Source organism: Helianthus annuus, chromosome 14, assembly GCF_002127325.2.
Source record: "Helianthus annuus cultivar XRQ/B chromosome 14, HanXRQr2.0-SUNRISE, whole genome shotgun sequence".
In the NCBI taxonomy this organism is placed as follows: Eukaryota; Viridiplantae; Streptophyta; class Magnoliopsida; order Asterales; family Asteraceae; genus Helianthus; species Helianthus annuus.
Window position 1 is genome coordinate 106,245,078 of NC_035446.2, and position 71,653 is coordinate 106,316,730.

The window sequence follows — 71,653 nt, forward strand, 5'->3', positions numbered from 1 at the left end:
TGCACAGGAGGCGCGATCGTTGTGGGCACATGGACTGTTGAGTTCCATGTTAAAAATTTACACTTTTTGAACTTATTGCTTATGTTTGGGTTTTCACAATTATGCTTCCGCTATACAATAACTATGTTTGGATTTGAACATCTTTTATATGATGGATTGGATTTTACTATGTACTTATATTGTTCAATATGATTGGTGGCTTGATCCTGGTCATGTCACGCCTCCATACGGTGGTACTCCGCGTGTGGATTTTGGGGGTGTGACAAACCATACGTTTATCTCCTGCGTCTGCCCAACATAATGGCGAGCGGCACTTGCGGCCATACAGAACTTCGAACGGTGCAGCTTTTATACTTGTATGATAACTGTTATTGTAGGAAAACTCAACTAAAGGTAGATGAGTATCCCAGCTGTCGCCTAGGTCCATAACACATGCGCGAAGCATATCTTCCAGTGTTTGTATGGTTCGTTCACTCTGACCGTCTGTTTGCGGATGGAAGGCCGTGCTCAGATCTAGCTGAGATCCAAAGGCTTCCTGAAAGGATTGCCAGATTCTTGAGACAAAGCGTCCATCTCTGTCTGAAATGATTGAGATAGGCACTCCATGACATGCCACGATTTCTTTTAAGTATATCTCAGCAAGATTTCCAGTGCTATCCTTCTCTCGGATCGGTAGGAAATGCGCAGATTTCGTCAATCGATCAACTATCACCCATATCATATCGTGCCCTCTCGGGCTCCTGGGTAATTTTGTTATGAAGTCCATCGAGATTTGCTCCCACTTCCACATGGGTATCTCTGGTTGTTGTAGTAGGCCGGACGGTTTCTGATATTCAGCCTTAACCTTAGCACAGGTTAGGCACTTTCCAACATAAACAGCAACATCACTTTTGAGTCTCGGCCACCAATAATATCCTTTCAAGTCTTGATACATTTTATCCGATCCTAGATGGATCGAGTATCTCGATTTGTGTGCTTTGTCAAGTATGACTTCTCGAATACCGCCATAGAGCGGAACCCAAATACGCTTCTGAAAGTATAAGGTTCCCTCTTCATTTGGCACCATATATTTCAACATACCTCGGAGGTATTCAGCTTTACGGTTTTCTCCCTTAAGAGCTTCTTTTTGTGCGTCACGAATGTGTGCAGTGAGGTTCTTTCAAATAGTCATTTCTAATGCTCGAAACCTTAGGGTCTTAACCCTTTCTTTTCAACTTAGTGCGTCTGCTACAACGTTTGCCTTTCCAGGATGGTACTTAATCTCACAGTCATAATCGTTCAGTAGTTCGACCCATCGTCGTTGACGCATGTTTAATTCCTTCTGATCAAATATGTGTTGCAGGCTTTTGTGATCTGTGAAGATTGTACATCGTGTACCATATAAATAGTGTCGCCAGATCTTCAAGGCGAATACCACCGCGCCGAGTTCCAAGTCGTGAGTGGTATAGTTTCTTTCATGTACCTTCAATTGTCTTGAAGCATAAGCGATGACTTTCTGGCGTTGCATGAGCACGCAACCCAAACCTTGTCATGAAGCGTCGCAGTATACCACGAAGTCTTCAGTGCCTTCGGGTAATGATAGTATTGGTGCATCGCATAGCTTATTTTTAAGTAGCTGGAAGGCTTCTTCCTGCTTGTCACCCCAGTCATACTTCTTGTCTTTATGCGTAAGGGTTGTCAATGGTTGAGCTATCTTTGAGAAATTCTCAATAAACCGTCGGTAATAGCCTGCTAAGCCCAAAAATTGTCGAACTTCAGTTGGGGTTTTGGGGGCTTCCCAATTCTTTATTGCTTCAATCTTGGATGGGTCTACATGAATGCCCTTCTCATTCACAACATGACCAAGAAACTATACTTCGCGAATCCAGAATTCGCATTTCGAGAACTTTGCATAAAGTTTCTCTTTCTTTAGTAGTTCTAGAATGGTCCTGAGATGTTGCTCATGCTCTTCTCTCGTTCGCGAGTAAATCAGGATATCATCGATAAATACAATCACGAATTTATCGAGATATGGTTTGCATACGCGGTTCATCAGATCCATAAATACCGCTGGCGCGTTCGTCAGTCCGAATGGCATCACAAGGAACTCGTAATGCCCGTAACGTGTTCTGAATGCAGTCTTTGGTACGCTTTCCTCTTGGATTCTTAACTGATGGTATCCAGATCGAAGGTCGATCTTGGAATAGTAGCTTGACCCTTGCAATTGATCAAATAAGTCGTCAATCTTCGGTAGTGGGTACCGATTCTTGATTGTGAGCTTGTTCAGCTCTCTGTAGTCGATACACATCCGCAGAGTTCCATCCTTCTTCTTCACGAACAATACTGGAGCTCCCCAAGGCGAGAAGCTTGGCCTTATGAATCCTTTATCCAACAACTCCTGGAGTTGTGTAGATAATTCTTGCATTTCGGATGGTGCAAGCCGATAGGGTGCCTTGGTTACAGGAGCGGCTCCTGGAACCAAGTCTATACGGAATTCGACTTGTCGTTGCGGAGGTAGTCCTGGCAGATCTTCAGGACAAACATCAGGGAATTCCTTCACCACAGGAATGTCTTCGAGTGACGGCTCCACAGCCTTCTTATCTACAACGTGTGCTAGGAAAGCAACACATCCTTTCCTTAAGCACTTCTGTGCCTTCATACTACTGATGATTCGCAGAGGCGCGTCTCGCTTTTCTCCATGGACGATGAGAGTTTCATCATTCGTCAGAGGGATGCGAATGATTTTCTCGTGACAAACAACTTCAGCCTTGTTCTTGGACAACCAGTCCATCCCGACCACTACATCAAAGCTACCCAATTGAATAGGTAAGAGATCGATGCTAAATCTTCGTTCACCAAGTTCTAGTTTGCAACCTCTAACAACTTCGACCGATTCAAAAAGTTTACCATTGGCTAGTTCTATGGAATAAGGAATATCTAATCTACTAGATTCTATCCCAAGCATACGTTTAAATTCCACAGACATGAAGCTATAATCGGCGCAAGTGTCAAATAGTATGGATGCAAAGTGATTGTTAACGAGAAACGTACCGGTGACCACATTAGGGTCCTCGCGTGCGTTCCTTGCTCCAATTACGAATGCTCGAGCCTGAGCGTTGTTTCCCTTTGGGTAGTCTTTCATGAAATGATCCCTACTTCCACAACTGAAGCATCGTTGGTTCTACCCAGCTCCATTACCATTCCGGTTACCATTGACATTGCCATTTCCACCACCGCTTCCATTACCAGCACCGTTACGGTTCCCATTCCCGTTCCTATTACCATTACTATTGCGGCCTCCAATATTTTACCCCAACAATCCTGGGTACGGTGGCCTGACTTCCCGCAGTTCTCGCACTTCCCCACGCGACAATTTCCCACATGGTGAAAGTCACAGCGGTTACACTTGGGCAGAGTGCCCTGATATTTCTTATCTCCAGTATCATTTGCAGCTGCGAAGGTTTTTGCCTCCATAGGTGGGTTAGTATCACGCTTCTTGTTGTTCGAACCCTTGTTGTTGCTGCGGGTTGCTTGGTTCAGATTTGAATGCTTTCTCTTCTTGTCACCAAATGACTCAGCATGCGTCTCGGTCTTTTCAGTTGGGTTCAGTGATAACTTCTTCATGCGAACAACATCTTCAGTAAGGCTGACAGCCAGAGTTACAGCCTCAGTGATTGTTGCGGGTTTGGCCGAAGTTACCATGCTGCGAAATTCTGAGGCCAATCCCCAAATTTAGCGTTCCACGCGCTTAAATTTGGGAGTCACCATGTAGGGGATCACCCTCGACAAATCGTGGAACCTACGGGTATAACCAGTAATGTCAACACCTTCCATGGTTAAGTGCCAGAACTCAGTCTCCAACCTTTGGAGTTCAGCACGAGAGCAATACTTCTCTCTCATTTTCTCCTTCAGCTCATCCCAAGACATGCCATATGCGGCATCATCACCCAGAGTTTGGACTTGCAAATTCCACCAAGTCAAAGCTTCATCAACAAACAACCCAGTAGCAAAAGTGACTTGTTCATCCGCGGTACACTTGCTCATGTGGATAGTGGCATCAGTCTTCTCCGTCCAGCGTACAAATGCCACTGTACCTCCAGTGCCATCGTAGTTCAGCGGTTTGCAGTCGAGGAACTGCTTGAAAGTGCAGCCCTGAGCTGCGTTTCCTCCAGATGAATCTCCATTCCCATTACGTCTTGCATTGCTTGGTCCTCCACTGTCTTCAGTACGGTTTGCCTCGTACTGGGCGATAGTTGCGGAGATCCTTTCTTCCAGTATGGCGTTTAGCTCTTCAGCAGTCCTTGACAGTGGGGGAGGAGGAGGTTGATCACGAGCGCTCACAGCTCTTCTGGGTGCCATGTTCTGACAGAACACAACACAATAGGGTTAGACATTTGTTTGATATCGTCATGCGAGATAGTAGTAGTATGACATATATCCACATAAGTGATATCAAACAATTATTACTCCAGCGGAGTATTTAATAGGCTGGGGGAGGGGTGTTCACGTTTGACCTTTTCTTGTACTGAGGGAATCTATACGTGACAAGACTTGCTGTGGTTTCTGTGCACTGAATTCCATAATTATGTATGCATCCATAATTACGTAACTCCTTGCACAGTTCGCACAGTTCGTTTCATCCTCGTATCTCTTCCTTCAGGTAGGTCACTGTTTTCAGGCAAAGTCACGAATACCTGAGATATTCTATTTCTAGTATATGTAAGTATCAATTATCACACAAAATCGCAAGTAATTCTTAATCACAGACAAGTGCTACTCCAATGTACCCTAAGTCTTGTAGTGTCTTTTCTTGACTATTTGTAAATAGTTTTCAGGTAGTGGATGTCGCGGAAAGTTTTATGCAATGAAAAACTTTTTGAAAAAATGTTTTCGTGAAAGGATCCTAGAGATTGTAGTCTAGACTCGAGAAGGAATCCTGGTTCACTACAATCGCAGCTCTGATACCAATCTGTCACACCCCTTTCTAAGGCGGAAGCACGAGGTGTGATCATGAAAGGTTTTCATTGAATACGATTGGTAAACATACTACATGCTCGTAAAAATAACTTCAAATGCCAAATATTACATAACTGAAATCATAGTTTAAGTGTTTACATCAAAAGACAGCATATTGTCTGAAAGTTTACAACTTTATTCAAAGATAAAACATAAGCAACATCCACGAGCAAGAGTAAGACCGTGCGCACATCTACTTTAGTTACCTGAAATACATGTGAGTTTTTGGAAAAACGTCAACATAATGTTGGTGTGAATTCATGCAGTTCTTGTATTGAACGTTTGTATACTTTGTATGAAAAACATGGTATGTATCTTGTATAAATCAAGTATTTCTGTATGTATCATGTTGTTAATGGGTTGCAAGACCATTAACATGTGACACGACATAGGAAGCATCCAAACCATAGGCATTTTTCTAGTTGTCGATTCACGACTGAGACACAAAAGCACTACTCGGTACTAGTTGTAACACCTCGAAAAATTTCGTCCAATAATGTCTTGACACGTGTCATAAGGTTCCGTTATGTGAAAACATACTTTAGAGGGACTAAAAGTGACAAACAGTGAAAACTATGGAACGTAAGGGTCCAAAGTGTCAACAATGGATAAATAGGCTCTATGATAACCCCACATAATGTTTATAACCTTTAACGGATGGTTCATGGATCATACGACGCGGGAATTGCACAAAAAGTGAAGTATTGTAAACTATAGGGGCCAAAAGTGTCAACATGTTTAATTTATACCTCTGAGTGAACTTTTGGCAGACCCGAAGCTTTGTATAGCTAAAATATACTCACTAGAATATGTGGTTAAAATTTCATGAAGTTTCGTCAACGTATGAGAAAGTTATGGCCAAAACCGTACTTAAGGGACTAAAAGCGTCAACGTCGAATTTCATGGCTTTTCGGTTGAGCGCAAAGTTATCCGAGGGCATTACCATGTTGGTAAAAGTCCTAAGGTCCTTAGAAACCAAGTTTGGGGGTTTACGGGTCGAGAGAAGTAGCCGAAACATCGCGTACAAGTTCAGGGGTCAAAGCTGTCAATATATGAAACTTGTTTGGCTGAACCAGGGGTCAGGCGACCCGCCTGGGAAAGCCCAAGCGGGCCGCGTGGGTTGCCCAGCGACAGAAAATCGAAAATGGGTTGATTTGGGTCCGATTTCAAGTGCCATACAGCTATAACTCGCCTCCAAAAGCTCCAATAGGATTGCTTGCATGGCTATAGCAACAGTGTGCTATCTATAACCTCTGGAAAACACCATAAATCAGATTATTGAGCTCATTCTTGGACATTTGCATTAGTAACCAAAGTGCTCTCAACATTCAAGAACTTCAAGGCAGACTTCTGGAGTAAATCTGATCATCAAGGCCGATTTCTAGTGTTCACTAAACACCTATAGGACTCTTGTAAGCTTTCAATTCGTTCTTTAATCCGTTCTTGTTGTGATTATTGATAAAAGTCAAACTGGGTGTTCATAACCTTTGACTTTCTGATTAAACGGATTTCTTTCAGTCATTTCTCGAATTGAAACCTGTTATATGTTGGTATTTAAGTGGGAAACAAACCCTCTAAAGGGCACTATCTGAATCCCACTATATGCATGCTAATTGTCGAGTCAAACATGCCTCTAAAAAGTCAACAGAATTGATTTTCGCAAAAATAAGCTTGAATGTTAATATATTAGACATGCAATCTGATTGATCATCATAAATAACTTGTAATACATATAAGAATGTGTTTTAATCATCATCAACTCGGCAATCTATAGTATAGACACGAATCGGAACCGAAAGTCTTGTAAAACGATTATTTCGTAGACTATCGATTCGGATTCATACATGCATGTTCGAGATCTGTATTGGAAAGTACTTTTGACTATTTTTATTTTAGTTAAACTTTCTGGAATTTTCGTTGATTGAGTCTATGCTTAGCCGATTCGAATGCATGTTTCCGATTTATGCATAAAGTTGACTATTTTGCCCTTTTTGATTTAGAACGTGATTTTTGGAAAAGTGAAAGGATAGAAATCTTTATTTCTAATATATGAACTTGCACCGAAAGTTTCGGATCAGTTGGTGGTCCAGATTGTGAGTTATGGCCATTAGCGTAAAACTATATTATAAATTTACATAAACGGTCCTTTTTGCGTAGAACCCGTTTCTGGCCACGTTTTGGTACAAAACTTTTTACCAACTGATGTATTATAATATTCTGGGAATTTTGATGATTTTTAATTAATTTTCGGCTGAACGGATCCTAGATCACCTAGTCATTTCGGGTTATGTCGGTTTTGACCGTTTAAGCCATAAAATGAGTTTTACACATCCTTTTGACCCGAAACCTTTTTCTACTGATTTTATATGATGAATAAATTATTTTAAGTATTCTGGAAATATAAAAATCTCAGATTTAATTTGAAAACCCGAAAACGCCCTTAAATGGCATATTTAGCGTTTTAAGCGCATAGTAAGCGTTATACTTGTTTTAAACATATAAGACCTATACCTACTGATGTGTTTAGCATATTTTCATATAAAAACAGTAAGTATAGGTATATGAACTCAGACTTCCAGTTTTGGCACTTTTAGCCCTTGTGAAATTACTAAATTGCCCCTACGGTGCATAGTTTGATTTTTAAATGATAAATTTGGTATATGGGTCATACCCTACTGATATAATATGTTATATTAAGTATATTTACTGTATGAACCAGACCCGAAACTCAGATTTCTAATTTTACCCTTTTATTATCTTTTAAATGACCAAAATGCCCTTCTAAGGCATAAATTGGGTTTAAAATTATTCCGGGCAATATAGAACATAACTTACTGATATAATATCATATTTTAAGCATATTATCTCAGGGAACTTGCATTTGAATCATTTGACTACCCGTATCGTCCTTTTCGCGTTCGGTTCGGTTTACGTAACTAGTTTGCGTAAATTGACCGAAACGGGTCAAACGATATCATTTTTATTTCAAAATCCAGAATGTATTTAGTATACCCATATTATACAAGTATTCAAACTTGTCGGGTCTAAATCACATTCTATCCGGTCTTTCGCTTAATCGTGCGTAAACCGTATCATTCCTAAAACTAACCGGCCAAAGCTTAAGCTTAAATAAAAGGCCGTTAGGAATCTAATAGGTTAATTATAAACCTTTGTTCCAGATTAGGAGGCCCGGTAAAAGCTACCAACACTTATCATTTGTGACTTATACTTGCTCAGGTAAATACATTTTGACTTATTTTCCCTATACGGGCTTGGGGTACGGTATTTAAAATACCGCTTGATCGGGCGCACAAGTCCTGCGCCTTATAGGTGTACAGTCTTGAATAGCTTGTGCGACTTCGTTTAAACAGTTTTGTCTTACTTAAAGGCTTTGGGGGGTTATTGACCGTGTCCCGGATATCCTTGGCATTATCTTACGAGATGGCCACGACCAGAGCACGGGGTGTAGGCGTACACCCGACGTGTATAACTCTTTAATGTGGTGTGTCATTTAATCTCTAGCCCGGACAGTAGATCCCGGGCCACCAGAGATAAAAGTGCATGTAAATCGTTCACAAGTTTATATTATATAATTATCCCAAGTTAATAAAAATATTTATGCCTTGTGCATTTAAATCAATTTTCAATCATTTTCAAAATGAGTCAGTCGATTTGTATTTACCAGTGTAAACTGACGTATTTTTCCCAAAAGGTTAAGTGCATGTACTATACGGAATTAGGCTGGTTGTTTCCTAAGAGCGTCCATGATAGTCTCGCAAACTCGGACGACAATATATCTGTTGAACTATTTTTATCTTATTTTTATTGATCCGCATGTGGATCCATTTCAACTACTGTGATATTTATTATTGCACTTTATTTAAAGTTGAAATGTTTCTATTCTGCTTCCGTTGTGCATTATTATATTGTGTTGATTGTCTATGACGATGCCAACTACGTCACTGTACCCCACACCGGGCCCACCGGTGACACGTGGAAATCGGGGTGTGACAGGTTGGTATCAGAGCCAACGCTGAGTGAATTAAACACTAGTCTTTTGTGTTTAATCTCAGTTACACAATTGCACATTCCTCGATTTTCGAGTCTAGACAAAGAACTTAGGAAATGTTCAACATTTCGTTTAATTTTTTTTATATTTTGCATTGGCTTATATATTTTGTTGTGCAACTTGTTTGACTTTTGACAGGATCACTATGCCGCCACGAATGAGAGGTCGAGGAGGATTTGCTACATCCCATGACCATGAGGCAGGGCCCTCACATAGGCGAGCTCCATCCGCCACGCACAACACAGCCGCCAACGACCTTTGGAGGTCTTTCGCCGAGCCTGCTAGACACTCGGTATCCGCCAGCACTTCACCGTCTTTACCCCACTCGTTTGGGCCCCACTCAGAGAATGGGCCCCATGGTTCGCATGGATCCTACATACCTTTGCACCAGTCACCGCACCAGTATCCAGCACCAGTCTACCAGGGTTTGTATAACCCTGATGCTTTTGTGGATGAGCCAGTGGGCCATAACCCACTTGGACCGGAGGACCACTTTTCTGGTGGTCACGAGATGGACGTCGACGAGGATACGGACCCCTCGCTACCACCATCAGGTACGCCTAACCATCCGATTGAGATATCGGATGGGTCGCCATTTAGGGGATCACCCTACAATGGTGGGGACAGCTTTCAGGAGAGATTTAAGCAGCATGATTGGTATTTCACCCCCAGCCACAACTCTCCGATGCTCCAGTCTCACCAGGTTTCACCGGTGCACTCGCAGCACCACTCGCAGCAGCAGCAGCTCCAGCAGCAGCCGCCTCTACCGCAGGACCTATCTGAGGCCCTATGGCGTGACGTGATCACTCCGTCACCACCGCCGCCACCAGTTTTACCTCCTCCGCCTCAGAGGCCTAGGAGGAATGCGCGCATGTCTACGCGCGGAGGGATTCGCATAGGCACCCCTCCACATGTTAGTAGCAGCCGCTACACATCTCTTCCCGGGGAGTCCGAGACAGGGGAGTCTCAGCATCCCGTATCGGAGGTTACTTCCGTACCGATCCCGCCTCTGCCGCCGCAGAACTTTGGAGAGCCGATTCCGGCTTATGCTAGTGCCGCTCAGTATAACCCGTTCGAGCATGTATTCCCTCAGGGTTATGATTACACAGGAGACCCTTATTGGCAAGCTGTGAACTACAGCTCACTCCCTCCTAGTGGTCCATTGGGAGACACTTGGACTGTTGGGCAGTCTACTTTTGGTTACCCTCCGGGTTATCAGCAGCCACCGCAGCCGCAGCCGTACCAGCCGCCGCAGCCGCAGCACTTCCAGCCACCGCCACCGGCGCCTATGATGTCGCCGCCGCAGGTTCAGGAAATCCTGCATGGGATTGATAGCATGCGACGGGAGTTGCAAAGTGATCGCCGTCACAACCGTGGCATGTTCAAGAAGGTGTTTGACCTGCTCAAGGGTAAGAGCAAGAGGGATCATTGAATCCTTTGATTTTTGTCTCATGTACTCATGTCCCTGCGTGGACATCCATCCTTGTACTCTACCCCTGCGTGGGTATATCTATCTTATTCTACCCCTGTGTGGGTATGTTATCCTGTTAACCCCTGCGTGGGTTTGTTTTATTTGGTTATTGTTGTTATTTGTTTAGCCCCTGCGCGGGCATGTTATGCATGTTATTCATGTTATTCATGTTATTTCAAAGTCCCGTTTAGGGCAAATATATACTGGTATTTTATTTGAAATTTGAAATGGTTAATTTGAATTTCTCATTTTATTTATATGCATGAATATAATATTAAAATAATGGAAAATATCAATTTTTATTTGATTTGCCATTTTATAAGAATCTTAGTAAGGTATAACCTAGCTTGAATGCCTTATTAACAGGCCTGGCCCTAATGGTAAAACCTGGTTGAAAAGATTCAACTCCCTGTTAACATCTGAAAACATGTTAACATTCCTGGCCAAGCGTGATCGGTAGAATCACACAAGCCACCCTTTTTAATAAATTATCTACAGATTCTATCTGTATACAAGTCTATTAATGACTTGATACCTACGGGTTATGACTATGTCATATAGTGGCAGTTGTGGTTTATAACTCCCTGCCAAGAAATGAATTATCTACAGATTATATCTGTATACAAGTCTACTAATGACTTGATACCTACGGGTTATGACTATGTCATATAGTGGCAGTTGTGGTTTATAACTCCCTGCCAAGAAATGAATTATCTACAGATTATATCTGTATACAAGTCTGTTTATGACTTGATACCTACGGGTTATAACTAGGTTATATAGTGACAGATATGGTTTATGACTCTCTGTCTAGTAAAGGATTATTTGTTTAATTATACAATTTATAATCCTATAAAAAAAAATCTAAATTTATAATTTAGTAATTGTCCATGTGACTAGGCCTATGGTGCCGATATATATATTTTCATTCCTTGATTGCTAATAAGAGCCTGAATGAAATTTATTAAATTAACTGCTAAGGTTTTTGATACCATGGTTAATAAATCGTCTAGGACGATAATACTGTTAGGTTCTAAATTAGACCTTGTCCTTTATTGTAGCTTAAAGCTACGATGGCCAAATCGGAAGAAACCAACAGTCATTCTGGGGAACACTCAGATAATGCAAAGATTCACGTCACCGGTGCAGAATTGCAAGCACTGATAGATAATGTTGTCGCCAAGGCTATGGATCGGCAGTTCAAGGAATCTAGTGGTACTCAGAGTAGAACCCGCACAGTGACGCATGTCAAGTCTAAGACTCATTCAGGGGCTCATAGTAAGCCGCCATCTAGAAAGAGTGAGCCAAAGAAAGCTGAGGAAGATAATCACTCCTCCAACCACAGCAGCGTCCCAAAGCAGGAGATTAAGCTGAAGCATGACACGTACAGCAGGTCCTGTACGTACAAGTATTTTGTGTCTTGCAAGCCCAGGGATTTCACTGGGGAAAAGGGAGCCGTCGATTGCATGACGTGGATTGATGAGATGGATACTGTGGTTGATATCAGCGGGTGTGCTGATAGGGACGTCGTGAAGTACGTGTCCCAGTCATTCAAGGGAGATGCGTTAGCATGGTGGAAGTCACTCCTACAAGCTGCCGGTAAGGCCACACTGTACGGTTTGTCATGGGAACAGTTTGTGGCCCTGATTAAAGAGAACTTCTGTCCGCAGCACGAGGTCGAGCGAATCGAATCGGATTTTGTATCCTTAGTTATGAAGAACCTCGATTGTCAAGCGTATCTTACTACGTTCAACACGTTGTCTCGTTTAGTGCCTTACTTGGTGACCCCGGAGCCGCGAAGAATTGCTCGATTTATTGGGGGTCTGGCACCGGAGATAAAGGCGAGTGTTAAAGCTTCAAGACCTACTACATTTAGATCCGTAGCAGATCTATCCCTCTCCCTCACTCAAGACGTGGTTAGGTTGAGAGCCATGAAGAGCTCTGAGGAGAACAAACGGAAACGTGAGGATGACACCTCACGAAGGTCTGAGAAGCGACATAGAGGGAACAACGACCACAGGAAAGGGTCGGGGTCTAGGAAAAGTGATCATCAGTCGGGTGAGAAACCCAGATGCAAGATCTGCAAGAGACACCACTTTGGGAGGTGTCGGTTAGAAACGAAATCCCAGTCTTCAGAGAAACGATGTGGAATCTGCAAGTCCACAGATCATAAAGCTGTGGATTGCAAGAAGATGAAGGATGCAACCTGTTTTGGTTGCAACGAAAAAGGGCACATTCGGCCCAACTGCCCAAAGAATGCGAAGAAAGCAGATGATGGGAAGAAGACTAATGCGAGAGTCTTCAGAATGGACGCAAAGGAAGCGGTCCTTGACGATAACGTCATTACCGGTACGTTTCTTGTAAATGATGTTTTTGCTAGAGTCTTGTTTGATTCAGGAGCCGATAAGTCGTTTGTAGATGATAAGTTTTGTAAACTGTTGAACCTTCCTGTTAAAACCTTAAGTGTGAAATATGAGGTGGAATTAGCCGATGGAACCTTAGCAACCGCCTCGACTGTTCTAGATGGATGTGTTATATCCATTAGGAATCATTCTTTCCCGTTATCCTTGCTTCCCTTTAAGTTAGCTGGATTCGACATAGTGATAGGCATGGATTGGTTGTCAAGTAACCAAGCCCAGATTCTGTGCAATAGAAAGCAAGTAATAGTTAAGACTCCGTCCGGTGAGTCACTTACTATTCAAGGAGATACCCAGCATGGATTGCCTGAGCAAGTGTCCATGCTCAAAGCATCCAGATGCATGCAGAAGGGATGTGTCATTTATATGGCACAAGTTACCATTGATGAGCCGAAGCCGAAGATTGAAGATATTCCTGTTATCTCGGAATATCCTGAAGTGTTTCCTGAAGAACTACCTGGTTTGCCACCAGATAGGCAAGTAGAATTTCGGATAGATATCATACCAGGTGCAGCACCTGTAGCAAGAGCACCATACAGATTGGCACCAACGGAGATGAAGGAGTTGAGGACGCAGTTGGATGATTTGTTAGCTAAAGGTTTTATTAGACCTAGCTCATCTCCTTGGGGAGCGCCAATCTTGTTCGTTAAAAAGAAGGATGGTTCGATGCGTCTGTGCATCGATTACCGTGAGCTTAATAAGGTCACTGTCAAGAATCGGTATCCGTTACCCAGGATCGACGATCTGTTCGATCAGTTGCAAGGAGCAAGCTATTTCTCCAAGATTGACCTGAGGTCAGGTTATCATCAGTTGAAGGTCAAGGAGGAAGACGTACACAAGACCGCGTTTAGGACTCGTTATGGACATTACGAGTTCCTAGTGATGCCGTTTGGGCTCACTAACGCACCAGCCGCGTTCATGGACCTCATGAATCGCGTCTGTAAACCCTATTTAGATAAGTTCGTCATCGTCTTCATTGATGACATTCTTATTTACTCGAAGAGCCAAGCTGACCACGAGAAACACCTTCGTTGTATTCTCAAACTTCTGTATCAAGAGAAGCTTTACGCCAAATTTTCGAAGTGTGAATTTTGGCTTCGAGAAGTCCAATTCCTTGGACATGTTGTAAGCGAGCGTGGTATCCAAGTAGATCCCGCTAAAGTAGAAGCAGTCATGAACTGGCAGGAGCCGAAGACTCCTACCGAGATTCGCAGTTTCCTCGGATTGGCAGGATATTATAGGCGATTTATTGAGAACTTTTCAAGAATTGCTGCGCCCCTAACTTCGTTGACCCGTAAGAAGATTAAGTTTGATTGGGGCCCTAAGCAGCAGGAATCCTTTGACATTCTGAAGCAGAAGCTGAGCAATGCGCCAGTATTGACGTTGCCCGATGGTATAGATGAATTTGTGGTGTACTGTGACGCATCACATACTGGCATGGGCTGTGTACTCATGCAGAAAGGCAAAGTCATTGCCTACGCTTCTCGACAGCTCAAGGTGCACGAGAAGAACTACACCACCCACGATTTGGAATTGGGTGCGGTTGTATTTGCTTTGAAGCTATGGAGACACTACTTGTATGGAACCAAGTGTATAATTTATTCGGATCACAAGAGTCTTCAGCATTTGTTCAATCAGAAGGAATTGAACATGCGTCAAAGGCGATGGATGGAAACTCTAAATGATTATGACTGTGAGATAAGATACCATCCAGGCAAGGCAAATGTGGTTGCCGACGCCTTAAGCAGAAAAGAAAGGGTTAAACCGATCAGAATCAATGCCAAGCGCATTGAAATAAGAAATAATTTGAATGAAAGGGTGTTAGCTGCACAGAAGGAAGCTGTGCTGGAAGCTAACTATCCTGCAGAAAAGTTAGGAGTAACTGAGGAGCAGTTATCCTACGATAAAGATGGAATGCTACGCCTAAACGGACGAATATGGGTTCCAGTATATGGAGGACTTCGGGATGTTATCCTCCATGAAGCCCACAGCTCTAAATACTCAGTTCATCCTGGAGCTGATAAGATGTACCAGGATTTGAAATCAAACTACTGGTGGATTGGTTTGAAAAAGTCCGTGGCCGAGTATGTGGCCAAATGTTTGACTTGTGCGCAAGTCAAGGCTGAGCATCAGAAGCCGTCAGGTTTGCTTCAGCAACCTGAAATTCCCAAATGGAAATGGGAAATGGTGACAATGGATTTTATCACCAAGTTGCCAAAGACGAAAAAGGGAAATGATACCATATGGGTCATAGTAGATAGACTGACTAAGTCAGCTCATTTCCTACCCATCAAGGAGACGTATAGCTCAGATATGTTAGCTCAATTATACGTCAATAAGATAGTAGCGCTACATGGTATACCCATATCTATTATCTCCGATAGAGATACCAGATATACGTCGCATTTTTGGAAGAGTTTCCAACAGTCGTTGGGCACTCGTTTGAATTTTAGTACGGCTTACCATCCTCAGACTGATGGTCAGAGTGAGCGTACTATTCAGACTTTGGAAGACATGCTTCGTGCATGTGCGATCGACTTAGGTGGTAGTTGGGATAAGAACTTACCACTGATTGAATTCTCCTACAACAACAGCTACCATTCCAGCATAAAGGTTGCGCCTTTTGAGGCCCTATACGGTAGAAAGTGTAGATCGCCCATTTGTTGGGCAGAAGTTGGAGATGTCCAGTTGTCTGGACCAGATATCGTCTTTGAGACGACAGACAAGATCGTTCAGATCCGTGATCGTTTGAAAGCTGCCAGGGATAGGCAGAAAAGTTATGCGGATCCTAAGCGCAAAGACTTTCACTTCGATGTAGGTGAAAAAGTGTTGCTTAAGGTATCACCTTGGAAAGGTGTGATGAGATTTGGAAAGAAAGGCAAGCTGAGCCCGAGATACATAGGACCTTTCGAGATAATCGAACGTGTCGGGGCAGTCGCTTACAAGTTAAACTTGCCTGAAGAGCTTAGTGCTATTCACAATGTGTTCCATATCTGTAATTTGAAGAAGTGTTTCGCTGACGATTCACTGGTTATACCGCATACAGATATACACATAGACGAAAGTCTAAAATTTGTGGAAAAACCTTTGTCGATTGAGGATCGACAGGTAAAGAAGCTTCGAAGGAAGCACGTGCCTATTGTTAAGGTCAAGTGGGATGCCCGTAGAGGTCCCGAATACACGTGGGAAGTGGAATCCACGATGAAAGAAAAATATCCCCATTTGTTTGAATAAATCTCGGGGTCGAGATTTCTTTTAAGGGGGTGAGGATGTAACACCTCGAAAAATTTCGTCCAATAATGTCTTGACACGTGTCATAAGGTTCCGTTATGTGAAAACATACTTTAGAGGGACTAAAAGTGACAAACAGTGAAAACTATGGAACGTAAGGGTCCAAAGTGTCAAAAATGGATAAATAGGCTCTATGATAACCCCACATAATGTTTATAACCTTTAACGGATGGTTCATGGATCATACGACGCGGGAATTGCACAAAAAGTGAAGTATTGTAAACTATAGGGGCCAAAAGTGTCAACATGTTTAATTTATACCTCTGAGTGAACTTTTGGCAGACCCGAAGCTTTGTATAGCTAAAATATACTCACTAGAATATGTGGTTAAAATTTCATGAAGTTTCGTCAACGTATGAGAAAGTTATGGCCAAAACCGTACTTAAGGGACTAAAAGCGTCAACGTCGAATTTCATGGCTTTTCGGTTGAGCGCAAAGTTATCCGAGGGCATTACCATGTTGGTAAAAGTCCTAAGGTCCTTAGAAACCAAGTTTGGGGGTTTACGGGTCGAGAGAAGTAGCCGAAACATCGCGTACAAGTTCAGGGGTCAAAGCTGTCAATATATGAAACTTGTTTGGCTGAACCAGGGGTCAGGCGACCCGCCTGGGAAAGCCCAAGCGGGCCGCGTGGGTTGCCCAGCGACAGAAAATCGAAAATGGGTTGATTTGGGTCCGATTTCAAGTGCCATACAGCTATAACTCGCCTCCAAAAGCTCCAATAGGATTGCTTGCATGGCTATAGCAACAGTGTGCTATCTATAACCTCTGGAAAACACCATAAATCAGATTATTGAGCTCATTCTTGGACATTTGCATTAGTAACCAAAGTGCTCTCAACATTCAAGAACTTCAAGGCAGACTTCTGGAGTAAATCTGATCATCAAGGCCGATTTCTAGTGTTCACTAAACACCTATAGGACTCTTGTAAGCTTTCAATTCGTTCTTTAATCCGTTCTTGTTGTGATTATTGATAAAAGTCAAACTGGGTGTTCATAACCTTTGACTTTCTGATTAAACGGATTTCTTTCAGTCATTTCTCGAATTGAAACCTGTTATATGTTGGTATTTAAGTGGGAAACAAACCCTCTAAAGGGCACTATCTGAATCCCACTATATGCATGCTAATTGTCGAGTCAAACATGCTTCTAAAAAGTCAACAGAATTGATTTTCGCAAAAATAAGCTTGAATGTTAATATATTAGACATGCAATCTGATTGATCATCATAAATAACTTGTAATACATATAAGAATGTGTTTTAATCATCATCAACTCGGCAATCTATAGTATAGACACGAATCGGAACCGAAAGTCTTGTAAAACGATTATTTCGTAGACTATCGATTCGGATTCATACATGCATGTTCGAGATCTGTATTGGAAAGTACTTTTGACTATTTTTATTTTAGTTAAACTTTCTGGAATTTTCGTTGATTGAGTCTATGCTTAGCCGATTCGAATGCATGTTTCCGATTTATGCATAAAGTTGACTATTTTGCCCTTTTTGATTTAGAACGTGATTTTTGGAAAAGTGAAAGGATAGAAATCTTTATTTCTAATATATGAACTTGCACCGAAAGTTTCGGATCAGTTGGTGGTCCAGATTGTGAGTTATGGCCATTAGCGTAAAACTATATTATAAATTTACATAAACGGTCCTTTTTGCGTAGAACCCGTTTCTGGCCACGTTTTGGTACAAAACTTTTTACCAACTGATGTATTATAATATTCTGGGAATTTTGATGATTTTTAATTAATTTTCGGCTGAACGGATCCTAGATCACCTAGTCATTTCGGGTTATGTCGGTTTTGACCGTTTAAGCCATAAAATGAGTTTTACACATCCTTTTGACCCGAAACCTTTTTCTACTGATTTTATATGATGAATAAATTATTTTAAGTATTCTGGAAATATAAAAATCTCAGATTTAATTTGAAAACCCGAAAACGCCCTTAAATGGCATATTTAGCGTTTTAAGCGCATAGTAAGCGTTATACTTGTTTTAAACATATAAGACCTATACCTACTGATGTGTTTAGCATATTTTCATATAAAAACAGTAAGTATAGGTATATGAACTCAGACTTCCAGTTTTGGCACTTTTAGCCCTTGTGAAATTACTAAATTGCCCCTACGGTGCATAGTTTGATTTTTAAATGATAAATTTGGTATATGGGTCATACCCTACTGATATAATATGTTATATTAAGTATATTTACTGTATGAACCAGACCCGAAACTCAGATTTCTAATTTTACCCTTTTATTATCTTTTAAATGACCAAAATGCCCTTCTAAGGCATAAATTGGGTTTAAAATTATTCCGGGCAATATAGAACATAACTTACTGATATAATATCATATTTTAAGCATATTATCTCAGGGAACTTGCATTTGAATCATTTGACTACCCGTATCGTCCTTTTCGCGTTCGGTTCGGTTTACGTAACTAGTTTGCGTAAATTGACCGAAACGGGTCAAACGATATCATTTTTATTTCAAAATCCAGAATGTATTTAGTATACCCATATTATACAAGTATTCAAACTTGTCGGGTCTAAATCACATTCTATCCGGTCTTTCGCTTAATCGTGCGTAAACCGTATCATTCCTAAAACTAACCGGCCAAAGCTTAAGCTTAAATAAAAGGCCGTTAGGAATCTAATAGGTTAATTATAAACCTTTGTTCCAGATTAGGAGGCCCGGTAAAAGCTACCAACACTTATCATTTGTGACTTATACTTGCTCAGGTAAATACATTTTGACTTATTTTCCCTATACGGGCTTGGGGTACGGTATTTAAAATACCGCTTGATCGGGCGCACAAGTCCTGCGCCTTATAGGTGTACAGTCTTGAATAGCTTGTGCGACTTCGTTTAAACAGTTTTGTCTTACTTAAAGGCTTTGGGGGGTTATTGACCGTGTCCCGGATATCCTTGGCATTATCTTACGAGATGGCCACGACCAGAGCACGGGGTGTAGGCGTACACCCGACGTGTATAACTCTTTAATGTGGTGTGTCATTTAATCTCTAGCCCGGACAGTAGATCCCGGGCCACCAGAGATAAAAGTGCATGTAAATCGTTCACAAGTTTATATTATATAATTATCCCAAGTTAATAAAAATATTTATGCCTTGTGCATTTAAATCAATTTTCAATCATTTTCAAAATGAGTCAGTCGATTTGTATTTACCAGTGTAAACTGACGTATTTTTCCCAAAAGGTTAAGTGCAGGTACTATACGGAATTAGGCTGGTTGTTTCCTAAGAGCGTCCATGATAGTCTCGCAAACTCGGACGACAATATATCTGTTGAACTATTTTTATCTTATTTTTATTGATCCGCCTGTGGATCCATTTCAACTACTGTGATATTTATTATTGCACTTTATTTAAAGTTGAAATGTTTCTATTCTGCTTCCGCTGTGCATTATTATATTGTGTTGATTGTCTATGACGATGCCAACTACGTCACTGTACCCCACACCGGGCCCACCGGTGACACGTGGAAATCGGGGTGTGACACTAGTTTTCACCAAGAGTGTGGCTGCCCGAAAACCCATTAGATCTAACCTTTTGTTCTGCGGTCTTAGTATGTACACAATTAATGGTGCTTATGGTACCCTATTCGTGACACGATTTCTCGTATCATTCCTCAATTCTTGCATCCATCATACCATTTGTAAACATTATAATATTTGTAACATGTATTTCACCCCCGAAGTTATAAAACTGATAACAGTTAAAAGAAAAGGGGGAGCATGAACTCACAACTTTGCGTTCCTTGCGCCGTAAACTTCACCGGATTTGCTTATTTAGCGTTGTGACCTATACGTGTTTTATTAACGTTAGTCACTAGACTTGTATCGCACAAGTACAAGTCACTATCTTTTGTATATGTGTTCTTGTGTTAAAAATAATTTATATTTTTAACTATGTATTTTACTTATATTATTTTCTCAAAAATAAATATCAGTATCTTGTATTTTTCACCCGATTTATGTATTTTGTCTAAATCTTCATTTCACGTACATACTTGTCCAAGTTATTTATTCTATCAAGTAATATATTTTCATAAATATATTTTCTTGTATTTGTCTAAGCATGTTGTATGTGTATTTTTGTATTTTTACTTCTTAGGAGTACTTAGTGTATTTTCAAGTCCTAATACACTATCACGTATAATACATACTACATACACTTAGCACAAAATTTGGTGATCAATAAATATATATATTTTTCTCAAATATATACATACTTAATATAAATTTTAATCTTGTAGAAATCATCATTTCTTAACACAAGAATTAGGGAAACCTTGGTAAATATTTTTAGATACATTTTAGGGAATAAGTTTCTCAAAAACTTATATTTTTCTAAGTGTCAAAATTTATAAAAATTTTGACATAGTTTCCCCTAAAAATGGAGGTTTCCCATGTTTTCAAAACATGTGTTTATTTTCTTTTAAATCGTCATCAACATCAACAACACAATCAAGTCTTACCATAAGCCTAGATCATGTAAATCACACTACATCATGAACTTGAAGTTCTTGTAAAAACTTGTAGTAACTTACCATGTTATTTAGTAGGTTTAGTTACCCTTAAAAACATGGTTGTTTGTTTGTAAATCTCATTCTTGAAGGAGTTAGTCATTTACAACTTGTAAGATGATTTTTCTAAAAATATTTCTTTTGTATTTTTCTTGTTTCATAAGTGTTTATACACTTGTTTTTCTAATAAAAATAGTGTAGGTTTAAGTAAAAACCAAGATCTTCTAAAAATCATATTTTAAACTTGGTTTTCTTGGAAAATCATTCATAAATCTTGGATTTATAAGTTTACTAGCTCATTTTGTTTATTACTTTTTCAAGAAATCATCTTGTTTTCAAGTTCATGTTTAATCAAGAAGATGATCATCTTGTATAAACACATAATCATCTCTTAACTTGCTAAATCATGCTTTTAATCATAATCTAGCAAGTTCCATGTAATGATTAACATCAATATTTCTAGTAATCAACAAGCAAACACCATTCATGTACTAAACAACATCATTTCAACAAGATTTCATCTTATGTTAGCTTTATGTTTCAAGATTCAAGTTCAAGTCTTTTAGTGTTCTTATGATTTCAACATAACACATCTTTTAACCACTAAAAATATGAAGTAAACAAAGATCAAAAGAGCCTTACCACTAGCTTCAAGCTAGGGAAGAACAATGATGAATATGGAGTGGATAAAAGCAAACGGGTGAGGTCCTTCAAGATCCGAGCTCACCAAACCTTCTAATACGGCTCCTTGCACCTTGAATGAAGCATGGAATGGATGAAAATGGATGGTGTATGGGGGGTGGATGTGAGCCGAGAACAAGGAGAGGGGGAAGGAGGTGAATGGTGTGTGGTTGATGAATGAGGAAGATGATGGTTATTTATAATCCAATGTTATTAACCAAAGGTTTCGATGTCTCCTCAAGTACTAACATGATCTTGTCAAAACCAAGGAATATTATGGAAAGATTTAGGAAGGATTATGTAAAGATCTTGGTGGGGCCATCCCATAGGCCATCCACTTTAAGAAAGGGGGGGGGGGTAAAATGTAAATTCCAATGGTAAGTTAAGTATTCTAATTAAATTTCAAGTATAGTGTTTAGTGTTTAGGTGTATAATGTGTTATGTAGTGTGTTAGGGTGTTCGGGGTTCATAACTAGCTCAGAAAAATAAAAACAATTCTTCTAGCAATATTTTGCTGTTCCGGGTAATGTCCGGTTGTTCGGTTAAATACCGGTTCGTTAAAGTGCTAAATTGCACCGTTTGGTGTCTTTTAAGTATTCTTTTGTGACACTTTCAATTCCCGACACTTAGGGAAGTATTCTGGACCAATTTGTCATATTTTTACATGCTACAATCTTGTTACAATGCTGAATTTTGCTGAAATATGCAAAATTCAGCATTTAAAGTGTGTTTCGGGTGCTTTTTATTGCGTATTTTAGCTTCCGGGAAGTCTATATGTTAACCCTTGTATGTACTCTTGGGTTTTAATGTATTCTTGACGTTGGACCTACACCTAGGCCCCAATTCTTTTATCTGACTGCTTTCTGCAGATTTGTTGACACAATGTGTCTTACCGGTGAGTTTACTAGTATTTCTGACGCAACGTTGTTCATTAATGCATAAAGCAATATCTTGTAGTATAAACATGCATGAATTCACTTGTATAGTATGTAATCAGACAATGTTAACATTTGAGCACATAATTGCAGACATTAAATAATAATCAAAGTGTACGGAAATTACCGGTTGGGTGCCAGTTGTCACACCCCAAGTCAGAGGTTTTTGGGAAATGAGCTCAAAGACTTCTGACTTTTATACATGTATTTTGCTGTCTAACGGCTTCAAGGGTTCAAAGCTTGAAGGGTTGGAAACGGTTGAGGTTTTTGAATTTTGAATTTTGACAAGACAGTTGACATGACTTGTGGCAGTTTGTCAGGCGGCGGTTTTAATTCCATCGCCTAATTATATTTCTTTCTATTTCATTAATTTATATATATTTTAACAGAAAAACATCCCATGCTCCCTTTTTTTCTCAAGTGTTCCCCTTTTTCAAAACAGGTTAGTTTCTCATTGCTTATTTTCTGTTTAATTTCTCATATCATGGGTGCTCGTAAGGATTTGGCAAAATCGTTTTCTCAAATGACTCAAGAGGAAGTCGATTTGCTTTGTATGGAGTGGGGAATAGGGAAGAAGTTTAAACCGGTTGCACCGGCTTGTGATAAGTCTATCGATCGATGTCCCCCTGGTTCGATCGCTTTGTATTGTCGACATTTTGAGTTTTCAAATCTTCGTCATCCGTTTTCAAACTTTGTTCTGAATATTTTGGAATATTATCGCATATCTTTTGGTCAAGTTCACCCTCTAGGAATGGCTAGGGTTTTACATTTTGAAATTTTGTGTCGGGCTTCCGGGTATGATCCAACTCTTTTATCGTTCCATCGTTTTTTCCGATTGGCTAAGAATGGGGATTGGTTTACCTTCGAGACCACTCAAGTTGATACCTGCTTGATTTCATCCATGGTTTCTACACTTGGGGTCTGGAAAGACCGGTTTTTCTGGGTGTCGGAGGAGATTGTTCCTTTTAAACTTGTTTGGAGACACCCGGATTCCGTTTTGAACGAACCTGAGCCTTCTGCTTCTGATATAAATACTCGTTTTTTAGAAACTCTTAGGGAGTGTCCTTCATGGCTTCGTCCCTTTCCCGAGCATTTGTTGCTGTTGTTGGGTCTTAGTAAAGTGTGGGAAAAGGCCAATCGGGATCTGGTGCTCATTAGAGATGGGAAGGGTATGCATTTATTCTTCTCGTGTTCTTTTGTTCCTATTTCTTCGTTTGCTCATGTGTTTTTATGTTTTTTTTTTGCAGTTATGTCTGCACTTGACTTTATCAAAAGTGATGATACCTCCGACGTTGCCTTTGATGATGTTGTTGCTACTCCGGGTGAGGATGCGGTTGTTAGGGGTTCTGATTATTGGTTCGAGGGTTTTGGGTATGTAAATGTCCCTAATGTCAAAGGTTTTACCAAGGCTATTGCTCCCAAGGTTTCCACTCGTCGTTCCAAACGCTATCTGAAAGGTGTTGATCATCCCTCTGGTTCGGAGCCTATTGATGTTAGTGATGATATTGAAGTATCAGCAGATCAGGCTACTGATGTCAGCAAGGGTAAGGAGAAGGAGTTAATTGCTTCAAGCAAAAAGAAGAAGTTAGTTAAGAAAGGTAGCACTCCTGTTATTCAAGGTTCGTCAGTCAAAAGCGTTGAGAGCTTCGAAGGTTCAGAGGGTCAGGAGGTTTGTGTGCCTAACTGGGGGGTTAAAGTTGGAGATAGTTTCAAAGACCCGGCTGTTTGTGCTAAGGCCTTAGCTCATTTCGATCCTCCCGGTGTTCGAAGCGCTATATCTGAGATGGAGGCTGATCATCTTATTTCTAGGATGATGCTGAGTTCCTGCAACCTTTCGGCCCTGTTGGCTGAAGGTGTTACTCATTTTGCCATAGGCATGCAGGAATACGAGGAGGCCCCTAAGAAGAAGGAAAAGATGAAAGCTTCGATTGCCGCTATGAAGAAGGAGATTGATAGTTTTTTCTGAAAAGGAGCTGGCTTGGGTCAACAAGGTGAGTTGACGAGAAGACACGAGATTGAGATGAATGATCTCAAAAAGGGTTTCGAAGCTGACCGATTGAAGCTGAAATCTGATAGGGAGGCCTTGGTTGTTCAACAGAAGGCTTTTGATGAAGAGAAAGATGGCTTGAAGGCTTTGGTTTCCCAAGCCACTGGGGATAACCAGTGGCTTATTGAGCAGGGTTTTCATCAGGTTGTTACCTATCTTCTTCACTCTAAAGAGTTTAATTCTGCTCTTGGTGAAGTTTACACTAAACTGCTCAATCTGGGAAAACATCAAGGTCTTATTGCGGGTTATAAGCTTCATGAGTCTGGCCATCCTTTGGAAAAATATCCTTTGTACCGTCGTGAGGCTTTCGATATCTTCAAGGGTTCCGTTGAGCAAATGAAGAGGCTAACATACCCGTATGTGAGCCAGGTTGCTTCTTGCTGTGGTAAGCCCCTCTCCGTCTTGCAGGAACTAAAGCCGGATGGTCTTAATGAGAAGGTATGTGTCGAAGTGCTTAGCTCTCTTTCAAGGAAACGTTCCTATACAGGAGATAGCGAAGATACCTTTTCTGGAGAACTTGATGCTCCTAAGGATGCCAGCTTGGAGGGTTCAGCTGTTGGTGGTGAGGACTCGAAGGCTAAGAAGATCAAGAAGACTAAGAAGACCAAAGGTAACAGTTCTGGGGCTTCTAAGCCTTCTACTGATGCATGATATTCATAGCTTTCTTAGCACTTCTTAAAACAATTTGTGGTTTGTAATGTTAACTTCAAACAATATTAGGTTTTCCAGGAACCCTTAAGGTTTCTGTTATGTGGTTGTGTTTTAGGCCTGTATGGCCGTTTGAACAATTTCTGAACTTACAAGTCACTAGGACTTGTTTTAACTTATGTTTGGATGGTTGAAAGTCTTTCAAGGCTTTCTTTGCTATGATACTATGTTTAACTATTTTCTTTGTGTTGTGTTTTTTTTTACTTGTGCCTATTTTGTTAAGGCAGCTTGGTTGGCTTCAAGCCTTTAAGCTTTTTGGCGATCACGTATGTAGGTTGAAGCCTTTAAGGTTTTGAGTTGCCACGTATGTAGCTTGAAGCCTTCAAGGCTTCTTGGATTTGTGACTTTGCTCGGTTTGTATCTTTGAGTTTTTATAACTTTTTGTTCAAGTTGTTGCATTGTTCCTTAAGTTATTTCTTTTTTCTTGTAGCTTTGTCGTTGTCAAGTTTGTGTTGTCTTTATGTTTTTTATACCTTAAAGAGTTCAGTGCTGCAGTCACTTAGCCTTAGTATTTTTAACAAGAAGACATAGCACCTAACCTATTTATCATTTTCTTTTATTTGATTTCGTAAGCCTGTTTGTTGGTCATTTTTCTAAGGCTTAAGGAACGTTTGGTGTAGGCTGTTCAAACCTGTCTATGAGACAATTTTATTTTTAATAGTAAGTCTCATGGAGTTGTATTGATTTAGGAGCTCACCCCATATATAGGTCCATTCAACCCTTGAACCTATTGAGCGATGTGGCCTGGGAGCTCATCCCCTTACATGGCCCTTGCCATGGAGTTTTTTGCTAGGTTCTCAACCTGATCTTAGGATAGAAAGACAAATTTGATAAAACAAGTTCATTCATTCCAGAGATATTGTTTTTACAAAAGGTGTTCATAATGTAACTCCTGAAGTGCAACTTGTGAAATACAAACCAATCTTTCTCATTTAGACATGGAACCTTTTCAAGGTTTTTCCATTCCAGTGCCTTGGAAGCCTTTTACCCTCTGAGTCTGCTAGCTTGTAAGATCCACCCTTATGTGCTTCAAGGATGGGATACGGGCCTTCCCATTTTGGACCGAGCTTTCCTTGGTTCTCTTTTTTGCTAGCTTCATTGTTTCTAAGTACCAAGTCTCCTGGCTTGAAGCGTTTGTTCTTGACTCTCTTGTTGTAGTAGGCTTCCATTTGTTGCTTGTACTTGGCTTCTTGAATTGCAGCTTGGTCTCGTGCTTCCTCTAGGAGTTGTAAATTCAACATGGTCTCTTTTTGGTTTGTTTCGGGATCTATTTTGACAATTCATTGTGTTACAACTCCTACTTCAGCTGGAATCACAGCCTCGGACCCAAATACCAAGCTATAGGGTATTCTTTTGTGGCTTGTTTTTTCGGTTGTTCTAATGGCCCATAGAACGCTTGGCAATTCTTCAAGCCAGTTGCTTTCATACCTTCCCAATCTTGTTTTGATACCTTCCACTATGCTTCGGTTCGTCCTCTCAACTTGACCGTTTGACTGTGGGTAAGCGACTAAGCTGAAAACCTAATTGATTCTGAATTCTTTGCACCAAATGCTGAAAGGCTTCTCAGCAAATTGCTTTCCATTGTCGGTGACAAGTACTCCCGGCAATCCATAACGGCAAATAATGTTTTCCCAAACGAAGTCAATGACTTGCTTGCCCGTGATTTTTGCAAGTGGTTTAACCTCAGGCCACTTGGTAAAATAATCTATGGCCACCAACAAGAATTTTACTCCACCTTTTCTTGGGAGAAATGGACCAACAATGTCCATTCCCCATTTATAGAATGGCCATGCTGAGGTTATTGGGACAAGATCATGTTTGGGACTTTTCGGGACAGGAGCATGAATCTGGCAGGCATCACACTTCCTTAGCTGCTCAGTGGTGTCTCGGTGCATTGAGGGCCAAAAATACCCAAGGTTCATGAGTTTAGCAACCACCGATCTAGCTCCAAAATAAGCTCCGCATATACCTTCATGAATCTCTTTGACCAAATATTGACTTTGCTCGGGACCAACACATCTTAGCAAGGGTGCAAGGTAACCCTTTTTGTAGAGGATTTCACCTTGTAGTACATACTGCCTTGCCTTGATCTTGATCCTTTCAGCCACTGTTTGATCACCAGGCAATTCACCATTTTTAAGGAATTTCTTGATTGGAGTCATCCAATTTGGATCTTCTTCGGTGATTACATCTTGAACCTCCAACTCGTCGATTAATGGATTTTTTAACACTTCTACCAATACCTTCTTGGTAAGGTGAGCAAAAGTGAGAGATGCGAGTTTACTCAAGGCATATGCCTTCTTGTTTTGAGACCTGGGAATTTGCTTGATGCTACATGTTTGGAAGGTGTTCATCAATTCTTTTGATCTTTCCTTGTATCTTTTCATGTTGGGCTCCTTTGTAATATAGCTATCATTCACTTGGCTTGATACCAACAACGAGTCTATGAATACTTCAAGCTTTTGGACCTTCATCTCTTTAGCCAGTCTTAGGCCAGCTATCAGTGCTTCGTATTCGGCCTCATTGTTGGTGGTCTGAAAATCAAAGCGAGGAGCATATGTGAATTCTAACCCTTCTGAGTTGATCAGAATGAGCCCAGCTCCTGACCCTTCAACGCTTGAAGCCTCATCGGTAAAAAGCTTCTAGGCTTCAAGGTCTGAGGGTTCAGTGGCAGCTGTGTTCACCTAGTTCCACTGCCCATTTGGCTAATCGTCCCGAGTTTTCTAGTTTCTCAAGCACACTCTTAATAGGTTGGTCGGTGACCACTTGTATAGGGTGTGCTTGGAAATACCTTCGAAGCCTTCTACCTGTTTGAACTAGGGCTAGGGCAAGTTTTACAGGGGAGGATATTTGATTTCTGCCAATTTTAGAGTTTTGCTGAAGAAATAAACGGGTACCTGAACCTTGTCTCGTTCAATGGTGAGCACCGCACTTATTTCTTCTTCAGCGACTGAAAGGTATACTGAGATTAATTCTCCTGTTTCTGGGGCTGCAATGTCAGGTAGGGAAGCTAGGTGTTGCTTCATCTGGTTGAAGGCTTCTTCTGCCTCCTTAGTCCATTTGAAGCCCTTCTTATCGGAGCAACCCTTGAGCGTTTTAAAAAAGGGTAAAGACCTTTCAGCCAATTTTGAGGTAAAACGCTTCAAGGCTGCAAGCTTCCCGTTTAAGCTTTCAACCTCCTTCTTGCTTCTTGGTGGTTTGGTTTCCAGAACAGCCTTTACCTTGTTTGGATTAGCTTTAATGCTTTGTTTTCCCACAATATGCCCCAGGAACTTTCCTTCCTCAAACCCAAATGAGCATTTCTTAGGGTTGAGTTTCATGTTGACCTTCCTTAGGTTCTTGAAGGTTTCTTGGATGTCATCGAGCATTTGATACTCTGTCTTGCTTTTGATCACCAAGTCGCCGACATATGCCTCCATGTTTCTACCAATTTGAGTTGCAAAAGCCTTGTCAACAAGACGTTGGTAGGTTGCTCCAGCGTTTTTGAGGCCAGAAGGCATCTTTTGATAACCAAAGATCCCTTTGTCTGTGTGGAACACGGTCTTTTCTTCATCTTCTTCCTTCATGAGGATTTGGTGGTAACCCGTGTAAGCATCAAGAAAACACTTGAAAGGGTAACCGGAGAGGGAGTCAACCTTAAGATCAATTTCTGGTAACGGGTAGCAATCTTTGGGACAAGCCTTGTTGAGATCCTTGAACTCTATACACATTCTCCAAGAATTGTCCGGCTTTCAAACCATGACTGGGTTTGCAACCCAGGATTGATACTTAACTTCTCGGAGAATGCCAACTGACACAAGCTTTTCAACCTCTTGACATGCAACCGAGCATCTTTCAGGGGCTAGACTTCGTTTCTTTTGGACAACAGGCTTGACACCGGGTGGTATTCCCAACTCATGTTCAGCAATGCTTCGAGGGATCCCTGTCATATCTTCCGGACACCAAGCGAAGACATCACTGTAATGTGTTAGCAACTTTTCAAGATACGAGAGGGTTTCTTGTGAAAGGCTTGGATTGACCCTTATCCTCTGTTCAGGGTACTTAGGATTTATGATTAGCCTTTGCTTGTCTTCTTCACTTTTGGAACTTTCACCTTCAACCAAGTAGGCCTCCTGAGAAGGTTGAAGGGTTGTTATTCCCCTCTCGGTGGGAAATTTGACAGTGCCATGGCCAACAGACACGGCCATATAGAATGCACACTGCCCCGGCCTTCCAATGATTACATCATAGTTTGAAGGTATGTTTATAACCACAAAGGTGAATGGTTGGATTCTTTCCTTCTGACCTTCGCTGAAACGAACATTAAGTGTCAGTTGCCCTAAAGGCTTAAGGGGTATATCGGCAATACCTTTTATGGAGGTCCCAGAGGGTTGAAGCCTTGAACGTTCTTCATTGCTCAAACGGTTGAAGAACTTTTCAAACATGATTTCGGTGGCAGCACCAGTGTCTATGTATGCTTTGCTCGTCTGTAATGTTCCCACAGTTGCTTCTACCACAAGAGGGTTTGAAAGAGGGTCTTTCTCTGTTGGAGGAAAGCAAACACACTGAAGCTCCCAAGCTTCCAACCGTTGCCTCTTGTGTGGAACCCTTCCATCAAAATCCACCATATTGACTTCCTTGCCCTTTCCTTCAGCCATTTTGTCTCTTACTCCTTTCACCAAGTGAGCAAGTTCCCCGGACTTAACAGCTTCTTCAATCCTTTTCTTAAGCTGGAAGCAATCATTGGTGTGGTGACCCTTTTCTTCATGAAATTCACAGTATTGTGTGGAGTTCTCATTCTTTCTGCTTTTGGGGAGAGGCCTAGGAGGCCAAAAGTTTTGCTTGACTTCTTCTGTTGCTAGTATTTCTTGAGGAGTCTTGGTGAGGGGTGTGAAACTTATGCCTTTCTCCCTGCTGGAAGGGTTCCGGCCTTCAGACATTCGATGGTCTGAACCCTTTTGGCGTCTGTCATAGGAGTTGAAGTTTCCCCTTTTTCTAGCTGGGTTGTTACCTCGCCAGCTGGATCCTCTTTTCCTTTGTTCCTTAATGTCTACTGCCTCCTCTCCCCGGATGTGGGCTTCAGCCCTTTCGAGAGCTTCTTCAAGGTCTTGGGCAGGGATTTATTGAAATCTCTTGTGAGATATTTGGATGTAATGGCGTTCATAAAACCGGCTACCCTCATTTTTTCGTCTGCCCCCACATAAGTTAGACCTTCCTTCTTGTATCTTTCTATGAACTCTCGAAGGCTTTCATCATCTCTCTGTTTGATCTGAAAGATCACTGTAGCATCTTTAACATACCGCCTCTGTTGGGAGAAATTGGCCAGGAACCCTTTGATGAGGTCATCGAAGCTTCGAACGCTTCGAGCAGGTAAGTCATTGAACCAGATTCTGGCTGATCCGACAAGGGTTTGCATGAACATTAAACAACATTCAGCATTTGACCATTTCTCAATTCTTGCGGCACCAGTAAAGATCTGAAGATAGTCTTCAGGATCTTCAGTCCCATCATATGTTTTGATGTGGGATGGCATCTTGATCTTCGTTTGAAAATCATAGTCGGCTATTTGTTGCGAAAAGCATGAGAGGTTACTTGGCTTATAAGGTTTGGCCAGATCTTCTTCAACCCTTGCACCCGTGTTGTTGCTGTTCCCTTGAGTGGCCAGCACCTGATTAATGAAGTGCTGCCACGGGAAGTTGGCCATCATCTGAGTCATCATCTGGGGCATAAGGTTGAAGCCTTGAAGGCTTCCGGGTGCAACTAAGCAGTTAACTCCCAAGGGAGTGCTCATAACGGCACTTCGTGCCAAGGGGAGTACGGACAAGGCATGTTCCCATGAAGTTGTTGTTGGTGGAATACTCGCCACTGGGGATATGCTGGTTGAGATGAAAAGAGGGCAGTTAACTCCCAAGGGAGTGCTCATAACGGCACTTTGTGCCAAGGGGAGTACGGACAAGGCATGTTCCCATGAAGTTGTTGTTGGTGTAATACTCGCCACTGGGATATGCTGGTTGAGGGGAGTACGGACAAGGCATGTTCCCATGGTCAAGGGTCAGCTCATGGCCTAGAGGAGCACCATTGGTGGCTGGTTGAGATGAAAAGAGGGGATATGCTGTAGGATTTGGCCTTGCGGATAAATATGGGTTAGGGTTTGGAGGAAGATTACTGGGACCCGCCTCATCCCTTGGTGCAAAAGGAGGGAGAGGAGGTCCAGGAGACAGCGTTGGTTCTGGCTCATCATAGTCCAAACGAATCCTCACTCACTTGTCCCTTTCCCTACTCACATATTGGTTGAGGAGAGACCTCAACTCAAGGAAAATGTTAGCGACCCCTTCAGGGGTAAGTTCAACATGTGAGGGGGTGCTAGAGACACCAGCATTAGGGGAAGGGACCCCGGATCTGGATGGGGTTGGAGTGTTGAAAGTGAGAAACTCGGGAGTGCTCCCCGGAGTCGAAAAAGAAGTTGGTATCGCCACCTGAGTTTGGCTAGTACCTGGGGTAGAGGCGTTTGGAACCTGATTCACTTCTCCCGGGGATCCACTTTCCGACATGGTAATTTCAAGGTAATGGAGCTACACTACTAGGTCTTTTGAAGAAAAATAGTGGCGTAGCCCCACAGTGGGCGCCAACTTGTTGATACAACAAATAATAGACCAAGGATAGTAGCTGGGATGGTTCGGCAAAAGGGTTGAAGGGTTCAACTTTGCCTAACGCAGGTCGTGGGGTCCCCCCACGTTTGCAAGACGTGGAGAGAGGATCACTAGATTGTTTTTTGTTGTTTGCTGAAGATCCTCCTCTGAAGTGTGTTCAGATTCGGATGTATGAGCAAAAGGAATGTGTGTGTTGAATGTGAAAGCAAGTGACTTGCATGAAGCAAGTACTCGAGAGCAATGATCAGAGATTCCCCAAGAATCAGAGCTGATCGGAATGTCTTGCTTAGTAAATGAAGTGTCTAATTTATAGGAGAAGACATCACTCAAAGAGGAATGTGTTTGACTAGTGAACATGCTTGCAGTGGGGGACTTACCCTTTCAGGGGTTGAAGCCTTTTGACCCGCGGATAAAAGAGTGTGCTCTGTGGACCTGCGTTACTTTTGCGGCTGATGAGTTGGTGAAGCAATCCAGAGACGTGACCTTTTACTGTTCCCATATTGCTTTATCTCAACTCCCCAGGTTTTTAACCTTTGAACCATTTTGCCTTTTGAGCATTCATGTATTTAAGTCATTTATATTTGGTATTGGGCTACCCCCGTCATCATTAATTAACATAAAAAACGTAGTAGTTAACTTTTAACAAACATAAATCAAGAAGAAGAAAACTAAAAAAACAGAGACATGGGAGTGGTAAAATGATTAGGGGTGCAAACGAGTCGAGTCGAGCCTGAGCTTGACCAGGCTCGAGCTCGATTATGAGAGCTCGGGCTCGAGCTCGGCTTGTTGGTATTTTTTCAAGCTCGAGCTCGGCTCGGGCTCGGTTCGTTTATTATTTATTAATTAATATATTAAATAAAAATAATATAAATAATAGACCTTTTAGGCTCGCGAGCTCGATAAGTGAAGCTCGGGCTCGGGCTCGTTTACTAAATAAGCTTATTTTTAGGTTAAAGGTCGGCTTGTAAACAAGTTTAAATAAGTTCGGCTCGGTTCGGCTTATTTACACTAAGGCTCGACGAGCCTAACGAGCTTCACATGCGAGGCTCGAGCTCGGGCTCGTTAAATAAACGAGCTTTATTTTAGGCTCAAGCTTGGCTCGGGCTCGATAAGGCTCGACTCGTTTCGAGCTTTTTGTCAAGCGGATCTCGAATAGCTCGCGAGCCGCTCGGCTCGTTTGCACTGATGACCCATACACCAAAAGATTATCCATAAGCTAGCAGGGGCGATACTTTGAAGGGGCCGGGAGGGGCGCCCGACCCCCCGAACTTTTCGGCCAGTAGTGTTATATATGTAGTTTTCGTATAGAAATTTTTGGGTATATATGTTTTCGATCCCCCGGTTCTATAGAAATTTTTGGGTATATACGTTTTCAACCCCCCGTAAAAAATTTCAAGCTTCGCCACTGTAGCTAGCACGGTAGATTCACTTACTTAAAGCCTGTTGGTAATTGTTAGCATATATAATATAACCAGGTTAGAACCCCGTGTATTACACAGGTTAAATAAATATAATTTTATAGACTAAGTAATAAAATACTTACATCTTTTAAAAACTCGTGTATTGCATGATTTGAATAAACACATGTCTTACATGAATAATGTAATCCGTTAAAACATTTAGTCATCAAGATGTGTTTTCTAACAAAAGGAACTTTGAGGTACTATTTACTTATTGTAACATCTCACTTTATTTTTTATTAGGTTAGAGAGTTGTGTATTACATGGTTTATAACATTTTACTTTGTTTTTTTATTTATTATTAGGTTAGAAACTTACGTATTACTTGATGTTGGATAATCAGCAGAAAAAAAAAGAAATATTTTAGTAAAAAAAATTAAATATACAAGAGATAAGCTGGATATTATGATTTAATATTATTATTTCATTGGAGTGTAAAACAGAATAATGATATCCTTTATTAGAAATAGGATTCTAAATATACCATGTATAAAAAAAATATATATGTTCTACATGTATTGAATAAATCCTTTTAACGAAACAGTTGATTAAAATAAATATTTTTATTTTAATTTGTGATTATCGTTTATCTTTGTCCTTATCATCAAAATATAAAAACAATTAAAACTATCAATTAAATAAAATCTTTATCTTTATAAATATTTAAAACGCTAATATATTTTTTAGATTTTAATAATTAATATATGATTATAATAATTAATATATTATTATCAGTTATCTTTCTCTTTATCATTAAAATCTCTTCTACAAATTTTAAATTTAATATTATCAATAATTGACTTTCTATATTAAAGATTTAGAAAAATAATTAAGACTGCCTCATAAAACGCCACGTGTCGCTAACATTGCTTCTTTTATTACATGTATAGATTTGTATATATAATAATATAATAACATTTATAAAATAAACATAACTATCAAACATTTTGAACAAGAATAAAGGTCGGAGAACTCGTTAGTCGGCCGGCGAGGTGAGAACTAACGACTACTCGGGATTAATCGGATCGGATTTTTTATTTGTAATTTTCAATTTTATGTATACATATACACATTTTTATATGTAAATATTTTAAATAGCTAGGTTTTAACTTTTACTTAACTCATTTTTTAAGTATACAAGATTAATTGTTGGAATTTACATGGTTTGGTTGGAAACCGGCCGATTTTTCGCTGGTCAACTAGGTACGACTAGGCCTGACTAACGATTAATGGACTGATTAACGAAAAATTACTCAGTTAATGGCCGACTAGCGATTAATCGGCAAAGTGGTCGCCTAGTCGCGATTTTTACAACACTTACAAGAATGTTATAAAAAAAGTGAGAATCACAAGGGAAAGCATCTAAAGTCTTAAATCTGATCGGAATCGTCGATTTTTGGCTGGTCAACTCGGTACGACTAGGCCTGACTAGCGATTAATGGAATGATTAACGAAAAATTACTCAGTTAATAGCCGACTAGCGATTAATCGGCAAAGTGGGGCAAAGTGGCCGCCTAGTCGCGATTTTTACCAACACTTACAAGAATGTTAGACCATGTGTAGTGGTGAAACAAAATAATGCCCCCACCATGGGGCATTATTCGACACGTGTCATCCCAGTCACCATGGGGCATTATTCCAAAAGTGGCGTAGTGGGGCATTATTCCAATAACGCCCAAGCAATCATTTCACAATTATTTTTTTTTAATTTAAAACATAAAAATCTTCATTAATTTAAAATAAAAATTACACTACTTGGAAATAAAAAAAAAACTGAAAAAAAAAACTGAAAATAAAAAAACCGAAAAAGAAAAATAAAGTTAAAAAAAGAAGAAGATGATCTAGAGTCCATATTTTTCTCGAATTTTTTGGCGACGCATTTGCGTAAGGATCAACGCGTCGCCTTGGAGGTGGTCGATCCACGCCCGAGTCAACGCGAATTCCTCATCATTTGTCCATTTAAGGTGAGTTTTTGTACGTCGAGGTTCGTCCTTTTCCTTCTTCTTATGTGACCTTCTGCCGCGTTTCGATTTCTCTTGCACCGGTTCGGTTTGCGTCTCCGGCACGACATCGACATCGGGTTCGGGTTCGTCTTGTTGTTGTGACGGTTGCGACCCATCGTCTTGACCATAGCCGAAGGTGGGAGGCACGAACGGAGTGGCGCCACTCAAGTAAGTCGCGTACGTTAAAACGCTCGGGTCCATGTCTTGAAGGTTATACGAGTGTTGCGGTTCGGTTGTGTTCGGGTTCATGGGTCTTGCGGGGACACCAAAGGGGGGTCGGTATGGATGCATGTTTGTAAAAAATATAAAAAAGTAGGAGAAAGTGTGAGGTTTTTATAAAAACGTAGGAGAGAAAGTGTGAGTTTTTTATAAAAAAAGTAGGAGAAAGTGGGTGATATTTATATAGTGGGTAAATTTTGGAATTAAAAAAATAAAAATATTTAACATTTTGACCGTTGCCAACGGTATGATCTCGGCCCCCAATGCATTTTCAGCGTTTTAAATAAAACGCCAAACGAATTTTTTTTCAAAAATAACGCCTAATAACGTCGGCTGTAATGGGGGGTTTGCGGCGTTTTTTTTTATTTTTTTTTAAAAACCACGCCCTACTACGAGTGTTCTTATAAAAAAAAAAAAAAAAAAAAAAAAAAAAAGTGAGAATCACAAGGGAAAGCATCTAAAGTCTTAACTCTGAACTAAACTAATGAAATTGCCGTTAATAACAAGTTTGTTGGTGTGGTGCACTACACCCTGTAACTGTATCCTCTCTCCTCTTAGCACTCTCCGTCTCTCTCTCTCCCACCATCACAGTTGTCCCAACAACATAATCTATCTAGGGTTCTGCTTTTCCACGATTATTTCAACGCGAATCTAACTTCAATTCGCACATTAGATTCCATCACACCACTTCACTCCTAACTTATTCTTAATTCCTCACCATTTCATATCACCTGCAGACTGCAGTTCATTCAGATCTCTTACTTTCTGCTAACTTGTGCAATACATAATCTTCGTTTATCTGTTAACTGTGTTGTATGGCTTTAGTTCAGCCATCTGCTCTCTGTTTCGGTTCGGTTTCCTCGAGTTTTCGACCGTCTTCCTGGTCCAACAGGTTCTCAAGTTCCACCGGTTCCAGATCGTGTGATGTTGTGAAAGGTTCACGCTTAGCATTAACACCATCAGTTTATCGGTCGTCGGAGTTTTCGTCTACGAGAAGTGGTATAATTGATCTTTCCTTTAAGACTGTTATGGATAGTTGAAAGTTTATGTGTATTTTTGTATTTGAATTACTATGTTTGGCTTAAATAAGTGTAGTTGTTACTAAATTCTAAACATTATGTTGTGGTTTTTAAGTGTTTAGTGTTAATTAAGCATTAACTTGTTTGGTACTCTATTTGATTTATTAGAGAAATGAAACATTAGGTTATTTTGCTTGAGTTAATTGTGGATTTTATGTGATTTTTTTAAAGGAAAAGTGCTGGCAAGTGTTCAAGGAGCGAATGAAACCGATGAATCCTCACTTGTGGTTTGTTTCGGGGAAATGCTAATAGATTTCGTGCCTACAATCAACGGGCTTGCGTTAGCTGAAGCCCCTGCCTTCAAAAAAGCACCTGGTGGTGCGCCTGCAAATGTTGCGGTGGGAATTGCTCGTCTCGGTGGTTCGTCTGCTTTCATCGGGAAGGTAATAAAATAGCCGATGATGTAGTTGAAACAAAATTAAAATTTGGGAGTCTTTGACTTTTTTTCTAGTCAACTGATTCGTGTATTTTGATTTGAAGGTTGGAGAAGATGAGTTTGGTTACATGCTTGCTGATATTTTGAAAGAAAATAACGTGAATAATGAAGGAATGCGGTTTGATCCTGGTGCTCGTACTGCTTTAGCGTTTGTGACACTGAGAAAGGATGGCGAACGCGAATTCATGTTTTACAGAAACCCTAGTGCTGATATGCTTTTAGAGGAGTCTGAACTTGATCTTGATTTGATAAGAAAGGTATATCAATACACCCTTTATATTTTATAAATTTGTTTACATACTTTAATATTATTATGACTCTTACAGGCAAAAATATTCCATTATGGTTCCATTAGTTTGATTACTGAACCGTGCAAATCGGCTCACATTGCTGCAACAAAAGCTGCAAAGGATGCTGGCGTTCTTTTGTCTTACGACCCGAATCTGAGGCTTCCGCTATGGCCATCTGCAGAGAGCGCTCGAGAAGGAATCTTGAGCATTTGGGATACAGCCGACATTATTAAGGCAATTAATTCACTTCTCTTACAACATTATTTACATTTTATCATAATTAATTATGAAACATGTCTAACGGTTTTGATTTTTGTTCACAATTAGATAAGTGAAGAGGAGATTGTTTTCTTAACAAATGGAGAAGATCCGTATGATGACAATATTGTGCGTAAATTATATCATCCAAATCTTAAATTGCTACTTGTGACTGAAGGACCAGATGGCTGCAGATATTACACCAAGGTAACGTGCATAATTTGAATAATTTTTTCTCGCTTCTACAACCATTTATATAACTCTTTTTGTGAATTTTGTCAATTTTACAGGAGTTTAGTGGAAGAGTGAAAGGCATAAAGGTCGATCCTGTGGACACAACCGGTGCCGGAGATGCTTTTGTAGCTGGAATATTATCAAAAGTTGCCGCAGATGTCTCATTGCTCAAGGTTTAATTAACACATTGTCGTAAACATAATGAAATTGTTAAAATTAACGTTCGGTTAGATGGTGACTAGTTTGGTTATAATTTATAGGATGAAAACCGGTTAAGAGAAGCGCTTAGCTTTGCAAATGCTTGTGGTGCAATTACCGTTACAGAAAGAGGTGCGATTCCAGCTTTACCGACTACAGAAGCTGTCAATGATGCTTTGCTCAAGGCGGTTGCATAATTAATTATCCATGCAAATTCAGGTTGTATATTAGTCATTTCCATAAACACGTTGCATTTTTCCACAACTGTGAGCTAATAATTGTTATTTCCTCCTTTAACTATTAAGCCCGGTTATCCTCTTAGTGCAACCGAGGGGAGAGAGAAAACAGTCGGGACTCATGAAATTATGTCTTGTTAGTCGGATGAATTAGATAAATAAAAGAAGTTGTGGGATATGCATAAGTAACCTCACCTGGTCTTTTATTAGCATAACATACATAATCTTTGTGTCCCCCCCCCCCCCCCCCCCTTTAGGGAGCCAATTAGGGGTGTGAAACTGTGTATTTCCGACCCGAAATCCTTGGGTTTGGGTTAAGACAAAACGGGGTCATGCTAGTTTATGGTCGAACTTGCAAACACATTAACCTAAAAAGGGAGGTCTTGGGTCAAGCTGACAGGCGACGGATTATTTTATAACAAAACTTTAAAGTTAAAAGATAAACGGGCGACAGGTTATATTGTTTGAATGTAAATGTTTTTTTTATATAGAATTTTGTGTTTGTAGGTGTAAATTTGGCATAAATCTTAGTGTATTAAGAAATAAAAGGATGAAGATTGTGTATTTACTTTGTTTTTTGTTTGATAAAAAGGATACAATCAAAATCACAATAGATTTGATTGTTGTCGTGTATCAACCCAATAATTATGAAGCTTTTGAATTATATGTCACTTCATCTTCTGCGGCCTTTGCTGTTATATAAGAGCAATGGACCCTAGACAATGAATGCATGATAAATAAAGGGTCGTATTGTTTCAACACCCCACATCCTAATTTTGACATCTCCTGTCAAACGAAGCGGCGGGTGTTGAATTAGAAGGCTGGGGTGTCCAAATAGAACGAGCCTAAATAAAAGGAATACATGATAAACAACTTTTTTTTTCTAAAAAATATATTTTTACAACAATCCAAAATAAATTTTGTTAAGTAAAATATAAATAAACAAATCATAAATAGTAATACCCATCAATATCATGCTTTAAAAGTGTAAGGACCATCTTTAACCCTTTCTATTCGGTCAATCTAGTGATGCATTCTTTATTACACTCCAAACTCTAAGGCCAGCCACAATTTTGACCCTACACTGTCCATTTTAAAAGCCAACATCATCCTTACCTTTTTTTAACCGAAAGCCAAACCTACATGCACATAAATCAGATAATTTCAAAAGGTCGATTGTGAAAGCGAAATGGCAGATGAAGAAGAGGCGGCCCACCTTGAGAGAATCTTCAAGCGGTTTGATACAAATGGGGACGGGAAGATCTCGTCAACAGAGCTTGGAGAAGCTTTGAAGACGCTTGGATCTGTGTCACCTGAAGAAGTCCAACGTATGATGGCTAAACTCGATACGGATGGAGATGGGTTCATTTCTTTTCAGGAGTACATGGACTTTTGTAATGCTAACAAGGGATTAATGAGGGATGTTGCCAAACTCCTATAGATTATCTCTCAACCACCTTCGTTGTTGTTGTCTAAACATAAGTTGTTTTTCTCCGTGTAATTTATGAATAGTGGACAAGATGTAGATAATCTTTTCGTATTATGAAACAAAAAAAAAGGAAATGTTACTCTACACAGCCTATGGTATGTAATGTATGTAAAAAAAAGATAAAAACGCTAGAAGGAGGGCTTGAACCTCCGACCTTGTGGTTAACAGCCACACGCTCTAACCAACTGAGCTATTCCAGCAGATATATTAGCATGTTCACAAAATTTTTATTATATCGATAATAAAACATATAAGGTTGTGACACAAAAAAGAACAAATACTTTTGTTTAAAAGTCTAGCTAATTGCAACTTTTTTTTATTTAAAAGTCCATCTAAAAACCTTGGTGTGAGAAACCGAATGTTTTCTATCGCTAACGACTACAAAGCCACAACCATTTATAAGTTTGATAAGAAAGAAAAAGTCATCTTAAAATGATCAAAAAACATTCAAATCCAGAGAGAATGACACCTTGTAGATACATTACACATTACTCCTAATCCCCAAATAATTTATATAAATACTAGTCAGGCAGTTTATTTCTCCATTCAATGTTTTCCCTCTTTTTGTCACCCATGAAAACGCTTCGAGATTCTGATGTCTTCGAGGATTATTTTTTGTCCTATTGAAGACCCGAGCATTACGAGTTTTCCACAGAAACTAAAGAGTAGCGTATATAACGGCTATCCTTATTTATTTCTTTCCTTTCGATGTAGCATCACTCCAACCTTCATTTCTCAGCTGCTGTGTCGTCGATACTCTTGTAAGATCCTGTCCAACCCACCAAGAAACCATCCTCCCAGACAGTTGAGATAATATCGTTGACCAGACCGACTCTTGAGAAAACTATAAATCCAGTCAATAGACATTGAAGATCGAAATAGTTCCGCCACAACATATACATCTGTACTTGGTTATCAAACTATATAACCGCTATTCTTGTAATAAACGAAAAGAACACTGTTTTCATTCCAACAAGACCGGTGTTTTTCCATACAAAACTTACAATCTAGTGCTAAACTTACAATAAGCAGCCAACGGTTTTCTATTATAGTAATGCTTTGCATAGAACATCTTGTAGAGACAACACTGTATAATTTATATTGATATAGAAACAATCACATGTAAAAAGCTCATGAGCAACTAACTTCTTGAAGCTTCCATTTCTTCAAAAGCTCATCGTAAACAGAGCCCTTTCCAGCTTTCGCAAGACCCTGCCTCAATCTCGCCAAAGTGGTAGACGCCAATTTGATACCCCGATCCAACATATCGTCCGCATACTTCACTGCTTCAGGAACACGGTTTAGATCACGTAACCCACCAACCAAAACATTCCCCGCTTCCTCAAGGTCATAATCGTAATTCTCAATCAAACATTTCCAAACTTTAATAGCGGTATACGGAACCCCGGCCTCTATAAACACCCCAACCGCCAAACAACAACTGGCATGCGTCGGCACAAACTCGTTTTTAACCATCTCGGTAAATATCTGTTGAGCTTCTCTAAAATTCCTGATCTTTATCAAGAACTGAAATAAAATATTATAACTTTCAGAATCCGGAAACACCCCCTTAAAAACCATCTCGTCTAACGTTCTTGTAGCCAGATCGACATCCTGATCAAGCGTATACAAATAGATAATCGAATTATACAATTCAACGTCAGGTTTACAATCGTTTTGCACACTCATATAATCCCACAGCAGTTTACCCGCCTTTACATCGCCAATCATCGCACACTCTTTCAACGCAGCTTTAAAAAACCTAATCCCCGGATAACACTTTTTACCCTTCAAGATTACGAAAAACTTCATAGCCTCCTTCAGCCCACCCGACCCATTAAGCAACGCATTCAAAAACGAATCATACGCAGAAAAATTGTTCGGATCCCATCCAGTTTGAAACACCATTTCATCGAACGTTTCCCTAGCGTTAACCGCATCTTGTTCTTTCTCCCAACCCTCCAACAAAATCGCATACGTATCCGCATCCGGCTTAATCTTCGTCCTCACAGAGTTCAAAAAATCTCTAGCATCTACCGTCTTCCCATCTCTACAAATCGCGCTAAACAGCGAGTTCAACGCCACAACATCCGCAACACAACCGTACTGTTCCATCACTCCAAACGCTGCCAACGCGTCCTTCACCTTATCCGCCATCACATAACTACCGAAAACCGACGCAAACGTAGCTAAAGAAAGCATCCCTTCCTGTTTCATCGATTTAATCGCATCCCACATTGCATCAAACAAACGATGTTTTCCCAACATATCAATTATCAAATTCCAAGCGTACGGGCTATGTCTATCGTCTAATTGATACCCCGCCCACCGAAAAAACTTAACGGCAGCAGCCGGGTATGCGTAAGATAGTTTCAAAACATCTTCAACGTCTTCTGTAGAGACCCTTATTGCAGTATCGTCTAAAGATCTATCTAGTTCTAAAGATGGTGTGTTTGCAATGATTTCACATAGGATTTTGACTTTAGGGGGTAAATTAGGGGTGTCAATGTATGAAGCGAAAACTGGTTGTTTACCTTTTGGGGATTGGTGGTTGACCCGATTGTGATCTGGGTCCGGAGATCTTGAATGGTCGCGATCTTGGTTGCTCCGGCGATCTTGATCACGACGGTTTCGTTTTCTGTTGCTCGCCATGAATTTTCCGGTGGAGATTTAAGGGTTTGTTGTTGGTTGTTTGAAACCCTAGAAAAACAGAGAAATGGGGAAAGAATACATGTTAAAAAATGATATTACAATCATTATATTATAATCATTTTAATAATTTTAATAATTAAAACTAAAACTTGATATTTTTTTACATACAAGGTTAAATATGTCATTTTTACTTCCCTAATGTATATATGTATGGGTCATCGGGGGCAAAAGTGAAAGTGCACTAATTTTAACGTTATTTTACTAATTTCGTGAAAATAACGTTAAAAGCTGAGGACGGTTAATCATGCATCATATGGTGGCGTTGATAGCTGAAAGACAAAAGGGTACATGCACTAACCGGTTTTTGTCCGAATTGTTGAGTGTTATGTGTCTTATGTCCAAGACTTGATGCAAAACTACTATCGAGTCCGGGGGGGGGTGATGGGTCTCACTGTAAGCAGGCTCTCTATTCCTACGGTGTAGAGCTAAGGCTGTCTATAACTTACCCTCCTCAGATCCTACCTTTACTTTGCTATTGGTGGAATTTATGGAGTATGATGATGATAAATATGCCATTTGTTGTAATGTAATCATTTCTTATTCATTTAGGTGATCATAGAATAATAAGATAAAGATAAAATATATTATTTATTTCTTTTTATCAAACTAGATTTAGATTAGGAAACTATTTTTATTTTTGTCATTGATGTTGACTTGATAGATTGTGAAAGGTTTTGTGATATCATAGAGGATGAATCGATCCTTTCTTTCTTTGGTGGTAATAATGAGAATGTGGTTGCAAAAGATTGGTAATGAGATGGAATGTATGGGTGATGATTGGCGCCACTGAAGACTCAAGAATCAGTTGATACGAACTGGCCAGAGTATAGCTTCAGATGATCCGACAAGAGACCTGCAAGATCACAAGAGACAAGCACACCGTTAGCCTCGTCACAGGGAGGGGGGCCTCTCTGTGACCAAGCTCGGGCGTGAGAATAAGTATTTGTGAGGAGGAAATAAGTCAGGGAGAGAGAGAGTAGTGATTACCCCTTGCTGGAGACCTTGGCGGGGTATTTATAGCTTTTGAGTGTGCTGACGTGGCGAGTTAGTTAGGGTCGGACCAGTCGCTATCATGACGGTTATGGAGGTGGGGCCTAGTTAGTTACGTCGAACCATCGTAGTGTCCGGTTCGTTTCGTGGTGCGAGGCCCGGTCCGATCTGTTTGCTGAGATGACTCGGTCGGGTTAGGGACGTATCCTCATCAAGTCCCCCTAGTTCGTAATGTTTGTTTAGCAAAAATTTTGAACTATTTGTCGAAGTATTCTGGGATCCATGATCTTTTGTTTGGCGGTCGCTTTGTTGATTTTAAAATTTGAAATTGAGCGGTGATCTAGGATTGGTGACCGTCAGTCGTTTTAAATTTTCCGCCCGATGTGACGGTTGGTGCGCGTCAGTTATCATGACGTGTCATCGTTTGATTGGGGACTTTGAGGCGGTTTCACATCCCTATAAAAGGGGAAAGGTAATCTTTCAATTTCACTTTATACCTTTTACCTTCTTCGCCTTCCTTTTCTTTTTTTCTTCATCTTTGTTTGGCGATAAAAAAAAATGATTCACTTGTTCAGGTTATTAAGTTCTTTTTCCTATTATGGCGAATAAGAGCAATCTTTCTGGTTGCTTTAACGTCTTGACTCAAAAAGGGTTAGATTGGTATGTGGAGAGTTATGCGATTCCTAGATCGCTAAACCCTGTACTTCCGAAAAAAGATACGCCTATCTATCCTTTCGTCCCGGGGAAGATTGGGATTTATACTCGTTTTTTCGACTACTGTAACTGTCGTCTGCCCCTGACGAAGTTCTTAGTTGAGGTTTTACTTTTTCACGAGGTACACTTGACTCAAGTGAATCCTTTTGGCCTTGCCAAGATCAGTCACTTCGAGTTGGCTTGTCGTAGCTTAGGGTCCGAGCCAGATTTGGATGTGTTCCGGGCCTTCTACAAGTTGAACTGTCCGGAAATTGGTATACTTTTAAGGTTAGGGATAAGAATTCTTGCTGTTATACATGGATCACCACGAGTATAAAGGACTGGAAAGATCACTTTTTTCTAGTTGACGATCGGTGCGTTCCGGAATTTATGACGTGGAGGGTAAAAAAGTCGAAACTCCCGCCTCCTCTTCCTGAAGATTTTTCGTATAACGAGAAGCTGTACGCCGATTTGATAAAGGAGGCCGGACGTATACAGAAATATCCGGAACACATCCTCGTCATGGGTCGGATCAGTACGATGTGGGCCGAACCGGAGTGGTATCCCACCCTTCGGTGGAACAAAGAGGGTTAGTTGTATGGTGCTCCCTGTATATTTATGTGCTACTTATTTATTTATTTATCTTCGAACCCCCTTTTTTTTTTGCTGGGTTGGTAGATATTACTTATCATTTGTCTTCTTGTGCAGTTATGGGTTTGAAGGAGGCGCTACGGTTGAAGTCCTTCGACTCGAAGGAGCTGGATGTTCGTGCTACCAAGACTCCGAAGGGTGATACCCCGTATTTGCAGCTTGTTCAACAGAATCTTTATCCAATTCGTGCGCCGGAGGCTCCTGGTGATCAAGGTGGTTCGGGTTCGGCCCCTATTGCATCGCCAGTCGCTCAGATTCAGGCGATGGTTACGGCGGATGACGCTGGGGGTCGGAAAGCTGGTTCGTCGATGACGAAGGGTTCCGGTTCTAAAATTATTATCGAGGATGAGGGGGTCCATCTTTCTGTCGGAGACACTGAGACGCATGCTAGTGGTGAGAAAGGAGGTAGTGATCGGAACGAAGATGGGGACGTCGGAGGGGATGGTGAAGATGGAGGTGAACAGCCTCAGATTGTTTTGAAGAGAAAACGGGCTGCTCCCACCAAAACTGACCCAAAGGCCAGGCAGCCGAAAAGGACGAAGGCAGATTTTAAAACAATTACACTTGATGACGACGATCAAGTTACCGAATTCTCTACCGCTGGAGGTGTACTGGAAAACTTGGATGCTCATCTCCATGAGGGCCGCACCCCGCGGGATCATCTGCTGCAAACTCCTTTGAGCCCGTTGTCCTTTGGTGAGGGTGGTGTTAAGGTTGTTACGGACTTGCGCACATCCGATCCCAAGAAAATCGTGCCTTCTCCTTCGGGTAAGTTTACTACGGGAGTTGCGTCTAATGTGTCTAGGCCGAGCTCTTCGCCGTTTGATGGTGGGGACAGTGCTTCTTCCTCCCCTCTATGGTATGACACTGAGGCTGTGTTCTTGTCTCGGGAATTAGGTTCGGGTGGTTTTGAAGGTGTGGATGCAGCTCATGCTTTGGAGAAGTATGTGCCGGAATGGTCGCTGGTGAATAAAGACAGGATCGTGGATGCCCTCTCGGCCAAGATGTCTTTGTTTCATCTAGGAACTCCTGCAGAACATTCCCATTACCGCAAGATGAGTGGGCCGGAGCTTGGAAATACCTTGATGCTGAATCAAGCTCAGTCGAACTCTCTGGTGGTGGAGACGTACAAGCGTTGGGTCGAGTCGGAGTCATTGTGCCACAAGCTTAAACGCGAGATTGCTAATTTGAAAGGCGAGGGTGATGTCCGATCTAAGACGAAACAGGAGCTAGTGTCCCTGCGATCCCAAGTTGATCGACTGAAAGGGCAGGTATCGGAAGCCAAAGAAGTTACCAAGTCTTCTCAAGCTTCGGCCGCTGCGGCCCATGAAGCTCGTGACAAAGCTCTTCAAGATTTGGAGACTTTTAAGTTGAAATTTGCTGATTTAGAGAAAAAATTAACCGGTGTAGAGATGAAGCATGCCGCCGAGCTGAAGGAAATGCAGACATCTCATGATCAACTTCTGGCTGATTACCATCGCTTAGTTGATGGTATGTTCACAACCTTCTCTTCTTCCCTCCTTTTTTTTATATATTATTATTATTAATCTTTTTTAGCATTGTTCTTTTGCAGCTAAAGACGAAATAGAGAGAGCTCGTGACAGGGAGATCGAGTCGCATAAGACAACGATTGATGAAGCAAGAGGGATGTTGATTCGGTGCGAGCGTGATATGATTGAAGCATACGCGCAATTATCGGAACTAAAACTCACCAAGCAATGGTTTTTGACCGATGGGGTTGCATGGGTTGTGAAGTTGGTGCATCAAAGCCCTGAATTGGAGAAGGTGGTTGCTGACCTGGTCAACAGTGTTAATGCGGTTGGGGCGAATGAAGGGATAAAGCAGGGTTTTAAGGCCGCGCAGGATCTGGTTGGTTCTGCGGAAGAGGTTCCAGGTTATGATGCCGGAGCTCAGAGTGCCCTGGACGCTGCGGTGAAAGCTTTTGATGAGCTTAATATCTCCGTTCTTGACAAGGTAGCTGATTTGATAGACGAGCCCCTATCGGTTATTCAACAAAGAAGCAAACTTCCCATTGTTGGGGATGATGATAACATAGCTCAAGTTTAATGTTTTTTCTTTGTAATCGTACAATGTGTTCCGTCAGTATGCTTTGCTCGAAATAGTTTTAACCGTACAACAAAGATGTATGACTATTTTTGTGTTAAGTCATTTATTTTAACTTGGTTACTTAGCATTCGGTTTGCGTCCAAACCTTTGCCGTATACTTTAATTTGGCGATCGCACCGAATGAAGGTGCTTCGCCTGCTTATTAGATTTTAATTCTCTTTTGAACTATTTAAGCCTTCTCGATCAGCGCGAGGCATGGGTCATGGCCCGTTCGTGCACATTTAAGGATTTTGTTCGAACTTATACATATGCTACCTTTATGTTTATAAAGATATAGATCGCTTTATTTACTGGTTCGGGGAAAAAACATCCCGATTACAAAGGAAATAAAAGGTTATCGGGGTAATACCCTCCCGATTTACATACTGAAATTTGGAAATACTAAAAACGTAAATTAGCGATCTTCTTCAGCCGTAGCTGGTTGCTTACATGAAGCACTTTTTTAAGTGCACCCCATTCCATGTTCGAGGCACTGGGGTTCCGTCGAGCTTTTCTAGTACATACGAGCCCTTCTCACTGGCTTCCTTGACTCGGTATGGCCCTTCCCACTTTGGGGTTAGTTTGCCGGGGGTTTCGGCTCGACTTGCGTCGTTGTTTCGGAGCACATAGTCTCCAACTTTGAACTTGTAGATTTTAGCCCGAGCATTGTAATACTTTTCGATTTTCTTCTTATACCGAGCCTCTTTGATTGCCGCTATGTTTCGGCGTTCTTCCAGCAGGTCAAGGTTGGACCGGAGTTCACGTTCGTTTTCTTCCCAATTCTTGCACCTTTGATTTGGGAGCCCGATCTCGGCCGGAATCACTGCTTCGGTACCGTAAGTCAAGCTAAACGGTGTTTCACCGTTGCTGGTCTTGTGCAGTGTTCGGTGCGCCCACAGGACGTTTGGCAATTCGTCCGCCCAACCTTTTCCCTCCTGACCTAGCCTTCTTTTTATGCCATCAACGATGCGCCGATTGATCTGTTCAACCTGCCCGTTGCCCTGGGGGTGGGCAACCGAGGAAAAGACTTGGTTGATTTTTAAACTTTAACACCATCGCTTGAAGGGATTTTCTGCAAACTGTTTTGCATTGTCACTTATGATGTAGAGCGGAAGACCGAATCGGCACACTATTTGCTCCCAGAAGAATCGTGTCACATTATAGCCGGAGATGGTTGTAAACGGACGAGCTTCTACCCACTTGGTGAAATAATCCACCGCGACCAACAGATACTGTGCGCTTCCGCTTGATCTCGAAAAAGGTCCGACGATATCAACGCCCCATTTTTGAAAAGGCCATGCGGCGGTTACTGGTATCATTTCATTTTTAGCTCGGAGGCTGATAGGTGCGTGCCTTTGACATTCGTCACATTGCTGGAGCTCTTTAACGGCGCTTTCATGCATCCCGGGCCAGTAGTACCCTGCGTTTTTTACCTTTGTTATGATCATTTTGGGTCCGGCGTGGATACCACAGATGCCATAGTGTATTTCCCGTATGATGTAACTGGCTTGCTCCGGATCCAGACACTTTAGCAATGGTCCGAGAAAGGTCTTTCGGTACAAACCTCCTTCCTGCATCTGATACTGGAGGGAGTTGATCTGGATCTTCCTTGCTTCCGCTTTGTCGGTTGGCAGAACGTCATGCACCAAATAGTTAATTATCGGCGTCATCCATGTTTGTGGTGGAGCTTCGACCTGCATTACTTGCGGAGCTGCGATTGACGGTGCAGCTAAAACTTCCACTCTTACTTCTTTGGCTAGGTGACTGAATGATACCGATGCCAATTTGCTCAACGCATCCGCTTTTTTGTTTTTGCTACGGGGGATATGCTCGACCCTACATGCTTCGAACAAAGCCATTGCCTGCCTTACTTGTTCGAGATACTCGATCATGTTTGCTTCCCTCGCCTTGTATTCTCCATTTACCTGATTTGCTACGAGCAGCGAGTCTACATGGGCTATAACATTCTTTGCTCCGACTCTCTGTGCTAGGCGTAGGCCGGCTAGGAGAGCTTCATACTCAGCCTCGTTGTTGGAACTTTTGAATTCTAGCCGGAGCGCATACGTTACATCCGTTCCGTCTGGATCGGTAAGAATTAGGCCCGCTCCTGATCCTTCGGCACTAGAGGCACCGTCGGTATACAAAGACCATGGCTTTTCTGGAGCTTTATCTGCTTCTTCAGTTCCTTTCTCCTCCGGTATTTCGACCAAAAAATCCGCTATCACTTGCCCTTTCAACGGACCTTTAGTTCGGAAGGTAATGTTGAATGCGCCCAACTCAATCGCCCATTTCGCCATTCGGCCTGAGACCTCGGGTCGTCGGAGAACGTGTTGGATTCTCTGGTCCGTTCGTACCTCAATTGGATGGGCCTGAAAGTATCGGCGAAGCCTTCTTGAAGCATGGACTAGGGCCAAGGCTAATTTTTCCAAGTTTGAATATCTTGTTTCGTAGTCTTTTAACGTTCGGCTTACATAATAGATGGGGATTTGTTTTCCAGTTCGGTGGGCAACTAATACCGCGCTAATGGCTCCGAACGATGCAGCTAAATATACCGTTAATACCTCGTCTTCTTCTGGTACGGTGAGAGTTGGCAAGGTGCCCAAACATTTTTTAAGCTCTTCGAAAGCTCGTGCGGCTCTCCCGTCCATTTAAATTCCGATCTAAAGCTTTTTCTGAGAACGTCCATGAATGGGAGCGATCGGTCTGCAGCTTTTGACAAAAACCGATGGAGAGCAGCCAATCGTCCATTTAAGGACTGAATTTCTTTAACCGATGTCGGGGGCTTCATTGTAAGAACAGCGTCAATTTTGTCAGGGTTGGCTCGTTAGCCTTTTGACCCGACCATGACTCCGAGAAACTTGCCTTCTTCTACCCCGAATGTACATTTTTTCGGATTCAATTTCATGTTAATGCTTCGTAGCCGAGTAAATGTTTCGAGTATATCTTTTAGCATAACGGCCTCATCATGACTTTTTATCACGATGTCATCGACGTATACCTCCACGTTTCGTTCGATCTGGTCCTTAAAAGCTTTGTTCATCAGACGCTGGTACGTAGCACCGGCGTTTTTCAAACCGAACGGCATCTTAGTAAAACAAAACACTCCTTCATTGGTGACGAAGGCCGTCTTATCCTCGTCTTCGACCGCCATTTGTATTTGGTGATAGCCTTTGTAAGCGTCCAAAAAACATTTTAGCCTGAATGTTGCAACAGAGTCGATCTTCTCATCGATCTCTGGGAGAGGGAAACAATCTTTTGGGCACGCATTGTTTAGATCGGTGAAATCGATGCACATTCTCCATGAGTTATCTTTTTTCCGTACCATCACGGGGTTTGATACCCATGTTTGATACCGAACCTCCCGAATGATTCCTGCGTCTAGGAGGCTTTTAACATCTTTTGCAATGGCTTTGGCTCGATCCGGTGCCATGTGTCTCTTTCTTTGTGCTATGGGTTTGACTGAATCTTTTACGTTTAGGTGATGTTGTGCCATCGATCTGGGGACTCCCTGCATATCAGAGTGCTTCCATGCAAAGACATCTATCGAGTTGCTTAACAATTCCCATAAAAGTTTCTTCGTTCGTTTTGGGAGTTGAGCACCGATAGCCACTTGTTGTTCGGGGAAATCCGGATTGATTGCCCATAGCTCTGTAGGTACTTCAGATTTCTTAGAGCTTGTTTCGGCCGTATGTCTTACTTCAGCTACAATCGAATTCGATTCTGAACAGATGGTTGCAACACCGGCTTCGGTAGGGAATTTAATAGCTCCGTGTATTGTCGAACTGATTGCTCCAAGAGCTCGTAATCCGGGGCGCCCGAGTATTATGTTGTGCGAAGAATGAGTTCGAACAACAAGGAAAGTTAGTGGCACCGTCCTGCTTTTGCTACCGTCTTTGAATGTGGTTGGAAGAGTAATCTGTCCTATCGGACGGACTACTTCTCCTGAGAAGCTTATCAATGGGGTAGATACTTCGATTAACTTCCTTTTTGTTTGGGGATTCAGCTGTTGGAAACACTGGATATACATGATCTCAAAGGCGCTTCCTCCGTCCACGTAAATACGTCGAACCAGGTGCCCGGCGACAACAGCTGAGATTGTGATCGGCCAGTCCCGAGCATCTTCGGGGTCGACCGGAGGAAAATACGTCGGCTGGCGCATCCATGCTGCCATATGCTGGTTCGACCGTTTAATTCCTCTTGGTTCTGCTGACCGGATCATATTGATTCCAGGTTCGGTGTTCGGATTGTCAACTACTGTTGCTGGCTTCTTTCCATCTTTTACTTCTTTTACAAGATGTGAGAGCTTACCGGATCGAACGGCCTTTTCGATTTCTTGCTTTAGCGCCCAGCATTCATCAGTTGTATGGCCTTTGTCTCGGTGATACTCACAATATTTCTTGGAGTGCTTATCCGAGGTGGGTCGTTGCTTCGATGGTGGGGAATCGAGTGTTTTCCGTGCTGAGGATTTCGCTCGGCGATTTTGATAATTCAGAGAAACTGTTGAATCGTACGTTTCCTGTCCGAAAGCTGCTTCGCTCGGATTTTTGATACGGACCACGGTTTCGGTTCCAGTTATTGCTCCTATCTTTTGGTGGTGATGCGTTCCGTCTCCATGATGTGGCTCGGGCTTTGGAGCTTCTGGCAGCCGCTTCGTTCGGTTGGCCGCAAGCACTCTTCCCTCGAACAAAAGCTCGAGCCCGTTCCATAAGTGTCTCCATGGTCTTTGGGAGATCTTCGTGAAGTTTTTCCACCAGTTGGTTGTTCCGTACACCGTGACAGAATCCCGATACTCGGAGCTGATCCACCGCCCCGCTTATCTGCATGCTTTCTCGGTTGAAACGGTCTATGAAATCTTCCACAGATTCTCCATCGCGGCGCTTTATATGGTGTACCTCAGTAATGTCTTTTTTGCAGCGATGATGCTGGCAAAAGTTTTGCAAGAATATACGTCGGAAGTCCTCGAAGTGATCAATCGACCCCTCTGGCAACCCATCGAACCAAACTCTAGCCGATCCGGTGAGAGTTTGGGCGAACATAAGACACCAAGCCGGCATTGGCCATTGCTCGACCTTAGCCGCTCCGGCAAACGCGAACATGTGGTCGTCCGGGTCGGACGTACCATCGTAAAATTTTAACGTGGGAGGCATCGTTAGCTTAGCTGGGAGTGGAGCATTGACAATCCGTAGCGTGAACTTTGACTGCGAAGTCATAGACGTGGGATGATATGGCATGAGTAGCTCTTGGTCTTGGGGGTTTAAACCCAGAGATCCCTGGAGAAACAGGTCGTTTAGACCGTTATTCATCGGAGCACTTGTTACGGAGGAGAATTGTGCAACATGTGGTATAGAAGTAGAGATCATAGAACTTACCAGAGATCCAGAAGCGAAAGGACCGACGGAGACAGGGTTTCCCCCTGAGTAGGCACTGGTAAACAAGTTTGTTCGGAGACTTTGCAACATCTCATCTCGCTGCTGCTGCTGCTGTAACTGTCGCAACAGATCAGCATTCCTCAAGAGGAAAGCGTTGTCGAAACTCGGTAGTGGCGTGACAACTGGAGCGGTAACAGACAGTGTGGTGACAGAACTTCCACCCACAACATTTGCAGCTGGAGGAGCCGATGCGGAGCCTATCGAGGCTGCTGAAGCGACAACTGCTGCTGGAGCGATTGTGGAGTTAGCATTTCCTTCCCATATATCATTGTAAGATGGGAAAGGACTGGTGGAGATTACTGCTGGTAATTCTGCCATGACTTCGAAAAAATGAGAACGACGAAATGAATTATGTGAAGTCCCACGGATGGCGCCACTGAAGACTCAAGAACCAGTTGATACGAACTGGCCAGAGTATAGCTTCAGATGATCCGACAAGAGACCTGCAAGATCACAAGAGACAAGCACACCGTTAGCCTCGTCACAGGGAGGGGGGCCTCTCTGTGACCAAGCTCGGGCGTGAGAATAAGTATTTGTGAGGAGGAAATAAGTCAGGGAGAGAGAGAGTAGTGATTACCCCTTGCTGGAGACCTTGGCGGGGTATTTATAGCTTTTGGGTGTGCTGACGTGGCGAGTTAGTTAGGGTCGGACCAGTCGCTATCATGACGGTTATGGAGGTGGGGCCTAGTTAGTTACGTCGAACCATCGTAGTGTCCGGTTCGTTTCGTGGTGCGAGGCCCGGTCCGATCTGTTTGCTGAGATGACTCGGTCCGGTTAGGGACGTATCCTCATCAATGATGAAAACAACAATGATGATCGGAACATGGGCGAGGAACATAAAAACCAATCAAGTGAGGAAGATGACAGTGGCAAGGAAGAAGATAGTGATTCTTGAAGGTGATGATAATTGCATTGATGATGTTAAGATGGACATTAGGGATTTTAGATTGAGTATTGATTAAGGTGTTGAAAACGCTCACCATGAATGTGTTGATGTTTTGATGACATTGATTAAGAAGTGTTGGATAATGAGAGATTGGATAGTGGGAGTAATTTTGACGTTGATGAGCACAATGTTAGGAAAAAGATGCTAAGGTATCTAAGGAATGTTAGGGGGTGTTTGTTTTTTTTTTTTTTTGTTTTTTTTTGTCAAAAGCACTTCAGAACCTCTTATGTCTGCCCCATGCAGACCACACGCAGACGTTTGAGTCCGCAGTGTGTTTGTTTTCTGGAAGTGCTTTCATTAAAAAAAGGTCTTCAAGACCTCTTCCTTAGGCAGATGTCGAGGAGGTGGCAGAAGGGGAGGTGTCGACGGAGGAGTTGCTAGGGTTTGGAGAAGTTTAAAGGAACAGGGTAAGAGGGTGGTGGAGGAAGTGGAGGTGGTGGCGGTGCCGGTGGCGGAGGAGGTGTCAGGTGGGAGGAGTTGCTAGGGTTTGGAGAAGTTTTGTCGGGTGGACTCACATCTTCAAGGGTCTTCAAGGGTTTCTCTGCTCTTCAATACAAAACTTCTCCAAACCCTAGCAACTCCTCCCACCCGACACCTCCTCCGCCACCGCCACCGCCACCGCCTCCACTTCCTCCACCACCCTCTTCCCCTGTTCCTTTAAACTTCTCCAAACCCTAGCAACTCCTCCGTCGACACCTCCCCTTCTGCCACCTCCTCCACACCGCCCTGCTGCCACCTCCTCCACGTCGCAGGTATGTGTAATCCATTATTTTTTTTCTAAATTCTGTTAGTTCATAATTCCGTTTTTTGTTTAATGTTGTTTAAATTCTGCTTTTTTGTTTAAAATGTATATTCAGTCAATCATGAAAGATGTTTGGATGTGCTATTTGAAACTGATAATGCTACGTTTATAATGTTTGAAAAAACAAAATCTACTTCTCCACGTGTCTCACCGGTGGGCCCGGTGGGGGATTACCGTGACGTAGTTGGCAACAATATAGTCAAACCACACAATTATATGAATGCACAACGGAAGCATAAAGATAAATATATTTCAACGTTAAATGTAATATCAAAGTATCACCATTGTTGAAATAAAATCCACAGGGGATCAATAATAATAATAAAGTATTGTTCAACAGACTTCAGGCATCTTAAACTTGCGAGACTTCTAATGATGCTAAGGAGAAATCCCAGCCAATTTCGCATAGTACCTGCATTTAGTCTTTTTGGGAAAATACGTCAGTTTACACTGGTAAATACATTCAACTGACACTTTTGTAAAATGTTTAATAAAATTGGTTGCACAAGGCACAAACTCTTTATAACTTGAGATAATTTATAATTTAAATCTTGTAAAGAATTACATGTTTGCTATGCGTTCGGTCGCCCGGGTCGTGCCGGGTTAAAGGTTAATAGACACGCCACAAAGCATAAAGCCGTGGCGGGAAAACCAACGGTTATACCTTTAATTAATATAGACACAATGCCGGGTGTACGCCTACACCCGGATGTCGAGGTAGTGGCCATTTCGTAAAATGATGCCATGGATATCCGGGACATGGTCATTAAGCTCCCAAAGGCGTAAAGCCAACAAAACGAGTTTTTAAACGGGTCATATTGATAATACCCAACTACTAATGAGTTGGGGTCAATTGCCCGACCAAGCGGTATTTTAAATACCGTAACCCAAGCCCGTATAACGGAAAATAAGTTAAAAGTATTTACCTTTGCAAGTATAAATCCTTAATCGAAATAAATCGCAGATAGCTTTTACTGGTCTCCTATTCTGGAACGAAGGTTTTTAAAATAACCTATTAGAATCCTAACGGGTCTTTAATCTAGCCGTAGCTTAGACCGGCCAGTTTCAAAGGATAAATACGGTTTAATCGCGTGAAAGGCGAAAACCGGGAATGGAATGTGATTTTGACCCAACAAATTTGAATACTTGTTTTATAGGGGTATAATAATCACACTCTGTATTTTGGGGTCAAAACAATATGGTTTGACCCGTTTCGGCTAGTTTATGTAAACTAGTTACATAAGTCGAACCGTGCGCGCAAAAGGCGTAACGGGTAACCGTAAGAGTCCTACACTGGTTTCCTAAGTCAATATGCTTTAAAGAGGTTGTGGTATCAGTAGGATACATTCCATAATGCCCGTAACGAGTTTAAGTTCATATTATGCCCCGTAGGGGTATTTCGGTCTTTTTAAAGATTATAAAAGAGGTTTATGAGTTCTACAGGAAATCTGAGTTTCCCGAACAGTTTTATAAAGTCTAAAATACTTTATTTATTATTTAAAATCAGTAGCAACTGGAATCGGGTCAAAAGACTTTGTAGAACTCAAGTTATGGCCGAGAAGGGTATATTCGGTATTTACCGAACCGTTGCCATAACCGCAGGTTATGAGCGGGTTAAAAATAATTAAAAATCTTTAAAAATCCCAAAATATTATTTTACCTCAGTGAGTAAAAGTTTGGTGTCGAAATCCGGGTTTAGATAGGCGTTATGCTAATTGCGCTATTAAATTACTAAAGTTTCCGTAATTTGCGCTATTTAGCATAACTCCTATTCTGGACCTCGGATTGACGCGAAATTTTAGGGACATGCTTAGAAATCAGTAACTAAGGTTATGGTTCTTTCACATGTCCGAAATTCTCGTTTTAAATTAAAAAGGGCGTTACGGTCAACTTTTAGGCATTTAACGGAAATGTGTAAAAGACTCGGACAAACAACGAACCGGTCACAGAGGGTTATACCATCATGTAATCTGGTCCTAAGAGAGTCCTAAGGCATATCTAAATCGAACTTTAACGGGTCAGAACTGAAGTCAAAGCAAAAGTCAAAGCTTTTGCGACTTTCGGCTCCGAACCGGGTCAAAACAGTAAATGGTCGGACCAAACAAGCTTAGACTAGTTAATATACTTATTATCATGTTTTATAAGTGTTTAAACATGTTACATATCATCTACATTACCGATTATGCAAGAAATCGCAAAATAGCATTTCTGTTGACTTTTTCTAAGCACGTTTGACTCGACATTTGGACTAGTTAGAGTGGGAATCAGAGGGAGCCCTTTTAGGGGTTTAAAGCCCACATGATTACCATCAGATAACTATCTTTGATTCGACAAACCACTGGACCATTTGTGATTTATCGCAAAGTCAATCGTTAATTACGACGGATTGACTTTTAAGCTAAAACTATGGAAAAACGAAACCACAAAGGGTTAGGCAACTTACAGAAGCTTGGTGCACGACTAAGGATGTTAGAAGAGTGCTTGAGAGCTCCAGAGATGGACTAGAATGCAGATTTGAGGTGTGTTTCATTTGTGCACAATGTATGTCCTTTTATAGTGAAAAATTGGGCTTAGGATCATTACACATCACCCTACAATGGATCATGGATGATCAGCAGGTGGCCCTGGGTGCTAGGGGACATGTAGAGGGCGCCCTTGCTTCATTAATTGCCTCAATGATCGTTCACAAGCTCAAACAGCAAGTCTGCCCAATGTTTCTGCATCTGGGGTCCTTACGCGGCGCGCATTAGGATTCAGGCTACATGCACGCGGGCCGCCTGAATCTTCATGTCAGGAAACGTATCCACAGGTGGCTCGCGGCCCGCATTCACTTGCTTGTTTCACTCAGGCGGGCCGCCTGAGGCCTGAATTTCAAGATTTTCAAATCTTTTGTGATGATTAACTTGACCTTTCGGTTTCGAAGGGGTAATTTTGCGATTTGGCCCTCGATTATTTACAATTAAGGGCCTCGTGACTTTTACCCGCATTGTTAAGTCCCCGGTTAGTTTAATTACTATCCGAAAAGCCTTAACTTTTATTGTTGACGCTTTTAACCCCTCTCGTACGAATTTGATCATAACTTTCTCGTTTTAAAACGGAACTTCGCGAAATTTATATAGTATATTCTAGTGAGTGTATTTTACTGTTACAAAGCCTTGGGTTCGTGAAAGGGTCCCTCAGAGGTATAAATTAAACATGTTGACACAATTAACCCCTGTAGCTTGTAATCTCTCACTTTCTCCCGCGTTTCGCTCCGTACGATCCATGATTTATTCGTTTGAAGGTACGAGCATCATTTAGGGTTACTATACAGTATATTTACCCTTCGTTGACATTTATAACCCTCGAATTTACATACTTTCATGGTTTGTCAACTTTAGTCCTTTATTTAATATTTAATGCCACGTGTAAACTTATGACACGTGTTAACACATTATTGGACACAAAATTTCGAGGTGTTACAACTTCTAATGTTGTGATTATTCACAGATCAGATAATTAATTGCTTCACAGGAATGTCTTGTTTGTTCTTGTTATATAATAATGTATGTGTGATGTTTAAAACGTCATTTTTAGGTAGAGGGAAAGACAGTGAAGGCACAAATATGGGAAACAGCAGGGCAAGAACGATACCGGCCATAATGTTCTTTTCATATAATTGTTTCTGTTAGAAAACTTTATTTGTAAGTATTGAAGAAAATCTCAATCAACTGGATCTCTGAAGAAGATAACAGTCCTGAAGATCACAGCAAGTTGAAGAAAAACAGATAAGACAACTGAAATGCAAAGTATCTACTACAAAGAATCACAAGTTGATCAAGAGTTGATTTGGATTATCAGAGAAGGTCATTTCTGATGGATCTGATGATATTTCTGATGAAATATCAACAGTTTCTGACAATTCTAATCATCAGACTTTCTGATGATTTGTTCACCAGAATTTCTGATGAAGTGGTTTATCAGAAATTCTGATGAAAGCCCCACTTGTCTAAAAATCACAACTCTATCCTGCCACCCATGACCGAAGCATGACATTATTGGTTTTCATGATTACAAATGCAACTTGAACGATGGATTCAATGAATATGTCAAATTGCTACTTTACGCAGGACTTATTGCATGAATAAACAATTGTTTATTCATGTCCACAGCCTTCTATAAATAGAAGGCTCGAGAGGCAGAAGATACTTGAGTTTGAAGCTTAGCATTCATATACAAACACTCAAACTCCACTGCTCTTCTCACCCACAGAAATCAAGATTCATTTGTATTAGATAATAATCTTACAATCACCTTGTTAAACTAATTTGTTTCAAAGTGATATAAACTTGATAATTCTGTAGGTCTTGTTTCTTGAAAGTCTGATTTCCATTTCCACACATGTTTTTCACATATACTGAAATCACTTACGTAAAAAGAAGTTGTTAAGGCCATACTGGGTCCAATAATTGGTATCAGAGCAGATTGAATAAATTATTTTCAAACGATCAATCGCTCTTCTTCTTTTTTCTAAATATGGCCAGCTTTCAAACCTGGAATAATGCTTTCAATATTGGTTCTATGTCCAAACCTCCGACTCTGGTCAGGGAGGAATACCCCTAATGGAAAATCAGGATGGTCAATTTCCTTAATGGTCATGACCGAGCTCTGTTTAGATCCATTGAAAGGGGTCCACATATACCAATGACTGAAATGCCTGCAATTCCAGCAACTGACCAACTACCTGCTATCCCTGCCTCCCGAGCTCCCAAAAGTGAAATACTTTGGAGTGAGGAAGACAAGGAACTGGTAGCAGGGGATGAAAGAGCAAAATCACTCTTAATAATGGCCATCCCCAATGACATATTTTCACAAGTTGATGCTTGTGCATCAGCCAAGGAAATATGGGATCAGTTGGAAAATCTTTGTGAAGGAGGAGAAAGGATGAAAAGAAACAAGAGAACAAACAACGTCTCATCCTATGAAAGATTTAAAAGTTTACCTAATGAAAAGTTAAATGACACATATCAAAGGTTCACAAACTTTTAAACGAGCTAAAGAAATTTGGAATAACTAAATCAAATGATGAAAGAAACATAAAATTCCTTGATGCTTTGCCTAGAGAATGGAGAAGTCTCACAATGACTTTGTCCTCAACCTTAGAACTAGGAAACATGAGTCTTCATGACTTATATAGCATCTTGATCCCTGATACGTGGTTGAAAACCGGTGCTTGTAATCGTTTAACTTGATGATTTTACATAAGTTTTAGTTCCGAATTGCCTACTCCTAATTAGATTTGTGTTTTGCAGGTTTATTGGAGTTTAAGGAGCTTTTGGGAGCTTTACGGGTCACCGGAGCGAAAACGGAACCACCGGGAAGCGACACGGGTCAACCGGAAGCAAGGAATGCGAAAAAACAGAAAGATAAACACCCAAGCACCGTCGCCGACGCCCAATTGGGCCGTCGCCGACGGTTTTCATATATCTCCGTCGCCTAAAAATGTCCGTAGACAGGGAGTTAGGCCGTAGGCCAAAAGTAAACCAGAAGGCACCGTCGCCGACGGGGCTTCAGGCCGTCGGCGACGGCTCATCAATTGTTTGATCGCGAAATTATGTGTTTGGGGGTTTAGAACGAGTCAAATGGGGTTGTTGGCCATCAATTCGGGAGTTACAACTTATTTGGAGTTTGAAAACAGGTCTTGGAGCCATTATTCATCTATCCTTCATCACCACTTCATCTCGAATCAAGATTTCATCTTCTCAACAACCCGAATCATCATCCAATTCCAAACCCTAGCTCATCACCATTACAATCATTTAACCATTCGTCCATCCACCATAATCACTCACCTAAAACCCTAATCCTCATCCATCAATTCACCTTCAAGCTTCACGATGATCCAACTCACGCTTCCAACATCCGGTGATCAAGTTTCTTCGATCATGCTTGGCTAATTTCTTGGAGGTGTCACCCCGGTGTAGACTTTTGTAAGATTTAGGGTTTATTATGTTTTGTTGATTGTTTTGTGACAACTTGAATTGCGTTTGAATCTTAGACAATTGTCCTACGTTGGTATTGAATTTGCAAACTGTCGAGTGAATGATTAAATTTGACTTTGTGAAATGAATGCACGTATTTATGCTTTGTCTTTTGGTAGGATTTGTTAGTCCAAAGTAACGAAGTGTATCATGGTCCGTTGTTTACGACGTTGATAGCGATTGACACCTAAGCTTTGTGATTGCGACCCGTTAACGAACTATTTCAAGTAAAGCTAATTAAAATACATAGTAACCCTAAGTCTTGCAATTGTTGAAACCGGGTGTGAGCCTTGTTTTCTTATTATTGTTTAAACAATCATTTTCACTTCTTGCATTTAGTAGTTAATTTAGTTAATTGCTTTAGTAATTTCAATTCACATCTTTCAATCAAGCAAAAATATACAAACAAACAATATAGCAAGCTTCATAAAAGTGACAACTATTCATAATTCAATCAAATCCGCACACAAACCACATACTCTTCGTGGTTCGACCCCTTGCTACCACTAGCTAATTGTTAAGGGTAATTAGGGTATATAAATATTATCTTTGACCGGAGCGCGACACTCCGATCAAATTTTGGCGCCGTTGCCGGGGAGTGCGTGCGCTTTGTGTTTGGATATTGTTGAAGTTGTGTGATTAACTGTTTAATTTGTTTTGCTATCTTTTTGTATTGTCTTTTTCCTTGTTACGCGGGGTGTGTTACTTGTGCAGGTTACAGGTAGTGCATGCGTACACGAAATTCCGGGAGGACTTCACCTCTAGTCTACGCACCGGAAATTGAAAGACTCGCAAGAAGAAACTTAGCAAGCCGGTTAGAAGCAACTCTTGCTTCTAATCAAACCAACCGAACACCACCACTCACACCGACCATTGAAACCGATTCAATGGCGAACCACAATTCCAACCAAGAATTTAACCCAAACCAAAACCTCCACCCAAATCAATTCCAAACCCGAGGAAACTTTTTCCCCGCTCAAGAGCTACCAGGTGGTAACACCAATGCAAGACCACCCACTCCACCTTTCCGAAACCAAAACACCAACAACACCCAACGAACACCTCAGCAACAACCTCTTCACCGACAAGCATCGTTGCCTATTAACCTTGATGATCGGAATGTCAACTCCGATCGAAGAGGTAACCGTGATCACGGCAATCCCGTGAACGAAGACCCATTCTTCAACATTGACGATTTAAGGAATGCAATTCCCGATGACGAACCGTATAGTGTTCCCGGTTATCAATCGCCGGAACACGTGAGCATTCATACGGAAAATTCGGACGATGGGGGTTATTATGATGATCGAGCCAATGATGATGAAGATTGGGGTTACTTGAATAGGGGAAATGTATATAATGCTCGAAGGTATGATGATGAGGAGTTTGGGTCTCAAAACGCCAACTACGTTGGGGAAGAGGAATATGGTTATGGAGGTGGAAGAAATGAGGGTTATGGGAACAACCGTCAACCACAAAACAACAACCGACGAAACCGGAATGAAGGGTTTTACAACAACAACAATAACAACAACAATGTAAACCCTAACCGGATTCCTCGTTTTGTGGGAGGTGGTAACCCGAGAGATAATCGAAGAGAGGAGCGAAGGGATGAAAGACGGGGTAATCGGAGACAAGTCGATCAAGAAGTCAACGGGCCACAACGTCGTCAACAACCTCCACGAGGAGTCAATGACCGTTTCCGACCGATAGTGACCGAAAACAATTCTCCAATAGTATGTGAAAGGAGGATGTTTGATTGTAAACCTCATTACATCAATATCCTTCCTCATTTCAACGGAAGGTCTAACGATGAGCCGTACAACCATTTGACGGAGTTCTCATCCATTTGTGACACTATTGGAGGACACAATTTCGCATTAGAGGAAGTGAAGCTTCGCCTATTCCAGTTTTCATTGAAAGATAAGGCAAAGCAGTGGTTCTTTACACTTCCGCCCAATAGTATTCGAACTTGGGAACAAATGCAACAAGCATTTTTGGATGAATACTATTCCATGGCCAAGACCGATGATGCTAGGGATGAAATTCGGTCATTTCGTCAACTTTCAAGTGAGCCGTTACATGAAGCATTCACCCGATTCAAAGAGCTAATGAGGAGATGCCCACATCACCAAATAGAAAAATGGGAACTGGTGAAATGTTTCGTACGGGGCTTGGATGATGCGACGTGGAATCGGCTTGAGACGACAAGCAATGGTACCCTTTTGAGCAACCATGAGGATGACGATTGGGAATTTTTAGAGAGGATGAGCAAACGGTCCAAGCAAAAAGAATCGGCCGATAGAGCAAAAAGGCATCCGGTTTCCCGGTCACTTCCCGATCTAGATTCCAAGGATCGGATCTCCTCCTTAGAGCGGGAGATAGCTCAATTGAAAAAGAAGAAAGAGGTGAACGCGGTGCAATTCGAAGTGTGTGAGGATTGTGGTGATATTGGACATAGCACCGAGCAATGTTCAATGGGTTCGAGTGGTTACACCGAAGAAGTCAATCAAGTGTATGGAGATAGGAAGCAATATGACATGAACTCCAACACCTACCATCCGGGTTTGAGAAATCACCCCAACTTTCGGTATGGTAATGCTTCAAACCAAATGAACCCGAATTTCCAATCGGGTAACCAAGGAGGAAGCGGGTCATCATACCAACACCGCCAAGGTGGTAACCAAGGAGGCTACCAACGGAATTACAACCAAGGGTACCAAGGTGGGTACCAAAAGAATTACAACAATCAAGGCGGTAACGGAGGTGGGTCAAACAACCAAACCGGTGGTAATGACTTGAATACAAAGATGGATGTGATGCTCTCGATGATGCAAGAATCCAAGAAGGAGAATGAGATTCGAGACAAAGCACATGAGGCATTAGCAAGGCAAGTGGGCCAACTAGCGGAAGAAGTAGCCCAAATCAAGGGAGGCACGGGAAAGCTTCCGAGTGACACCACCGTAAACCCTAAGCATCAAGGGTCGAATTCAAGGAATACACGTGAGGTACCAATTAATAAAGTTACTTTACGTAGTGGTAGAGTTGTTGATAATGGTGTCAAAACACCACCACCCCAATTTGTTGAAGGGGTGGTGGAAGATGCTAGTGATGATGAGTTTGAGGATGGCCAAACGGGTCAAAATAAAAATGATTTGAAAAAGAATAATGTTACTCCCGTTGTGGCCATTCCCGTCCCCAAGGCTAAGGAAAAGGGTGTGGAGGTTAATATCGCCCCTTATCCCGAAGCATTGAAGGGACCGACAAAAAAGGTTGTAAACAAAAGAGGTCCACAACAAGAAGAGTTGTTGGAAATTTTCAAACAAGTAAAAATCAATTTACCTCTTTTGGATGCAATTAAACAAGTACCGTCTTATGCTAAGTACTTGAAAGATTTGTGTACCCAAAAACGCACTCACAAATTTCCAAAGAAACTAGATTTAACCGAAAACGTGAGTTCGATTCTTTCGGGTGCACTTCCACCTAAGCTCCAAGATCCGGGTGCGCCTATCATTTCAATTCAAGTGGGCGATTTTAAAATCAACCGGGCACTTCTAGATCTTGGTGCTAGTGTAAGCATTCTACCGGGTAGTTTGTATGACCAATATGAGTTTGGTCCACTTCAATCGTCAAACACTACCGTGGTGTTAGCCGATTTGACACCTAAACTACCCCGTGGAATTGTTTCGGATGTGATAGTGAAAATCGAGGATTTTTACTACCCGGTGGACTTTCTTGTACTTGATTATGTGGCCAAGGACCCAACCAAGCAACCTACGGTGATTTTGGGTCGACCGTTCTTAGCAACTGCAAATGCTCAAATTGATTGCAGAACGGGGACGGTTGACATGACATTTGGAAACCGGAGGTTGAGGTTGCATGTTTTTTCCGAACTTATGAGCCCTTCAGTTGATGATGAATGCTTTATGGCAGACATTGTTGACACGTGTATACCTCTTTGCGACACAGTCGTTTATGGGGAAAACACAATGGAGGATTGTTATGTGTTTGACAGGTCACAGGTGGAGGTGGAACGAAGCATGGACGAGGAAGTGAGGAGTTTAGAGGTGCTTGCGGTTAGAGACGGAAAACCGACATGGACGCACCAAGTCGAGAGCTTACCGGAGAGCATTGATACTAAATTGAAGCCGTCTTTAGTGGAGCCTCCGGAAGTTGAGTTGAAAGCATTGCCAAAGCATCTCAAATATGCTTATGTTGGAGAGGGCAATACTCTCCCGGTTATCATTGCATCCAATTTAACCGGAGAGCAAGAGAAAAAGTTGATGGAAGTGTTGGTCACCAATCGGGCGGCGATTGGATGGACCATTGCGGATTTGAAGGGTATTAGTCCCTCGGTGGTGATGCACAAAATCATCACGGAAGAGAATGTGACTCCCGTTAGAGATGCGCAAAGACGGTTAAATCCGAACATGAGGGAGGTCGTGAAGAAAGAGGTGTTGAAGTGGCTTGATGCGGGTATCATTTACCCGATCTCGGATAGCCAATGGGTAAGCCCAACACAAACGGTTCCCAAGAAAGCCGGCATACAAGTCGTCAAAAATGACGCAGGTGAAGAGGTAGCTACCCGGCCGGTAACCGGGTGGCGAATTTGTATTGATTATAGGAAGTTGAATAACGCAACTTCTAAAGATCATTTTCCTTTACCGTTTATTGATCAAATTGTTGAGAAATTATCGGGGCAAAAATTTTATTGCTTCCTAGATGGTTATTCCGGTTATAACCAAATTGCCATCCATCCGGAAGATCAAGCAAAGACTACCTTTACATGTCCTTACGGTACCTTCGCATTTAGGCGGATGCCGTTTGGATTATGTAATGCTCCCGCCACCTTTCAAAGGTGCATGATGAGTATCTTCTCCGATATGGTGGGAGAGTCTTTAGAAATCTTCATGGATGATTTCTCAATTTTTGGATCGTCGTTTGAGACTTGTTTGGACCAACTAGATAAAGTGTTAAAAAGATGTGTTGAAACTAGTTTGGTCCTAAGTTGGGAAAAGAGCCATTTTATGGTTCAAGAGGGAATTGTGTTGGGGCACGTGGTGTCAAGTCGTGGGATAGAGGTTGATCGTGCTAAGGTACAAGTCATATCTACTTTACCTTATCCCACGACCGTTAAAGGTATTAGGTCATTTTTAGGTCATGCGGGGTTCTATAGGAGGTTTATAAAAGGGTTTAGTGATATTACAAAACCCCTATGTAATCTTTTGTTAAAAGACCGAGACTTTAATTTTGACAAACAGTGTGAAAATGCCTTTAATGTATTGAAACAGAAATTGGTTGAGGCCCCAATCTTGCAATCACCAAATTGGTCATTACCATTTGAAATTATGTGTGATGCAAGCGACTATGCGGTTGGGGCCGTGTTGGGTCAACGGGTAGACAAAAAGCCGGTTGCCATTTACTACGCAAGTAAGACTCTCTCGGATGCACAACTTAACTATACAACAACTGAGAAAGAGCTACTTGCGGTAGTTTATGCATTAGATAAATTCCGGGCTTACATATGGGGTAGCAAAGTTATTATCTATTCTGACCACAGTGCTGTCAGGTACCTCATGGAGAAAAAGGATGCTAAGCCGCGGTTGATTCGATGGGTACTCCTATTACAAGAGTTTGATTTGGAGATTCGAGATAAGAAAGGGAGTGAGAATGTGGTCGCGGACCATTTGTCTCGGTTGAGTGTAGAGGATTCTTCCCGTGAAGAAATTAATGAGACTTTTCCAGATGAGCACATTTTAAAAGTTGGAATATTACCATGGTATGCTAATATTGTCAACTATTTGGTTACAGGTGACTTGCCGGCTCATTGGGATAGAAGGAAGAGGTTGCATTTCCTGTCTCAAATCAAGTACTACACGTTGGAAGAACCGGACTTATTCAAGATTTGTCCGGATCAAGTCGTTCGAAGATGCATACCCGACGAGGAGATTCCTAGCGTCTTGATGCACTTGCATTCATTTGCTTGTGGGGGCCATTTTAGTGGTCACAAAGTGCTAAATAGCGGTCTTTATTGGCCGACTATTTTTAAGGATGCTTTTCATTTCGCTAAAAACTGTGTTGAGTGTCAAAAGTTGGGGAGTATCTCAAAAAGGGATGAAATGCCCATGCAACCGATCCTTATTGTAGATATTGTCGATGTATGGGGGATCGATTTTATGGGCCCATTCCCTAATTCACATGGTAATTTATACATTTTGGTGGCGGTCGATTATGTATCTAAATGGGTCGAAGCGATTGCCACCAAAACGAATGACCATACCGTTGTTTGCAATTTTGTTCAAACGAATATAATTTCTCGATTTGGGGTTCCCCGAGTAATCATTAGTGATGGGGGATCTCATTTCAAGAACTTTAATTTTGGCAAACTCTTGAAACGGTATGGTGTTGACCATCGAATTGCTACTCCCTACCACCCACAAACAAGCGGTCAAGTTGAGGTTTCCAATAGGCAAATAAAAGAAATTTTGCAAAAGACCGTTCGACCCGACCGAAAGGATTGGTCAACAAAGTTGAATGATGCTTTATGGGCCTATAGAACGGCTCATAAAACACCTATTGGAACTACTCCTTATCGCTTAGTTTATGGGCGAAATTGCCATTTACCAGTTGAACTTGTGCATCGTGCTTGGTGGGCTATAAAAGAGGTTAACATGAAATATGACGATGCAGGAAAGGAGCGAAAGTTGAAGCTTTGTGAGTTGGAGGAGCTTAGGGAAGAAGCGTACGAGTGTGCTTCAAAGTACAAGGATGACATGAAGAGAGCACATGACGCGAAGTTGAAGCCAAAAGAGTTTGAAGTGGGTCAAAAGGTTTGGCTCTACAATTCGAGGCTTAAGTACTTCCCCGGAAAGCTCAAGAGCAAGTGGATGGGCCCGTATGTGATTACACGGGTCGGGAAACTTGGCGATGTCACAATCAAGGACCCGAAGGATGGGTCGAAGCAAACGGTTAACGGTCACCGCCTTAAACCATTCCTTGATGGTAATGAAGAGAAAAAGGATGAAAATGTGGAGTTGGTATGTTTCTTGGGAAGTGTACCAACATATGAGGTAAATTAAAAGGACCGGTAACACGTTTTGTAAAGTTTTGTATACTTATTAAATTGTTTGCGTAATTGGATGTAAATCGTTTCCGGGTCATACTAACCTTTCTTGATTGTGTGAAGTTTGGCTATTCCAAAAGGGTCCCGAAGATACAAGGTATGTTTTAGACTCGACTTGGTGCATTGAGGACAATACACGATTTTTTTGGGGGGTGGTAGGACCGTTAACGGTTATTTTGTTTAAAATTCGAACTTATAAAAAGTCACAAAAAGATTTTTATTAATTTTTAGGAATTTCTAGTGTACATAGCCTTTTTTCAATAAAAGTAAATAATAATTCTCAAAAAAAAAAAAAAAAAATTTAAAGATCTAAGGGTCGTCGCCGACGGCCACATCATGCGTCGCCCACGGTCCCTGTAAACCACCGTAGCCTAAAATCTTCCGTAGACAGGGACTTAGGCCGTCGCCACCAAGTCAACAAACACACACCGTCGCCGACGGTGGGTCTGTCCGTCGCCGACGGTCCCTGGGTGCTCAGCCGACGCTGGTTCGTGGTTTAAGCTCATACTCGCATTAAAACCTTTTAGAGGGTATCCAAACTTGACCCGAAGCCTCTTTTTACCACACATAGGACCCATACACCTTATCTAATGCCCCAAAACATTCAGTAACCTCCATCAATTCTGCATTCACGTTTCTTTCTCTCTCTCATGCAACTTCATCTTCCCCAACTTCCCTCTTAAACCCTAATTCTTCTCTTCTCCATAACTTTCTCAATTCTCCACCAAATCGCGTGATTCTTGAGTCCATCTTGAGTGATTTTCAGAGAAGAACAAAACCCCCATAACCAATTCCACTAATTCTTGCTTGATTGTAAGATTTCTGGACGTGTGTGTTAGGGTTCTTGAAGAGTGTTCATCCAAGTTCTTGTCTTTACACTTTTCTTTGGTTATTCTTGTCAATCTTCACTAAAGGTATGAACTTTCACTCTATTTATGCATGATTTTCATATATTGTTGTGATTTCTTCCGAAATTTTAGACTTATTGTTTAAGAGTAGGTTGTTTATCACAATGTAGGATGTTTAAGCATAAATTCAAGGGTGTTTATTTGATTTGGGTGGGATTTGAGCATGCTTCGCTTTAGTGATGTGATTACACTAAGATTTTGGCATGATTGAACATAATAGTGATGTTGAACATTGTTAAACCATGATTCTCTATTGAAAAAAATCTTAGGAATAACCGTGTTAGTCAATATGGATGATAAAATGAGCGACTTTGAAAGTTTAAAAAGGCGATTTTACATCTCAAATTGGATTAAAGTTCAACATCACATATCATGTTCAAAGTTTGAGATTGTTGAAGGTTAGAATATACTAATTGTTGTTATCTTTGTCTTATGATTGTAGCCATGTTACGTGGGAGCAAGAAGGCAAAAACTTCTGGTCAAGGGTCATCTTCAGGAGCCGGTTCGGGCTCTGGGGTTTATCAAAGACGATGGGAACAACTTAGTAATGTAGAAGAAGGCGATGGTCAACTTGAAAGACAAGATTGGGCTTGGGAAGAGGCGAAGAATAGTGGGTCGGCTTCGAAATGGAAGGAAGAGAAAACAAAGGCTCTTTCTAGATATAAGAACAAGAAGTTGGAAGCCAAGATGTGGAAGATGAAAATGGTTACGGGCATTTCGAAACCCGTACCTGACAGGGCGGTTTGTGAACGTACGGTGGATATCGAAGAGTTTAGGAAGATTGGGATAGTGCAGAGGTTCGAGAAACTCGGTTGGGAGCGAGTGATTGATTGGTGTGATGACATTACCAATCGGGTATACTTGGCAGCAGTTTGTGAGTGGCTATCCACTCTTCGTTTTGAACATTCCGATAGACCAGCCCATATGTGGAAGTTGATTGGAAACATTGGGAAAAATCAAATGGTGATGTCCTTCGAGCATATGAATGCTATAGCGAGGTTTGACTCGCTTGGGGTCGATGCATACGATTATTATGGGTATGATCAGTTTTTGGATAACAAGAGGAATGATGCTGACCCAGTGACTCTCTTGGAGGATACATTACCCGGTTCTGGGGGTTCAGGTAATGCAAGGGCAGATTTGTCTCTGATGGGAAAAATATTGCAAGGTATCTCGTTGGAGAACATCATGGTACGGTTTGGAGACCGTGGGACGGTGAAGGCACCAGACTGTCGGGTGGTGCGTGCATTATTATATGGGACGCCCAAGCTCTCGTGGCGCCAAATTGTTATGATTAACACATGGGATACACGGGAATCATTTAAACGCAAAATGATTCCTTACCCAAGATTGATCAGCGCCATGATTCTCCAACAAAACGCATTACCTCAAGACTCACTATGGGTATCCAAACCCATTGATCAATTCAACTTTGCCTCTATGAGGCGACATTGGAATATAACCGTGAAATCCTTTGGGCATTTGTACACGGTTGAAGATGACCAAGGGGATAGCTATCGGTTCAACGACGAGGAGGTTGATGAAGAAGGTGAGGAAGAAGGGGGCGATGAGGAGATGCCCGATGTTGAGGAGGACATTGATCCTTCCGGTCCACGGGGACCGAGGCGTAGGTACCGGAAAAAGCATAGGGAAATCTCTGCCAATGTGGCAGATTTTGTGAATCAAAGACAAACACCGTCATATCGGTTGTGGAACCGTGCGGATCAAGGGATCTACGACAATGTGTCGGCATGTATTGGTGAAGCAAGAGAGTACCATGCTAGTCGGAAAGAATGGGAAGAGGCGCAAGGGGCGTACTCTCAACAACAATGGGGTTTTCAATCATCTTTCCGCGAGAGGGTGGAAAAACAGTTGGAGGAACAGCAACTGCAACATGCGTTACAACAATCTCAAATGGAACGCATGATATAGTTGCAAGAAGAGGAAAGGGCCCACAGACAAGCGTGGGAGGAAGAGGATGCTAGACGCCGGAATGCACAGGCAGAGTTGGACCAACGCCGATGGGGGGCGTTGGCTTTCTCCAATCAGATGGCAATCAACAATTTCAAGGTACTCCATGACCAAGAACGCCATCAACGAGATTATCAAGCCGGGCTTCCATATGCTGAACATTCAGGGTGGACTGATTACCCCAACCTTCCTCATCCGCGAGGGCCAGCCGATCCAATCCCTCACTGGCCCGAAGCAGTTGGCTCGAGTTTTGTTCCCATGCCATACCAACCGCCACCCCAACAAGAGTCAAGCCCGTTGGATAACTATAGGGAGATGCTTGAGGCCCTTACTGGTTATCCGTACCAGCCGAACCCGCCCGTGAACCCCAATGAGAGATATCAGCGGTAGAGGCAAGGTACGTTTTTTGTTGTTGTTGTTGTATATTATTAGTTTAGTTTCATTTTTTTCTCATTTTGATTATTTAAATTATTGCCTAGTTAAATGAACTTTGTGGGTGTGTGTTCCCTATATAACCCTCATGAGACCGACTCGTCCTCCCGAGCTATCGGGAGGTTTAAAGGGCTTGTTGCATACGCTAAATGCAACCGTGATTCCTACGAAAGTGAGTTAGGATTGTTATTGTTGTAAATTATTTTTCCACATAAAGTTAAAGGTACAATAATGTATGGCTTGGTGATAATTTCATAAAAGTGGTAGAACTAGGTAACTAACAAGTTTTGATGGTTGTGAGAAGCATGCTTCTACACGAGGGTTAAGATTTGTAGGTACGCTATGTTCGTGAGACGACCGCTTGATTGAAAAGATGAAGAGCACACGAGGAACGAATGAAAAACCAGGTGCATACGTTTCTTTTTACCTTTGATTTTTTAGTTAGCAAATAAGTGGATTGTATTTTGTATTCTATTTTCCGGGGTGTAATTTTGGGGAGGTTAGCCGTGTCACATCCCTTGTGCTATCCAAACTCTAGTTCTTACATATTGAGGACAATATGTACCTCAAGTGTGGGGATGGGGGAGTAATAAAAAATTTTCGATTTTGACCCGTTCATCTAAATACTACACATTGAGGACAATGTTTACCTCAAGTGTGGGGATGGGGGAAAATTTCAAAAATTTTTCAAAAATGTCTTGTTTTCAAAGCAATCTCAAAAGCACAAATAACCAAGTCGACGAGGGATGTCACAAACCATTTGGTCTTTTGTCATGGTCAAGTTCAAATTAATAAGCATATCGGGTATTTAGTGGGTGGTTATTTGAGAATAATTCGCCTAAGGAACTAGCAATGTATGCATATCACATATCATACCCTTTATACGTGAGGTTTGAGCCCTTTATACACCATAGATTCACATTTACATGTTTCTTTGTTGAGTGGGCCATTAGTCGCGTATTGTAGAACTTGCAACTTTCGATACATTTGAGACTATAGACCGAATACAAGCACGAGAATGATTAAGGCATTAGGTAAACCTTTTTCTTTTACACCATTTGCTTACCTTTACCCAAATGAATCCCCTAGTCGCCCACTTTGAGCCTAAACCTTTCATTTGACTACCCTATAGCCATGACCGTAAACCTTTTTCTTTTAAACCCGTGTGATGGA

General features: G+C 41.6%; 5 protein-coding genes and 1 non-coding gene across 6 annotated transcripts; 3 read left to right on the plus strand and 3 right to left on the minus strand.

Annotated features, from left to right (window-relative positions):
* Positions 1-35,965: 35,965 nt before the first annotated feature.
* Positions 35,966-38,397, plus strand: LOC110908920 (probable fructokinase-6, chloroplastic). Its single transcript, XM_022153919.2, has 7 exons — positions 35,966-36,476; positions 36,728-36,939; positions 37,037-37,249; positions 37,319-37,516; positions 37,610-37,747; positions 37,831-37,947; positions 38,035-38,397. The coding sequence occupies exons 1-7, from the start codon at positions 36,293-36,295 to the stop codon at positions 38,167-38,169; spliced, it is 1,197 nt and encodes a 398-aa protein (XP_022009611.1). The 5' UTR covers positions 35,966-36,292; the 3' UTR covers positions 38,170-38,397.
* Positions 38,398-38,533: 136 nt separating this feature from the next.
* Positions 38,534-39,764, plus strand: LOC110908921 (polcalcin Syr v 3). Its single transcript, XM_022153920.2, has one exon. It carries the CDS (start codon positions 39,398-39,400, stop codon positions 39,647-39,649), a length of 252 nt encoding a protein of 83 aa, XP_022009612.1. The 5' UTR covers positions 38,534-39,397; the 3' UTR covers positions 39,650-39,764.
* Positions 39,765-39,823: 59 nt separating this feature from the next.
* Positions 39,824-39,897, minus strand: TRNAN-GUU. Its single transcript has one exon. It is a non-coding gene; the product is annotated as a tRNA-Asn (tRNA).
* A 641-nt stretch (positions 39,898-40,538) lies between these two features.
* LOC110908922 (pentatricopeptide repeat-containing protein At1g77360, mitochondrial) lies at positions 40,539-42,433 on the minus strand. Its single transcript, XM_022153921.1, has 2 exons — positions 40,794-42,433; positions 40,539-40,704 (listed from the first exon to the last, which is right to left on the minus strand). The coding sequence occupies exon 1, from the start codon at positions 42,347-42,349 to the stop codon at positions 40,829-40,831; it is 1,521 nt and encodes a 506-aa protein (XP_022009613.1). The 5' UTR covers positions 42,350-42,433; the 3' UTR covers positions 40,539-40,704; positions 40,794-40,828.
* A 2,302-nt stretch (positions 42,434-44,735) lies between these two features.
* LOC118486527 lies at positions 44,736-46,810 on the plus strand. Its single transcript, XM_035983028.1, has 2 exons — positions 44,736-46,234; positions 46,317-46,810. The coding sequence occupies exons 1-2, from the start codon at positions 44,803-44,805 to the stop codon at positions 46,808-46,810; spliced, it is 1,926 nt and encodes a 641-aa protein (XP_035838921.1). The 5' UTR covers positions 44,736-44,802.
* Positions 46,811-47,295: 485 nt separating this feature from the next.
* On the minus strand, positions 47,296-49,497 carry LOC110907084. Its single transcript, XM_022152116.1, has 2 exons — positions 47,903-49,497; positions 47,296-47,794 (listed from the first exon to the last, which is right to left on the minus strand). Exons 1-2 carry the CDS (start codon positions 49,495-49,497, stop codon positions 47,296-47,298), a joined length of 2,094 nt encoding a protein of 697 aa, XP_022007808.1.
* Between the last annotated feature and the right edge of the window lie 22,156 nt (positions 49,498-71,653).

Bases quoted from the DNA above. Each gene is read 5' to 3' on its own strand.
- LOC110908920 (XM_022153919.2), top strand. From the start codon at position 36,293: ATGGCTTTAGTTCAGCCATCTGCTCTCTGTTTCGGTTCGGTTTCCTCG. The intron at 36,940-37,036 runs GTAATAAAATAG...TTTGATTTGAAG, and splicing joins CGTCTGCTTTCATCGGGAAG to GTTGGAGAAGATGAGTTTGG. The intron at 37,948-38,034 runs GTTTAATTAACA...TATAATTTATAG, and splicing joins CAGATGTCTCATTGCTCAAG to GATGAAAACCGGTTAAGAGA.
- LOC118486527 (XM_035983028.1), top strand. From the start codon at position 44,803: ATGGGTTTGAAGGAGGCGCTACGGTTGAAGTCCTTCGACTCGAAGGAG. The intron at 46,235-46,316 runs GTATGTTCACAA...GTTCTTTTGCAG, and splicing joins TTACCATCGCTTAGTTGATG to CTAAAGACGAAATAGAGAGA.
- LOC110908922 (XM_022153921.1), bottom strand. From the start codon at position 42,349: ATGGCGAGCAACAGAAAACGAAACCGTCGTGATCAAGATCGCCGGAGC.
- LOC110908921 (XM_022153920.2), top strand. From the start codon at position 39,398: ATGGCAGATGAAGAAGAGGCGGCCCACCTTGAGAGAATCTTCAAGCGG.
- LOC110907084 (XM_022152116.1), bottom strand. From the start codon at position 49,497: ATGGACGGGAGAGCCGCACGAGCTTTCGAAGAGCTTAAAAAATGTTTG. The intron at 47,795-47,902 runs GTGTTAAAGTTT...CATAAAAAGAAG, and splicing joins GAAAATCCCTTCAAGCGATG to GCTAGGTCAGGAGGGAAAAG.